The 60,948-nt window shown below is 37.5% G+C and overlaps 1 protein-coding gene across 3 annotated transcripts; it reads right to left on the bottom strand.

Moving 5' to 3' along the window:
* Positions 1-3,722: 3,722 nt before the first annotated feature.
* On the bottom strand, positions 3,723-29,120 carry LOC121545176 (neuronal acetylcholine receptor subunit non-alpha-3). 3 transcript variants are annotated; one of them, XM_045216080.1, is made up of 10 exons: positions 28,596-29,120; positions 11,976-12,127; positions 9,319-9,363; positions 7,804-7,913; positions 7,182-7,313; positions 6,239-6,342; positions 5,599-5,876; positions 5,154-5,344; positions 4,461-4,677; positions 3,723-4,185 (listed from the first exon to the last, which is right to left on the bottom strand). In XM_045216080.1, exons 1-10 carry the CDS (start codon positions 28,657-28,659, stop codon positions 4,042-4,044), a joined length of 1,437 nt encoding a protein of 478 aa, XP_045072015.1. In that variant the 5' UTR covers positions 28,660-29,120; the 3' UTR covers positions 3,723-4,041. The 3 variants fall into 3 exon arrangements, with proteins under 3 accessions (XP_045072015.1, XP_045072014.1, XP_045072016.1); XM_045216079.1 differs by lacking the exons at positions 9,319-9,363; positions 11,976-12,127; positions 28,596-29,120 and adding an exon at positions 8,655-9,263; XM_045216081.1 differs by lacking the exons at positions 9,319-9,363; positions 11,976-12,127; positions 28,596-29,120 and adding an exon at positions 8,610-8,628.
* Positions 29,121-60,948: the final 31,828 nt, after the last annotated feature.

Below are 60,948 nucleotides of genomic sequence, written 5' to 3'. Positions count from 1 at the left end.
AGTCAATCAGACAGACAGGCAGGCAGACAGACAACACAAGCAGAGAGACAGTCAATCAGACAGACAAGCAGAGAGACAGGCAATCAGACAGACAGGCAGACAGACAGACATACAAGCAAAGAGACACTCAATCAGACAGACAGACAAGCAGCGAGACAGTCAATCAGACAGACAGGCAGACAGACAGACAGACAGACAGACAGACAGACAGACAGGCAGACAGACAGACAGACAGACAGGCGGACAGATGCTCTGTCTTCCACAACTTCCAGTATCAGATCAAAACATGATTCTTTATCCCAGGTGGATTGTTATTGTGGGTGACACGCAACAAACTACATCCCAGCCTGAAACAACAGATTCTCCAGGCCTGGTTATGTGGAACAGCGTTGCAAAGTGGTTGTTTATGAAATATTAATGAGTTTTGTTGGAAAAAACAGGGCCTGTCACTGATGCATCTGCCGTGTAATTGTGGAAGAGGGGTTGACAGTTAGAAATATCTAGAGGTGCTGCTAAATAATTACAACATAAATACACACACACACACACACACACACACCTGTCTCCCTGACTCAGATCTCCAGCATGGAACATTAAACAGTAGGATGATGTCAGCCTACTCAGATGTAGAACACAGAGGGATAGAGACTAGATGGGGTCCCGCTCTCTTTCTATCATTTTAACATGGCATACTTCAAATCATCAATTAGTCCCAAATCATTCAATATGCTGAAGGTAGTATTGTAAAAGTACATACAATCCCCCCAAACTAACATCTCAGTGTAATTTTGATGACCAAAAGGTGATCAATGACTCATAGAAATAGGAATACAGATAAGATACGATAGAAATATCAATCTTAGATTGAGACACCATAGTAATGTGCCACCCTCCGTCCCAACTTTACTAAATGATGAATGAACAGACTCCCTACCTTTGTCTTTGCTGCCCTCCGCTGGTGAAAAGATGAACAATTGATAACTGTGGCTTCTTGTGGTGAGAAAGGAACATTACAATCAAATACCTCTTTTATTATTATTTGTTATTAGTTTTTGTACTTTTTGTACTTTTTACCCCTTTTTCTCCCCAATTTCGTGATATCCAATTGGTAGTGACAGTCTTGTCCCGTTAAAAAAAAAAAAAAAAACTTTTGGCAAAACATTTGTCTTCTTTAACTTGATTTGATTTAGTTAAACACATGAGACCATTACACTGACCAGGTTTATTTCCAATACAATATTACAGAAGAAGTTGCAACATGTGAAAGAAAGACAGCTAGAGATGGTGTGTGTGTGTGTGTGTGTGTGTGTGTGTGTGTGTGTGTGTGTGTGTGTGTGTGTGTGTGTGTGTATGCAACATTGTGCATAAGAAGAATCCAGAATGTGTCGTTGGTATGTGCTGACTGACGACAGGAAAGAGTAAGAACGTTTAGCAGGCAGGTGACTTTGTACATTTCTAATGTGAACCGACATAAATGTATACAAATAATAATATATAGATATGCTATAAGATATCGGTGGCTTGGTTATTGCTTATAGTCCTATGTACATGTTCGTCACAGTGTTTGGCTTGAATCCAAGGGTTTGAACAACAGATGCACGTTATAGTTAGCCTGGTTCCAGATCTGTTTGTGCTCTTGCCAACTCCATTACTTTCACTGCAAGCCAATTGGTAGCCTGGGTACCAGTCTGTTTGTGCTATCTTGCCACTCCTTGAGTCGGAATCATGGCACAAACAGATCTAGGACCAGGCTAGCCAATTGGCATGACGTTGAGTGATGAGAATTTGGCGTGATGGCACAAACAGACTGGCACTCAGGCTACGTTGTATATAGTTACGTAAACAAGTGACTATGTGTTATACAGTTTGGAGGTGAAGTCCTTTAGTAATGTAGCCTGAAACCCAGATCTGTTTCGTGTTAACATTCCACTCCTTGTACTCTGTGTCATGTGCCAAACATGGCGTGACAAGAAGTGGAATGTTAGCACAAACAGACTGGTACCCAGGCTATCAGTGATGATGTACAGCAGGTATAATTATATTACATGGTGTAATTTAGGACAAGGATGTTGAATTCCACTTGCAAGTATAGGGGTTAGGGCTTCAAGGGTGAAGAGGTCGCGATAGATGTTGATTCTTCTAATGGAACATTTGGAGGGTGACCTTTAGGGTCAGGGGTTAGGGGTTAGGGGTTAGGGGTTAGGGGTTAGGGGTTAAGCTTGGAGTTGTGTAACAAGCGTCACAGTATAGCTTCCTTCCCTGGGCGCTGGGCTCCAACCAACCAGGGATCATGTGCCTCGTATATACACATGACCCCCCCTCGACCCCCAGCGTCTTAGCCAATCACACTATAGAAAGGGTAGCGATTCCAACTCTGTTGCATATGGTTTTTTAGGTCTTGGTGGGTGTGGGGGGGTACTCAGCGGGGGTTGAGAGCAGTGGTCGGGGACTTGTTCAGGATCTTCAATGTCTGGCACTAAGGTACATCTGAAGAGATGAGGATGGTAGGGTGTAGGGGTTGGGAAGTAGGGTGTAGGGGTTAGGATGGTAGGGTGTAGGGGTTAGGATGGTAGGGTGTAAGGTCTAGGATGTAGGGTGTAAGGTCTAGGATGTAGGGTGTAGGGGTTAGGACGTAGGGTGTAGGGGTTAGGACGTAGGGTGTAGGGGTTAGGACGTAGGGTGTAGGGGTTAGGATGGTAGGGTGTAGGGGTTAGGGTGGTAGGGTGTAGGGGTTAGGATGTAGGGTGTAGGGGTTAGGATGTAGGGTGTAGGGGTTAGGATGTAGGGTGTAGGGGTTAGGATGTAGGGTGTAGGGGTTAGGGTGGTAGGGTGTAGGGGTTAGGGTGTAGGGGTTAGGATGTAGGGTGTAGGGGTTAGGATGGTAGGGTGTAGGGGTTAGGATGGTAGGGTGTAGGGGTTAGGATGGTAGGGTGTAGGGGTTAGGATGGTAGGGTGTAGGGGTTAGGGTGGTAGGGTGTAGGGGTTAGGATGGTAGGGTGTAGGGGTTAGGATGTAGGGTGTAGGGGTTAGGATGGTAGGGTGTAGGGGTTAGGATGGTAGGGTGTAGGGGTTAGGATGGTAGGGTGTAGGGGTTAGGATGGTAGGGTGTAGGGGTTAGGATGTAGGGTGTAGGGGTTAGGATGTAGGGTGTAGGGGTTAGGATGGTAGGGTGTAGGGGTTAGGATGTAGGGTGTAGGGGTTAGGATGTAGGGTGTAGGGGGTTAGGATGTAGGGTGTAGGGGTTAGGATGTAGGGTGTAGGGGTTAGGATGTAGGGTGTAGGGGTTAGGATGGTAGGGTGTAGGGGTTAGGAAGTAGGGTGTAGGGGTTAGGGTGGCAGGGTGGCAGGGTGTAGGGGTTAGGGTGTAGGGTGTAGGGTGTAGGGTGTAGGGGTTAGGATGGTAGGGTGTAGGGGTTATGATGGCAGGGTGTAGGGGTTATGATGGTAGGGTGTAGGGGCTAGGATGTAGGGTGTAGGGGTTAGGATGGTAGGGTGGTAGGGTGTAGGGGTTAGGGTGGTAGGGTGTAGGGATTAGGGTGGTAGGGTGTAGGGGTTATGATGGTAGGGTGTAGGGGCTAGGATGTAGGGTGTAGGGGTTAGGGTGGCAGGGTGGCAGGGTGTAGGGGTTAGGGTGTAGGGGTTAGGGTGGTAGGGTGTAGGGGTTAGGATGTAGGGTGTAGGGGTTATGATGGTAGGGTGTAGGGGTTAGGGTGGTAGGGTGTATGGGTTAGGATGTAGGGTGTAGGGGTTAGGGTGTAGCGGTTAGGGTGGTAGGGTGTAGGGGTTAGGGAGTAGAGTTCCATTCCAGTCCTGGAGGGCAGAAACCCTTCTGTTTTGTCTTTCTACCTGGTAGTTAATTGCAGTCACCTGGTGTCCCAGGTCTGAATCAGTCCCTTATTAGAAGGACAGGATGAAAACCAAAGTGTTTCGTCCCTCCAGGACCGACATTGAACAGCCCTGGTTTAGGGGTTAGGGGTTAGGGTCTAGTTACTATGTGTTCTAGGGTGTAGGGTATAGGGGTTACGGTGTAGGGGCTAGGGTCTATGTATTGAAGGGTGGGGTGGTGAGGTACAAAGTGATGGCTGGAGTGAAGATGAGGATGGTACCCAGTATGGAGACAGTGAGGAACACCCACAATAAGATCCTGTCCAACACCTGAGCCACAAACTTCCAGTCCTGCACCACCTGGAGGGAGGGAGGGAGAGAGGGAGGGAGGGAAGGAGAGAGAGAGAGAGAGAGAGAGAGAGAGAGAGAGAGAGAGAGAGAGAGAGAGAGAGAGAGAGAGAGAGAGAGAGAGAGAGAGAGAGCAAGAGAGAAAGAGAAAGAGAAAGAGAGAAAGAGAAAGAGAAAGAGAAAGAGAAAGAGAAAGAGAAAGAGAGAGAGAGATACATTTTTTACCCATCTGAAAACTAAAAGATATAGAGACAGAAACACACACACACGCACGCACACACACCTACCTCTCTGATAAAGTGTTCCTTCTTGATGTGACGGCTGATGTACCGTACTGAGTTGGTGGCTTTCTCCAGCATGGCCAACCAGGCATGGTTCTCATCCTCCTTTCCCCCGACAGGGCCTCTCTGCTGGGCTTGGCCCTGGCCCGAGGCCCCCCTCCTCCCTGGACCTCCACGGGGCTTCAGCTCCGGGCTACGCAGTTCAATGTCTGGGTAGTGGTACCTAGTAATTACACCAGGTACAAATAATTACTACAATCGCAATGTTGATTATTCAGGAATAAAGCACGTAGTAGCTTCTTTCTCTTACTCTCTGTCTGTCTGTCTGTCTGTCTGTCTGTCTGTCTGTCTGTCTGTCTGTCTGTCTGTCTGTCTGTCTGTCTGTCTGTCTGTCTGTCTGTCTGTCTGTCTGTCTGTCTGTCTGTCTGTCTTTCTCTCTTTCGCTCTTTCTTTCTTTCTTTCCATCAAATGAAAGAGAATCATATGATATATCAACCATATCTAATTATTATGATCTATTTATTTACATCAGGGTTGATCTACAGTTGTTATATTCCCTCAATATATTTTCATCTTATCTTCTAAAATCTTATTTTATTAATTTGTTATTGAATTGAATCATAAAACATCAATGAAATCAATCATTGGTAATCAACTGGAAAAGAGAAGGTGTGTGTGTAGGTGTGTTTGTGTGTGCACCTGTCAGTGTGTCCCCTCATGCAGAGCAGTCTGGGTAGCCTCTGGAGGAAGAGGCTTTTTACCCAGGGGGCCATGGGGTGGTAGGTGGCTGAGGAGCGGTGGTGGACGTTGATGACAAACACGGTGACGATGATGGAGAAGGTGACGAAGATCATGATGAAGAGGAGGTATTCTCCAATCAGAGGTATCACCTTGGTGATAAATACATAAACAACATGTTACTTATATCACATCTCTAAAGAGTACACCAATAACTCACACTATAGAGCCAACCCAAACCATACTGGGATGCCTTCCTGTTGTCACGTTGTCATTTCCAGCACGGTTCCAACATCCATGGAAAGCCCAGTACAGCTCGGTTTGGCTCTGTAGTTTGAAAAAGCTCTGAAAGGACTGAGAGGAGCGTTCCACAGACACACAGACACACCCAGTGAACCCCACTGACCTTGGAGGACGAGGGTATAATCTCTTCTATGACGAGGAGGAACACCGTGAGAGACACCAGGACCGACGTAGACAGAGACAGCTTCTCTCCTTCATCGGACGGGAGATAGAATACCAACACGGTCAGGAAGGACAGACCAAGACAGGGGATGATGAGGAAGAGTGTGTAGAACAAAGGAAGCCTCTTGAGGATGAAGGAGTAGGTAACGAAGGGGTACCAGTAGATACCGTCCCGCCGGCTGCCCTTGGCGCCCGTGGCGTTGAGGATCTCCCATTCACCTGTAAGGGAACTCGATCAGTGATTGTATGTTATCTTTAATGTTATTGGATAATGGGTGACTGGACCACGTTCACATTGGAGATAGAGAGACAGGGCATTCTCATACTGATTAACGTCTTGATTAACTGTGATGGGAAGAGACAGACAAAGCGGGTTAGTTACCATCACCCTCATGTTTCTTGTATAAATGGTGTCTCTAACCGACATTTATTAACTGGTTACTAAACTGCCGTACGTTTCCCTCTATACCTCTATAATACCGTGAGATATTATTGTAGTTAGAACAATGAACTTGTTGCTTGACTTTTGGAGCTTTTGGAGTAGCAAGACATCTTACTTCAAGAGTATTTTTCCTACACACCGTTGTCGAAGAAGTCCTTGCGGTCAACGTAGTGGTCGACCAGGACCAGGTCGACCATGTTGCCGTCGTAGGTCCACGAGCCAAACTTCATGGAGCAGTTCTGTCTGTGTTGGGGAAGGGGAAAACATTCTGTCTGTATTGTCTGCAGTTCTGTCTGTGTTGTTAAATGGACTTTTATATTAAAGTATTTATATTGTAAAGTTAAAAAACGTTTTTAAAGGTTGTTTTTTTAACAGCTGACCGCAGAGGCAAATCTACACCAGTCACATCTCAATCAACCAACCAACCAATCAACCAATCGATAAACCAACCAATCTATCAATCAACCAACCAATCTATCAATCAACCAATCAACCAACCAACCAATCAATCAACCAATCAATCAATCAACCAACCAGTCAACCAACAAATCAACCAATCAACCAACCAATCAACCAACCAATCAATCAACCAATAAACCAACTAGTCAACCAACAAATCAACCAATCAACCAATAACCAACCTATCAACCAACCAATCAACCAATCAATCAATCAACCAATCAACCAACCAGTCAACCAACAAATCAACCAATCAACCAATAACCAACCGATCAATCAATCAATCAACCAATCAACCAATCAACCAATCAACCAATCAACCAATCAACCAACCAGCCAACCAACCAACCAACCAGGGGGAAGGGGAGAGTGAGTGATAAAGGAGAAGAAGAACATAAATGACAGTGATGAAGTGAAAAACAGAGATAATCATGGATGTCACCTTCTTCCCATCCGACAGGTAGGACTGATGGATTGATTGGTCGATTAATGTGTGTGTGTGTATATGTGTCTCCCTGTGTGTGTGTCTATGCGTGCGTGTGTGCGTGCGCTCATGTGTGTGTTCATGTGTGTATGTTGTGTGTGTGTGTGCGTTCGTGTGTGTGTCCAGAGGTCAGTCCCACCTGTCGAAGGGAAAGAAGGTGACGTCCATGGTGCATGAAGACTTGTAGCTGGCCGGAGGGGTCCACCTGATTGTCCCGTCTGACCTCACGATGGCTTTGGTCATCAGAGAGCCCTCGAAACGCCCGTCAGCACTGAGAGGGGTGAGGAGAGAGGGAGGGATGGATGGGGGGGATAGGGTGGGGTGGGGAAGTTAGTCGGTGAGTTGTGTTTATTAGACACATTTTAAAAGCACACAGCAAACGACCGTGCGCCTATTGCAACGAACAAACGGATCTTTGCAGGATGCTGTGTGTTAGCGCTGGTTTTCTTCAAACGATACTAGCAGGAGATTACAATAGACCTCCGTGCTAACCCTGCTAACACAAATGCAGTGAGGACAAAGACAAGTCGTCAGAAGTACCCTGTTATACACTATATTATAATTTAGAGTGAAGAGATGTCTTACGGGCATCTAAACGGTAAAACTGGTTCTAAAAAAGCATTCATTGATTTTTCAGGGAAAGTAAAATATCAAAGAAAGTCTGAAAACACAGAGCTGAGCCCATAGGGAGCGGGAAGCAGGAAGAAGGAAGCAGGAAGCAGGAAGCAGGAAGCAGGAAGCAGGAAGCAGTGTGCACTCACTTCTCATAGAGGACGATGTCCGGCAGCCATATTGTTTCAGAGGGAACTCTGATAGAGGTGATTCCTCCATACTCATCTGGGTTCCACTGGAGCTTCACATCTACCCACTCCTACATAACATAGAATATTACATTATAACATACAATATTACATAACATGAATCCATAACATTATAACATAACATTATAACATACACTATTACATAACATTAACCCTTAACATTATAACATAACATTATAACATACACTATAACATAACATTAACCCTTAACATTATAACATAACATTAACCCTTAATATTATACCATAACATTATAACATAACATTATTACATACAATATAACACTATTATAACATACAAAATAACAATGTTACATCTACCCAGTCCTACAATGTTACAGCACCATGGGTTAGACATAGATATACTATTGATATTAACAACATACAATAATACCAATACAGGCGTGAACTGCTGAGGTATAAAACTGCTACATCAATACAATACCACAATGAAGTCTTATAGAGACAAGTGAAGCTCTATGAAGACATTGAAGTCTTATAGAGACAAGTGAAGCTCTATGAAGACATTGTTGAGTACAGTAGCTTTCAGTAGCTTAGCCAGCTGCATCCCACTGCTGGCTGGCCTCTGAAGCTAAGCAGGGTTGATCCCTGGATGGGAGAGCAGATGCTGCTGGTAGTGGTGTTGGGGGGCCAGTAGGAGCCACTCTTTCCTCTGGTCTAATAAAATATCCCAATGCCCCAGGGCATTGCCCTGTGTAGAGCTGTCATTAGCTGATTGGTCCTTACCTGCCATAGCCAGACATTAGTAGTCAGGAGCTGATTGGTCCTTACCTGCCATAGCCAGACATTAGTAGTCATTAGCTGATTGGTCCTTACCTGCCATAGCCAGACATTAGTATTCATTAGCTGATTGGTCCTTACCTGCCATAGCCAGACATTAGTAGTTATTAGCTGATTGGTCCTTACCTGCCATAGACAGACAGTAGCTGTCTTTAGCTGATTGGTCCTTACCTGCCATAGCCAGACATTAGTAGTCATTAGCTGATTGGTCCTTACCTGCCATAGCCAGACATTAGTATTCATTAGCTGATTGGTCCTTACCTGCCATAGCCAGACATTAGTAGTCATTAGCTGATTGGTCCTTACCTGCCATAGCCAGACATTAGTATTCATTAGCTGATTGGTCCTTACCTGCCATAGCCAGACATTAGTAGTTATTAGCTGATTGGTCCTTACCTGCCATAGCCAGACATTAGTAGTCATTAGCTGATTGGTCCTTACCTGCCATAGCCAGACATTAGTAGTCATTAGCTGATTGGTCCTTCCTGCCATAGCCAGACATTAGCTGATTGGTCCTTACCTGCCATAGCCAGACATTAGAAGTCAGGAGCTGATTGGTCCTTACCTGCCATAGCCAGACATTAGTAGTCATTAGCTGATTGGTCCTTACCTGCCATAGCCAGACATTAGTAGTCATTAGCTGATTGGTCCTTACCTGCCATAGCCAGACATTAGTAGTCATTAGCTGATTCTTCTCATCCTGTCAGAACAAGAAGAGGGGAGAAGAAGTATGTATTATGAACAACGAATGCATTAATAAAAGCAACGTTTTTGATGAAAGACAGAATGTGTGGGTAGAAGTTGAAGAAGTTTAGAAGGATGTCAGTCAAATTAGACTGGAGTGAAAATCCATGGCACACATGGTTTCTCTGTGTCCCAGAAAGGCAGTGGGGCAGAATGACTGAATCATCAATGGTCAACGGTGGGTTTTAGGCAGATTGGTGCATTTTGGTTAAATGACCAAAAGGTGGCAGTATGTAATCAATACAGGAATGTGAGAGAGGAGTGACTGCCTTCCACACAAGGACTAGGAACACATGTGGTTCAGACAGTCGTCTGTGTGAGAGAGAGCAAAGATAGAGACAGGAAGAGAGAAACATTTAGAGAGAGAGAGAGAGAGAGAGAGAGAGAGAGAGAGAGAGAGAGAGAGAGAGAGAGAGAGAGAGAGAGAGAGAGAGAGAGAGAGAGAGAGAGAGCAAGAGAGAAAGAGAAAGAGAAAGAGAAAGAGAGAGAGAGAGACATGGTCGCTCGTGCTTGCATTTGTGTGTGTGTGTGTCTGTGGAGGTCAGTGTAAATAATTGATGCTATCTAGCTCCTCTCGGCCTGATGGTCCCATTAGAAACAGAGAGAGAGAGAGAGAGAGAGAGAGAGAGAGCAAGAGGGTGAGAGAGAGGAAACTTTAAAACCTCTTCTACCTCCTCTCTCTTCTCCTCTACCCCCTTTCCTCACTCCTTCCTCTCAGAATAACCATATTTTCTCCTATCCTTAACTCCATCCTTTTAGGATAACCCTCGCTCCACTCTTTTCCTTTCTCTCCTCCCTGTATCTTCCCTTGCTGTCAAATTAACCACCTTTCTCTCATTTCCCTCATTTTCCCTCTCTTGCTGTCCTCCTCCTGTCATCCCCTCTTCTCAAAAGAACTCCAGTAATCAACTCCACCAGGCAGAGGGACAGGGGAAAAGGAGAGGTAGTGGAGAGATGTACATGGTGCTAAAATGTACCGTAACACAGTAGGACAGTTCAGGACCATGGTAAGACAGTAGGACAGTTCAGGACCATGGTAAGACAGTAGGACAGATCAGGACCATGGTAAGACAGTAGGACAGATCAGGACCATGGTAACACAGTATGACAGATCAGGACCATGGTAACACAGTAGGACAGATCAGGACCATGGTAAGACAGTAGGACAGATCAGGACCATGGTAAAACAGTAGGACAGATCAGGACCATGGTAACACAGTAGGACAGATCAGGACCATGGTAAGACAGTAGGACAGATCAGGACCATGGTAACACAGTAGGACAGATCAGGACCATGGTAAGACAGTAGGACAGATCAGGACCATGGTAAGACAGTAGGACAGATCAGGACCATGGTAACACAGTAGGACAGATCAGGACCATGGTAACACAGTAGGACAGATCAAGACCATGGTAAGACAGTAGGACAGATCAGGACCATGGTAACACAGCAGGACAGATCAGGACCATGGTAACACAGTTGGACAGATCAGGACCATGGTAAGACAGTAGGACAGATCAGGACCATGGTAAGACAGTAGGACAGATCAGGACCATGGTAACACAGTTGGACAGATCAGGACCATGGTAACACAGTTGGACAGATCAGGACCATGGTAAGACAGTAGGACAGATCAGGACCATGGTAAGACAGTAGGACAGATCAGGACCATGGTAAGACAGTAGGACAGATCAGGACCATGGTAAGACAGTAGGACAGATCAGGACCATGGTAAGACAGTAGGACAGATCAGGACCATGGTAACACAGTAGGACAGATCAGGACCATGGTAACACAGTAGGACAGATCAGGACCACGGTAAGACAGTAGGACAGATCAGGACCATGGTAACACAGTAGGACAGATCAGGACCATGGTAACACAGTAGAACAGATCAGGACCACGGTAAGACAGTAGGACAGATCAGGACCACGGTAAGACAGTTGGACAGATCAGGACCGTGGTAAGACAGTTGGACAGATCAGGACCACGGTAAGACAGTAGGACAGATCAGGACCATGGTAAGACAGTAGGACAGATCAGGACCACGGTAACACAGTAGGACAGATCAGGACCACGGTAACACAGTAGGACAGATCAGGACCATGGTAAGACAGTAGGACAGATCAGGACCATGGTAACACAGTAGGACAGATCAGGACCACGGTAAGACAGTAGGACAGATCAGGACCACGGTAAGACAGTAGGACAGATCAGGACCATGGTAAGACAGTAGAACAGATCAGGACCATGGTAAGACAGTAGGACAGATCAGGACCATGGTAACACAGTAGGACAGATCAGGACCATGGTAACACAGTAGGACAGATCAGGACCATGGTAAGACAGTAGGACAGATCAGGACCATGGTAAGACAGTAGGACAGATCAGGACCATGGTAACACAGTAGGACAGATCAGGACCATGGTAACACAGTAGGACAGATCAGGACCATGGTAACACAGTAGGACAGATCAGGACCATTCCCTCCAATGTCTTCTACCCTGGCTGTCATCCTCTCCTCTCTCACAGGGGAGTGTAAGGCGTGTGTGTGTGTGTGTTCTCACCACATCCACCAGCTGTGAGATCTTGAGTCCGAAGCGTACTGTGATGGTGTCGTTAGCGTGCATAACGGGTCGGACCCATTTCTGATACCCTCTAAACAGGTTCCTCAACAAGGCATCCTCCATCTCAGCCAGAGACACAAACTCCTCCGGAGCTATGGAGAGAGAGAGAGAGAGAGAGAGAGAGAGAGAGAGACAGAGAGAGAGAGAGAGAGAGAGAGAGAGAGAGAGAGAGAGAGAGAGAGAGAGAGAGAGAGAGAGAGAGAGAGAGAGAGAGAGAGAGGGAGAGAGAGAGAGAGAGAGAGAGAGAGAGAGAGAGAGAGAGAGAGAGAGAGAGAGAGAGAGAGAGAGAGAGGGAGAGAGAGAGGAGAGAGAGAGAAAGAGAGAGAGAGAGAGAGAGAGAGAAAGAAAGAGAGAGAGAGAGAGAGAGAGAGAGAGAGAGAGAGAGAGAGAGAGAGAGAGAGAGAGAGAGAGAGAGAGAGACAGAGGAGAGAGGGAGAGAGAGAGAGAGAGAGAGAGAGAGAGAGAGAGAGAGAGAGAGAGAGAGAGAGAGAGAGAGAGAGAGAGAGAGAGAGAGAGAGAGAAAGAGGAGAGAGGGAGGAGAGAGAGAGAAAGAGAGAGGAGAGAGAGAGGAGAGAGAAAGAGAGAGAGAGAGAGAGAGAGAGAGAGAGAGAGAGAGAGAGAAAATGGAGAGAACGGTAGGGAGAGAGGGACAACAACACAATTAGACCCAACCAAATCATGCGAAAACAAAAATATAATTATTTGACACATTGGACAGAATAAACAAAAAAACAGAGCAAACTAGAATGCTCTTTGGCCCTAAACAGAGAGTACACAGTGGCAGAATACCTGACCACTGTGACTGACCCAAACTTAAGGAAAGCTTTGACCATGTACAGACTCAGTGAGCATAGCCTTGCTATTGAGAAAGGCCGCCGTAGGCAGACCTGCCTCTCAAGAGAAGACAGGCTATGTACACTCTGCCCACAAAATGAGGAAGAAACTGAGCTTCACTTCCTAACCTCCTGCCAAATGTATGACTATATTAGAGACACATATTTCCCTCAGATTACACAGACCCATAAAGAATTAGAAAACAAATCAAATTTGGATAAACTCTCATATCTATTGGGTGAAATACAACAGTGTGCCATCACAGCAGCAAGATTTGTAACCTGTTGCCACAAGAAAAGGGCAACCATTGAAGAATAAACACTATTGTAAATACAAGCCGTATTTATGTTTATTTATTTTCCCATTCGTACTTTAACTGTTTGCACATCGTTACAACACTGTACATAGACATAATATGACATTTGAAATGTCTTTATTATTTTGGAACTTTTGTGAGTGTAATGTTTACTGTTCTTTTTTTTTTGTTTATTTCACTTTTGTTTATTATCTATTTCACTTACTTTGGCAATGTAAACATATGTTTCCCATGCCAATAAAGCCCTTTGAATTGAATTGAGACGGTTAGCTAACAAGGAAAATGTCTTTATAGAAACAAAACCAAAGCAATGGAGAAATAGTCTCAGTAAGGTAGAGGCAGAGTATGGCATGAACACACACACACAGACACAAACACACACACACACACACACACACACACACACACACACACACACACACACACACACACACACACACACAGAAACACACACACACACACAGACAGCTGGCCATGGCTCAGAGAACACCTCTGAGCTCCCCAGACTGACGAAATGATCACGCTGACATGATCACCTCAGACAAGGAGACAATCACCCAGGAATTCTAGTCGAGCACAGAGCGACGTGTTCACTCATCCACTGGACAGTACACAGTGAAGCACAAACACCCTGTCCTAACACAGTACTGCCTTACAATATGAATGAAGCAGGAAGGACATGCATGTTTCATTTCCTTACCTAAAAATGCATGTAGAGCTCAGACTGACTAATTCTCTGTCCCTTCAGTGTCTGTGTGTACGTGTGTGTGTGTGTGTGTGTGTGTGTGTGTGTGTGTGTGTGTGTGTGTGTGTGTGTGTGTGTGTGTGATTAAGTAAGTGTGCCGAAGTACTAGATAATTAAGTAGGCCCACATGATAACATGACATCATCATCAACCTTTTAGACACTATAGTGGTCAGAATGGTTCTAGACTAGAGAGAGATACACTCAATGTTGCATTAGATGGTTAGAGTAGTGTGTTACAGTCTATGTTAGTCTTAGCTACAGAGAACTGAATGATAGACACTTACACACACACACACACACACACACACACACACACACACACACACGCACACACACACACACACACACACACACAACCACACACACACACACACACACACACACACACACACACACACACACACACACACACACCACACACACACACACACACACACTGATTGTGTTACAGTTTTTCTCAATTGCTAAAACACAATTTCTGAAACCTTGCTCCATTTCCCGAAAACATTAAACACAAAACCTCATCTTCAAGCACTATTTACAAAACCTCTGACTCCTCTCGCAAAATGAAACATTCGCCTCAAAACAGTTTTACCTGTGTTCAAAATCAAACACTGCTCTCAAATCATAAACAAAGTGATCAAAATGATAAACACTCTCAAGCAGTCAGTAAACAATACACCGAAAAATAGAAAACACATTGTTCAAAACATACAGTTCTCAGGGAGAAGTACATTTTTAATCTCAAAACAAATTTCATATTTTTCCGTCGTTGTCTTTTGATGAACGAAAACATGTTCTATCATAGTAGCTTAAAATTGATCAGAAATTACTACTCTGCTTTGCTCTTTAGTTTTTTGTTCTTCCTCCTCCTTGTACCCCTATTTTTACAGTACTGTACCCTGCATCTCACAAACTTGTCCTTTGTCTCTGTGAAACTGTAATTCTTGTTCTTTGTTGATATGAACCTGCAACCAGTCAAAATCTATTGAGCAGTCAGTACTGTTAACAAATGGAAAGCACAATGTTCAGGGCCATACAATTTGTCCATTGTACAGTATACAGCCTACAATGCACTGTACTACAGCATACAATACTAAAAAGGACAAAAATCAAAGGAGTAAACATGTGATCAATGTGCTTGTTCTTGTCTTTGGGCTGGGTCAGGCCAGAGCACTTCGTCGACATCACAAGCAATATTGTCCCTCCTGAGGCAACGGGGGAAGAAGCCTCTTGTGTGCCGTATCCAGCCCTGACATGATTCCTCACCTATATCACCACAGGCTAAATACATGGCTTGCAGCAGATTTACTCTGGTGTAGGGTTGTCTATCATACACTTTCCATCTCCAAGAGGAGAAAAACTCCTCAATCGGATTCAGGAAAGGCGAGTATGGAGGGAGGTACAAGTTCATAAACTGCCCATTGATGTTTCTGAATGTATACTTACTTGCACATACTGAGCTCGCAGTTCTTTCACCCTTGGTGAGTTGCGCTCAAAAGGTACTCTGTATACTTGTTTCATTCGCATCCTGTTACGATGGAGGACACGGTCAATTGTGGAAATGCTCACACTGTCGATTCCCTGGAAGTGTGTGTTGTCTTGTATCACTCGTTCCTGGATTTCTCTGAGTCGTATTGCATTATCTTGAAGGACCCATGCCAACTACAACGGCCTCTTGCTCCCGAGTGAATATAGCTGTCCTTCCACCTGCATGTGGCAGCCTTGCAATTCTACAAAAAGTAGTTGTGCAGTTACAAAACATATTCATTCAGTACAATACATACAGTGATTAACTTTACAAATGTCTATTGAAACAGCTGCATATTGTGTAGTACAGTAAATTTGCAATTACAAAAATACAGTAGTATACTGTACCTGTTCTCTTCTCTGAATGTCCTTACTATGGTGGACACAGAAAACGGCTCAAATTGGGTTGCACTCTAAGTCCTGCTTCCCTCATTGTCAGTCCATGGACAAGAACATGGTCTATGACTGTTGCTCAAATTTCATCAGATGTTTCCACTCTTTGTCTTCCTCTTCCTCTTCCTCTTCATCATCCTCTTCCTCTTTCTTGCCCTCCTCCTCCTCTTCCTCCTCGTCGCCCACCTCGCATACGCACTCGTCCTCGTCCTCTCACATTGTTTCTTCTATCCATTCTCAGACTTTCTCCTTCCCACCTTCAACAACCTGTTTGCTCTCTGAACTGCCTTATATTGGTTGTGTCACATCATTTGAAACAGGTTAAATCCATTTTGAGTGGTTGTGTTCAATCAATGACATGTGTTCTCTATTTGTATTTGATTGTTGCCACTTGTGTTTAACAGTATGGATGACATGTGCATTAGAGTGCAGAATGTGTTTTGAGAATGAGAATGTGTTTAGAGTTTTGCTGAAAAGTCTAAGTGAGATCTGCATATTGTGTTTTACCATGTGAAATGGTTTAAGGTATTGACAACAGACTGCATAATTACCTAAATGAGTCCAGGCAACTGATAACTTTTTTCAGCCAATGGGTTTTAGTGTTTTAGCAATTGAGAAAAACTGTAAATGCTTTGAGAGCTCACTGGTATTAGTGTGTGGTGTTTGGCTGTGGCTTAGCCCCTGGTGTGAGATAGAGAGGGAGGGATGGGGGGAGAGAAAGGGATAGAGAGAGAGTGATGGATGTGGAGAGAGCAGATAAGAGGAGGACAGAGACTGAGGGACTCACACCACTAGCCTCACATTACCCTTTCATTGTCTCTGAGACAGAGGAAAGAGAGACAGAGAGAAAGAGAGAGAGAGAGTGTGAGAGAGAAAGAGAGAGAGAGAGAGTGAGAGAGAGAGAGAGAGAGAGAGAGAGAGAGAGAGAGAGAGAGAGAGAGAGAGAGAGAGAGAGAGAGAGAGAGAGTAGATGAACGCTGTAAGAAGCCCAGCATGTGATGTTTATGAGTCTGCCATTCTTTTAATTGACTAAAAAATATGAACTCTAATGTATGTGTCCCTCCGGTGCCTTCTCTACCCACTACCAATCAATGGCACTCCTGCCCTACACATCCCTACGCATCCCTACACATCCCTAGACACCCCTACACATCCCTACACATCCATAGACACCCCTACACATCCTTACACACCCCTACACATCCTTAGACACCCCTAGACACCCCTTACACATCCCTAGACATCCCTACACACCTTTACACTCCCCTAAACAACCCTACAACCCCTACACATCCCTAGACATCCCTACACACCTCTACACATCCCTACACACCTCTACACACCTTTACACTCCCCTAAACAACCCTACAACCCCTACACATCCCTAGACATCCCTACACACCTCTACACATCCCTACACACCTCTACACACCTTTACACACCCCTACACATCCCTAGACATCCCTACACATCTCTACACACCCCTACACATTCCTACACACCTTTACACACCCCATACACACCCGTAAACATCCCTACACATCCCTATCTCTCTGAAGGGCCATGATAACTAGAGGAGATTAACCAATACAATAGTGCTGTAGCTATAGTCTGTATGGGATGGGTGAGTGGGACTCTCCATCATGTTGATGGTGTTTGTGCATTTTGTGTTGTGTTGTCTGTGTGTGTGTGTTGTGTGTGTATGTGTGTGTATGTGTGTTTGTGTGTGTGTGTGTGTGTGTGTGTCTATCCTGGTGATGGGTTTATGGATGGAACAGCAACATACTATCACCAACACTGGCAATAGCAATATAAATCACACTGTAGGGTTCCTGTAGCCGAGAGAGAGAGAGAGAGAGAGAGAGAGAGAGAGAGAGAGAGAGAGAGAGAGAGAGAGAGAGAGAGAGAGAGAGAGAGAGAGAGAGAGAGAGAGAGAGAGAGAGAGAGAGAGAGAGAGAGAGAGAGAGAGAGAGAGAGGGGAGAGGGGGAGGGAGAGAGAGACAGAGAGAGAGAGAGAGAGAGAGAGAGATTGAGGGGAGGGAGAGAGGGGGAGGGAGAAGGAGAGAGCGAGAGAGAGAGAGGGAGAGAGACAGAGGGGATACAGAGAGGGCTGTGGGTTTCTAAGTAGATTAACAATAATATGCAGTATAGTATAAAGCTATGGGTCTGCATCAGAAGATACTGAAGAATCACATTAGGAAAAGATAGAAGAGTGCACGGAAATACACACCATCAACAACACACACCTTTTAGTAAGTAAGACTTGTCCAAATTTCCCTCAAGTGTGTGTGTGTATGCTTGAATGCCTGACTGTTATTGCTTTGCATTGCATCATATATCAAAGTCTAGATGTGTAATCTGATGTTGAATCTACAGTCTCTCACCATCTAGGCTTTGTTTGACAGAGACTGTGTTTGGAGTTTGACTGAAACTTTGTTTGAGTGAAACTTTGTCTACACACACACACACACCCCCCATGGGACACACAATGGTACGGCCGCATGACCCTGGCACCATCTGCTCATAATAGAGCCATGGCGCTCCCTACCACCGAGAAGGGAGATTAAAACAATGTCCGCACCCCTAATGGCCCCCTATTCACTACATAGTACACTACTTTGAACAGAGCCTCATGGGGCAATACAGGGAAGAGGGCATCATTTGGGATGCAGCCACTGTGCTGGAGAACTGAACAGATAGAAACACAGCTACATGTCAGCGTGAGAAGTAATTAACCCTTTCATTGCAAAACACATCTTCTCCCAGTTGCAATTAGATGAATGGGTTTTGTCAGCTCACGCAGTGATACTGCTGATGTGGGACATGGCCTTGCGGGACACAAAATGGCAGCCATGTATCACCCAGGTGGGCCATTGCGATGTTGAGCTTAATTCAGACTTAATCTCTGACTGGGTTAAAGTTCATTTTACAACAAACTTAGGATCAGCTCTCTGGACAAGCTTCTTTTTTTGGGTTCTGACTGAAGAACTAAGCTCATGAGGCATTTATAAGTTATATTCTTCAAGAATCAATGGGTACATATTAAAAATGTATAAATCCAAAGATGGATATCGCAACTGCAGATTGCCCTTTTAAGAGAATCAGCCATATAGTTAACATTTCTGAGTCTGTAAAGTGAAGAAATAGCCTAAGCACTGTAAAACATAGGAGAGTTCAGCACCATGGACAGTGGATGTAACTGTGAGTGTATAAAGGCCAGTCTACTACAGTGTAAAACATAGGAGAGTTCAGCACCATGGACAGTGGATGTAACTGTGAGTGTATAAAGGCCAGTCTACTACAGTGTAAAACATAGGAGAGTTCAGCACCATGGACAGTGGATGTAACTGTGAGTTTATAAAGGCCAGTCTACTACAGTGTAAAACATAGGAGAGTTCAGCACCATGGACAGTGGATATAACTGTGAGTTTATAAAAGGTCAGTCCACTACAGTGTAAAACATAGGAGAGTTCAGCACCATGGACAGTGGATGTAACTGTGAGTGTATAAAGGCCAGTCTACTGCAGTGTAAAACATAGGAGAGTTCAGCACCATGGACAGTGGATGTAACTGTGAGTTTATAAAAGGTCAGTCCACTACGACGTAAAACACACACACACAGATGGTCTCCAGATATAGACCTTTGACCTCTAGGTCTACTCAACCTCTCTGTCGCAACTGTTGTTTACCCACAATGCAAAGGGACAAGGACCCCTGAGGAATGTAACACTTTTCAAAAAGATTAACCATATCCCTCATCTCTCATCCTCCCTTGAGGCATGTGTGTGTGCATGTTTACATGTGTGTGTGTGTGTGTTTATGTATGTGTGTGTGTGTGTGTGTGTGTGTGTGTGTACACACATTGTGCCAGACTGTTTCGGTTGTACTGTTTCCTAGCAGTATACTGTATCTATACTGTACTGTCTCCTAGCAGTATACTGTATCTATACTCTACTGTTTCCTAGCAGTATACTGTATCTATACTGTACTGTCTCCTAGCAGTATACTGTATCTATACTCTACTGTTTCCTAGCAGTATACTGTATCTATACTCTACTGTTTCCTAGCAGTATACTGTATCTATACTCTACTGTTTCCTAGCAGTATACTGTATCTATACTCTACTGTTTCCTAGCAGTATACTGTATCTATACTCTACTGTTTCCTAGCAGTATACTGTATCTATACTGTACTGTCTCCTAGCAGTATACTGTATCTATACTCTACTGTTTCCTAGCAGTATACTGTATCTATACTCTACTGTTTCCTAGCAGTATACTGTATCTATACTCTACTGTTTCCTAGCAGTATACTGTATCTATACTCTACTGTTTCCTAGCAGTATACTGTATCTATACTCTACTGTTTCCTAGTAGTGTATTGTATCTATACTGTACTGTCTCCTAGCAGTATACTGTATTTATACTCTACTTTTTCCTAGCAGTATACTGTATCTATACTCTACTGTTTCCTAGCAGTATACTGTATCTATACCCTACTGTTTCCTAGCAGTATACTGTATCTATACTCTACTGTTTCCTAGCAGTATACTGTATCTATACCCTACTGTTTCCTAGCAGTATACTGTATCTATACTCTACTTTTTCCTAGCAGTATACTGTATCTATACTCTACTGTTTCCTAGCAGTATACTGTATCTATACTCTACTGTTTCCTAGCAGTATACTGTATCTATACTCTACTGTTTCCTAGCAGTATACTGTATCTATACTCTACTGTTTCCTAGCAGTATACTGTATCTATACTCTACTCTTTCCTAGCAGTGTACTGTATCTATACTGTACTGTTTCCTAGCAGTGTACTGTATCTATACTGTACTGTTTCCTAGCAGTATACTGTATCTATACTCTACTGTTTCCTAGCAGTATACTGTATCTATACTGTACTGTTTCCTAGCAGTATACTGTATCTATACCCTACTGTTTCCTAGCAGTATACTGTATCTATACTCTATTGTTTCCTAGCAGTATATTGTATCTATACTCTACTGTTTCCTAGCAGTATACTGTATCTATACTCTACTGTTTCCTAGCAGTGTACTGTATCTATACTGTACTGTCTCCTAGCAGTATACTGTATCTATACTCTACTGTTTCCTAGCAGTGTACTGTATCTATACTGTACTGTCTCCTAGCAGTATACTGTATCCATACTCTACTGTTTCCTAGCAGTATACTGTATCTATACTCTACTGTTTCCTAGCAGTATACTGTATCTATACCCTACTGTTTCCTAGCAGTATACTGTATCTATACTCTACTGTTTCCTAGCAGTATACTGTATCTATACCCTACTGTTTCCTAGCAGTATACTGTATATATACTCTATTGTTTCCTAGCAGTATACTGTATCTATACTCTACTGTTTCCTAGCAGTATACTGTATCTATACTCTACTGTTTCCTAGCAGTGTACTGTATCTATACTGTACTGTTTCCTAGCAGTGTACTGTATCTATACTCTACTGTTTCCTAGCAGTATACTGTATCTATACTGTACTGTTTCCTAGCAGTATACTGTATCTATACTCTACTGTTTCCTAGCAGTATACTGTATATATACCCTACTGTTTCCTAGCAGTATACTGTATCTATACTCTACTGTTTCCTAGCAGTATACTGTATCTATACCCTACTGTTTCCTAGCAGTATACTGTATCTATACTCTACTGTTTCCTAGCAGTATACTGTATCTATACTCTACTGTTTCCTAGCAGTATACTGTATCTATACTCTACTGTTTCCTAGCAGTATACTGTATCTATACTCTACTGTTTCCTAGCAGTGTACTGTATCTATACTGTACTGTTTCCTAGCAGTGTACTGTATCTATACTCTACTGTTTCCTAGCAGTATACTGTATCTATACTCTACTGTTTCCTAGCAGTATACTGTATCTATACTGTACTGTTTCCTAGCAGTATACTGTATCTATACTCTACTGTTTCCTAGCAGTATACTGTATCTATACCCTACTGTTTCCTAGCAGTATACTGTATCTATACTGTACTGTTTCCTAGCAGTATACTGTATCTATACTCTACTGTTTCCTAGCAGTATACTGTATCTATACCCTACTGTTTCCTAGCAGGATACTGTATCTATACTCTACTGTTTCCTAGCAGTATACTGTATCTATACCCTACTGTTTCCTAGCAGTATACTGTATCTATACTATACTGTTTCCTAGCAGTATACTGTATCTATACTCTACTGTTTCCTAGCAGTATACTGTATCTATACTCTACTGTTTCCTAGCAGTATACTGTATCTATACTCTACTGTTTCCTAGCAGTATACTGTATCTATACTCTACTGTTTCCTAGCAGTATACTGTATCTATACTCTACTGTTTCCTAGCAGTGTACTGTATCTATACTGTACTGTTTCCTAGCAGTGTACTGTATCTATACTGTACTGTTTCCTAGCAGTATACTGTATCTATACTCTACTGTTTCCTAGCAGTATACTGTATCTATACTGTACTGTTTCCTAGCAGTATCCTGTATCTATACTCTACTGTTTCCTAGCAGTATACTGTATCTATACCCTACTGTTTCCTAGCAGTATACTGTATCTATACTGTACTGTTTCCTAGCAGTATACTGTATCTATACTCTACTGTTTCCTAGCAGTATACTGTATCTATACCCTACTGTTTCCTAGCAGTATACTGTATCTATACTCTATTGTTTCCTAGCAGTGTACTGTATCTATACTGTACTGTTTCCTAGCAGTGTACTGTATCTATACTGTACTGTTTCCTAGCAGTATACTGTATCTATACTCTACTGTTTCCTAGCAGTATACTGTATCTATACTGTACTGTTTCCTAGCAGTATACTGTATCTATACTCTACTGTTTCCTAGCAGTATACTGTATCTATACTCTACTGTTTCCTAGCAGTATACTGTATCTATACTCTACTGTTTCCTAGCAGTATACTGTATCTATACTCTACTGTTTCCTAGCAGTGTACTGTATCTATACTGTACTGTTTCCTAGCAGTGTACTGTATCTATACTCTACTGTTTCCTAGCAGTATACTGTATCTATACTCTACTGTTTCCTAGCAGTATACTGTATCTATACTGTACTGTTTCCTAGCAGTATACTGTATCTATACTCTACTGTTTCCTAGCAGTATACTGTATCTATACTCTACTGTTTCCTAGCAGTATACTGTATCTATACCCTACTGTTTCCTAGCAGTATACTGTATCTATACTCTACTGTTTCCTAGCAGTATACTGTATCTATACTCTACTGTTTCCTAGCAGTATACTGTATCTATACTGTACTGTTTCCTAGCAGTATACTGTATCTATACTCTACTGTTTCCTAGCAGTATACTGTATCTATACTCTACTGTTTCCTAGCAGTATACTGTATCTATACTGTACTGTTTCCTAGCAGTATACTGTATCTATACTCTACTGTTTCCTAGCAGTATACTGTATCTATACTCTACTGTTTCCTAGCAGTATACTGTATCTATACTCTACTGTTTCCTAGCAGTGTACTGTATCTATACTGTACTGTTTCCTAGCAGTGTACTGTATCTATACTCTACTGTTTCCTAGCAGTATACTGTATCTATACTCTACTGTTTCCTAGCAGTATACTGTATCTATACTCTACTGTTTCCTAGCAGTATACTGTATCTATACTCTACTGTTTCCTAGCAGTATACTGTATCTATACTCTACTGTTTCCTAGCAGTATACTGCATCTATACTCTACTGTTTCCTAGCAGTATACTGTATCTATACCCTACTGTTTCCTAGCAGTATACTGTATCTATACTGTACTGTTTCCTAGCAGTATACTGTATCTATACTCTATTGTTTCCTAGCAGTATACTGTATCTATACTCTACTGTTTCCTAGCAGTATACTGTATCTATACTCTACTATTTCCTAGCAGTATACTGTATCTATACTCTACTGTTTCCTAGCAGTGTACTGTATCTATACTGTACTGTTTCCTAGCAGTGTACTGTATCTATACTCTACTGTTTCCTAGCAGTATACTGTATCTATACTGTACTGTTTCCTAGCAGTATACTGTATCTATACTCTACTGTTTCCTAGCAGTATACTGTATATATACCCTACTGTTTCCTAGCAGTATACTGTATCTATACTCTACTGTTTCCTAGCAGTATACTGTATCTATACCCTACTGTTTCCTAGCAGTATACTGTATCTATACTCTACTGTTTCCTAGCAGTATACTGTATCTATACTCTACTGTTTCCTAGCAGTATACTGTATCTATACTCTACTGTTTCCTAGCAGTATACTGTATCTATACTCTACTGTTTCCTAGCAGTATACTGTATCTATACTCTACTGTTTCCTAGCAGTATACTGTATCTATACTCTACTGTTTCCTAGCAGTATACTGTATCTATACTCTACTGTTTCCTAGCAGTGTACTGTATCTATACTGTACTGTTTCCTAGCAGTGTACTGTATCTATACTCTACTGTTTCCTAGCAGTATACTGTATCTATACTCTACTGTTTCCTAGCAGTATACTGTATCTATACTGTACTGTTTCCTAGCAGTATACTGTATCTATACTCTACTGTTTCCTAGCAGTATACTGTATCTATACCCTACTGTTTCCTAGCAGGATACTGTATCTATACTCTACTGTTTCCTAGCAGTATACTGTATCTATACCCTACTGTTTCCTAGCAGTATACTGTATCTATACTATACTGTTTCCTAGCAGTATACTGTATCTATACTCTACTGTTTCCTAGCAGTATACTGTATCTATACTCTACTGTTTCCTAGCAGTATACTGTATCTATACTCTACTGTTTCCTAGCAGTATACTGTATCTATACTCTACTGTTTCCTAGCAGTATACTGTATCTATACTCTACTGTTTCCTAGCAGTGTACTGTATCTATACTGTACTGTTTCCTAGCAGTGTACTGTATCTATACTGTACTGTTTCCTAGCAGTATACTGTATCTATACTCTACTGTTTCCTAGCAGTATACTGTATCTATACTGTACTGTTTCCTAGCAGTATACTGTATCTATACCCTACTGTTTCCTAGCAGTATACTGTATCTATACTCTATTGTTTCCTAGCAGTGTACTGTATCTATACTGTACTGTTTCCTAGCAGTGTACTGTATCTATACTGTACTGTTTCCTAGCAGTATACTGTATCTATACTCTACTGTTTCCTAGCAGTATACTGTATCTATACTGTACTGTTTCCTAGCAGTATACTGTATCTATACTCTACTGTTTCCTAGCAGTATACTGTATCTATACTCTACTGTTTCCTAGCAGTATACTGTATCTATACTCTACTGTTTCCTAGCAGTATACTGTATCTATACTCTACTGTTTCCTAGCAGTGTACTGTATCTATACTGTACTGTTTCCTAGCAGTGTACTGTATCTATACTGTACTGTTTCCTAGCAGTATACTGTATCTATACTCTACTGTTTCCTAGCAGTATACTGTATCTATACTGTACTGTTTCCTAGCAGTATACTGTATCTATACTCTACTGTTTCCTAGCAGTATACTGTATCTATACCCTACTGTTTCCTAGCAGTATACTGTATCTATACTGTACTGTTTCCTAGCAGTATACTGTATCTATACTCTACTGTTTCCTAGCAGTATACTGTATCTATACCCTACTGTTTCCTAGCAGTATACTGTATCTATACTCTACTGTTTCCTAGCAGTATACTGTATCTATACCCTACTGTTTCCTAGCAGTATACTGTATCTATACTCTACTGTTTCCTAGCAGTATACTGTATCTATACTCTACTGTTTCCTAGCAGTATACTGTATCTATACTGTACTGTTTCCTAGCAGTATACTGTATCTATACTCTACTGTTTCCTAGCAGTATACTGTATCTATACTCTACTGTTTCCTAGCAGTATACTGTATCTATACTCTACTGTTTCCTAGCAGTGTACTGTATCTATACTGTACTGTTTCCTAGCAGTGTACTGTATCTATACTCTACTGTTTCCTAGCAGTATACTGTATCTATACTCTACTGTTTCCTAGCAGTATACTGTATCTATACTCTACTGTTTCCTAGCAGTATACTGTATCTATACTGTACTGTTTCCCTAGCAGTATACTGTATCTATACTGTACTGTTTCCTAGCAGTGTACTGTATCTATACTCTACTGTTTCCTAGCAGTATACTGTATCTATACTCTACTGTTTCCTAGCAGTATACTGTATCTATACTCTACTGTTTCCTAGCAGTATACTGTATCTATACTGTACTGTTTCCTAGCAGTATACTGTATCTATACTGTACTGTTTCCTAGCAGTGTACTGTATCTATACTCTACTGTTTCCTAGCAGTATACTGTATCTATACTGTACTGTTTCCTAGCAGTATACTGTATCTATACTGTACTGTTTCCTAGCAGTGTACTGTATCTATACTGTACTGTTTCCTAGCAGTGTACTGTATCTATACTGTACTGTTTCCTAGCAGTATACTGTATCTATACTCTACTGTTTCCTAGCAGTATACTGTATCTATACTGTACTGTTTCCTAGCAGTGTACTGTATCTATACTGTACTGTTTCCTAGCAGTATACTGTATCTATACTCTACTGTTTCCTAGCAGTATACTGTATCTATACCCTACTGTTTCCTAGCAGTATACTGTATCTATACTCTACTGTTTCCTAGTAGTATACTGTATCTATACTGTACTGTTTCCTAGCAGTATACTGTATCTATACTGTACTGTTTCCTAGCAGTATACTGTATCTATACTCTATTGTTTCCTAGCAGTATACTGTATCTATACTCTACTGTTTCCTAGCAGTATACTGTATCTATACTCTACTATTTCCTAGCAGTATACTGTATCTATACTCTACTGTTTCCTAGCAGTGTACTGTATCTATACTGTACTGTTTCCTAGCAGTGTACTGTATCTATACTCTACTGTTTCCTAGCAGTGTACTGTATCTATACTGTACTGTTTCCTAGCAGTGTACTGTATCTATACTCTACTGTTTCCTAGCAGTATACTGTATCTATACTCTACTGTTTCCTAGCAGCATACTGTATCTATACTCTACTGTCTCCTATCAGTATACTGTATCTATACTCTACTGTTTCCTATAGCAGTGTACTGTATCTATACTGTACTGTTTCCTAGCAGTGTACTGTATCTATACTCTACTGTTTCCTAGCAGTATACTGTATCTATACTCTACTGTTTCCTATAGCAGTGTACTGTATCTATACTGTACTGTTTCCTAGCAGTGTACTGTATCTATACTCTACTGTTTCCTAGCAGTATACTGTATCTATACTCTACTGTTTCCTAGCAGTATACTGTATCTATACTGTACTGTTTCCTAGCAGTATACTGTATCTATACTCTACTGTTTCCTAGCAGTATACTGTATCTATACTCTACTGTTTCCTAGCAGTATACTGTATCTATACTCTACTGTTTCCTAGCAGTATACTGTATCTATACTCTACTGTTTCCTAGCAGTATACTGTATCTATACTCTACTGTTTCCTAGCAGTATACTGTATCTATACTGTACTGTTTCCTAGCAGTGTACTGTATCTCGGGTCAGATTGTTATTTGACTCCTGATGGTTTGAGGTCAGCGGTTTGGCACAGAGAGCTGGGGGCAGACTGTGGTACACACACAGGTACACACACACAAGCAGGCAAGCACAAACGCAAACAAACACACACAGTGGCTGTGTTGACAGTGAGGATTTATGTCTGGTCGTTGCAGCGACTCCATTTCCCAGGTTAGAGTGGTGTAAAGGCTCGGGGGTTAGCAGATTCATACACACACACACACACACACACACACACACACAACCGTACTTCATCTATCTGTTACTGTGTGTTACAATCTATCATATCCCATCTATCAGTTAGTTTGTGTTACAATATATAATATCCTTTCTATCTGTTACTGTGTGTTACAATATATCATATCCAATCTATCTGTTATTGTATGTTACAATATATCATATCCCATCTATCTGTTACTGTGTGTAATACAGTCTACTACACTATAGAAGAACGATAGATAACACACACAGATAACGCTGAGTGGACTGAATAGAGAAGTGAACTGAGCCCAACCCCTCCATATTGTCACATGGGCCTGATATAAACTATGCAGACAATGTGTAGCACTGTCTTTATGTAACGCATGGCTTGAGTCAAGCAACACAACAGTAGGTAGACTCATTTTTAACTTAGAATCGGCAATAGCTGTACGCTGCCTATTAATTGTTGATTTGTTAGTTTGTTATTGTTTTTGTTTTGTAATCAAGGGGGACGAGTCCTTCACTCGACCCAGGATGGCGCTACACACCCACCCGTTAAATAAATCATTTTCTGTAGCTTGTATAGCCTACATAACATTTGCTTCACTTGATCTAACGGATAAACCTAACGGTTTATTGGCACTGCATTGGTGGGAGAGAATGGGACGGTTCTGTCTAACGGTTCACGGTGTCCCGTTTGAAATCAAATCAATAAGGTCTATCTGATTGCAAAGTGGACACTGCCGGGTAGGCTACACGTCAAGCTGGCTATATAGAACAACAATCCATTCACAGAGAAAAGGATTTCACTCAAACCGCTGTATATTAGGCCCTGCAGTTTCTGTAGCGTTGACTATGAAGCGCATCGTATCCCTTCTGCCTACCTTCAATAGTGGCGTCGCCGACCGACAACCACAACAGCCACAACACTGCAACCGCAAACTTCATGCTCCTTCTTCGCGCCGCTCCAGTTACACGTTCCCGTTCAGGTCGTCTTCAATGTGCGTTATATCATCTTCTGCGTACACAAATCCGTCCGTAGCACTTCGCAGGTGAACAATAATCAGTCGGTCGGTAGCCTAGACTGGTGTAACTACGGGACGCGCGTTGCCCGCTTCGGAACGATGTAACGACTAAATTATGAAGGAAGGACGGGAAGAAAACGACGCTATTGTTGCTCCATTTTGTCCGACAACGACTGTTTTACCGGGGCAGGACTTCTTATTTGTGAGTTTCCCCTAAGGGTTTCCATTTGTGTCCCGGTGTGGATGCTCGAGCAAGCCGACCTAGTGCACGCGCTCAAAATTCGGTGTTCGGTAGGGGGGGCTGGCCAGCGGCGGATGAGGGAGGAGAGACGGCGGAATGTGATGGAGACAGGGGGAGCGGGTGGCGTATGTGTGTTCTATAATAACGGAGGAATATGGCGGTACCGGGGTAGAATGGAGATCTTACTCCTCCGGGGTAGACTATCACGCACTAGCCTACAATCTAAAAAGAAAAGGATCCTGGAGTATCATTTAAGGGTTCTTCAAATTGAAACTGTGGGGGAACCACTATAAGTTCTTTGAAGGACCCTTTACATTTACATTTTAGTCATTTAGCAGACGCTCTTATCCAGAGCGACTTACAGGAGCAATTAGGGTTAAGTGCCTTGCTTAAGGGCACATCGACAGATTTTTTCACCTAGTCGGCTCGGGGATTAGAACCAGCGACCTTTCGGTTACTGGCACAATGCTCTTACCCACTAAGCTACCTTTAAAAAGGTTCTTCAAATAACCCCTTTCAATGGATCCCCGAAGAACCTTTTGAAGAACCTTTTGGGGTTCATTTTTGAACTACCCCCCTCCCCTGTTATTATTAGTATTAATAATAATAATAATAATAATAATAATAATAATAATAATAATAATAATAATAATAATAATAATAATAATAATACACATAACAATAACAACAATAACACAATATTTTAGTTCTCAGTGTTTCATATAATTTCAGTGACAAAGCAGAATAAAAAAATCCAAATATGAGGTAAACTCCCAGCAGAGCACCAAGTCCAATGGGTATATCCTCTGGCGTGTTGATGTTAATGTGTTGATGTTCTCCGTATTCATAGCCAGAATGATTTTTGCAGTGCATGGTGATCGAACAGGTTTCCTGTTATATTCATCAGAGGTGTAGGGAGGGTGAAGTCTGTGAATCAAAAAAAGAGTAATTATACAGATGATTAGCAAAACATGCACACAGCAGTATTCATACCGTGGTTTATGTGGTGAATGTGAATGAAACACATTGTTTTCAGAAGGGTTTTCATACACATACCTTGTCCATAATGTAGAGGCCTATGGGATATTCATTGAAGAGGTAAGGGAGGAGGATGGTAAATGTGATCTGCATAACATACCAATACCAATTGACATACCTTTGTATGCCTCCTCGTCTGTATACCTACAGACACAAAAGTGAGCAGTTCATTCATCTGCACCCAACACAGCTAGCCTTCAACATATTCTTATAGCCTACATATTCTTACCTCTTTGTTGATTGATATCCATTGAATTGTGTCCATTTTCTGTTTTAGAAAGATTTGCACAAATATGAAAAGATAGATGTAATCATCATAAAACAATATCAATGTATCATATAAGGGACAAACCTTACCTTACATTGAGGAGATCTTTACATTGTTGAGTTAAGTGCCTGCAACTGCTGTGCTTTCAAATTAAAATCAAAATGTTTCAGTTGGGCAGTTAGGTTCCTGCAAGAACCCCTACCAACTAAGGAGGTTCCTCGATGAACCCCACCTCCTATGGGGTTCTTGGACAAACCTTTTTGGGGCAATTTTCAGTGCCAAGAACCCTAAGGTTCTTCGAAGAACTTTGAGGATCGTAGAAGAACCCTTGTTGAACCCCTAATTTTTTGAGTGTACAATACAGTAGCCAACAAAAGTTGTAGAATTTGGTCAATGTCATCTTTCTAACTCATTAGTAGGCTAGAGCCAAATGGTTCCTACGGACTAGTTATATTAGTCTACATTATAGCCTAATATTCCCAAGGTTGTTGCCTATTGATGAGAACGTGTTCCTCGTCAATTTAAGTACAATTATTGTAGGGTTAAATTAGTACCTGGCTATCGCCTATTGTATTCACCCTTTCCTCACTTTACAGCCCCCGTTGACCTTATCATCCACTTATTGACCCAGACTAAAATATACTATGTAGGATTCATTTTTCATAGCCTAATTGTAGCCTACACATTTTACAAAACCATCCCTTCAGGAATCACCAGTCACATTTTAATGAGAAATGACCCAGGACCACCAGTGACCTAAAGGGGCCACTGACACACACCACACACCACACACAACACACACACACACACACACACACACACACACACACACACGGTTTTACAAGCAGTGAGAATCCCTATGGCAGTAAATCCCCAGTCAGTGTAACTTCATACGTCATCCGATGTAACGAAGGACCCGTCTCTTAAACCATTAGCGTCATTTACAGGACCTTTCAAAGCGCCATTAGACTACAGTATAGACCATTTACAGGACCTTTCAAAGCGCCATTAGACTACAGTATAGAGACCATTTACAGGACCTTTTAAAGCACCATTAGACTACAGTATAGACCATTTACAGGACCTTTCAAAGCACCATTAGACTACAGTATAAACCATTTACAGGACCTTTCAAAGCACCATTAGACTACAGTATAAACCATTTACAGGACCTTTCAAAGCACCATTAGACTACAGTATAAACCATTTACAGGACCTTTCAAAGCACCATTAGACTACAGTATAAACCATTTACAGGACCTTTCAAAGCACCATTAGACTACAGCAGAGTCATATATTAATTTGTAATATATGTATGTAGGATACAGTATAGATCTGTGGGTTGACAGGACTCTAACCCTAACCTACCTGTACGGCAGGTAGCCTAGTGGTTGGAGCATTGGGCCAGCAACCGAAAATTCACTAGCTCAAATCCCCGAGCCGACAAGGTGACAAATCTGTCACTGTGCCCTTGAGCAAGGCACTTAATCCTAATTTGCTCCAGGGTCGCCATTGATAATGGCTAACCCTAACCCCATTCTCCGAGGGTGTCACAGGGGGAGTTAGAATATGCACACAAAAAAAAAATGTTATCAATTTCACACAGAAATACTTGTACATGTGTGAAACAGGACAAATATAAGCACCCACATTATTATCAACTTAACATCTGCTGAATGTTACCAGTAATATGGAGTATGGTCTGTGACAGACGGGAACACAGCTGGCCAGGGCCCAGGACTCAGAAAGATGTGGTTATGAGTGCATAGATCTCATGGAGTATACCTCCGTATAGAACCGTGTTCTCATCTCAACTGGTTTTACTGGCACTCCTAAAGTACCATTAACTGTATAGACGGTCTAGCTACTCTAAACTGTATTCCACTGTACCTCTATTTAGATTAGTGCACATGTTCTGAGAATCCACAGCACACCGGACATGATGAGCAGATAATGTCCATGTACCGTACAGCACCTCCCTGGAAAGTGGATTAAGTACAGGAGATATCTATCCAGGGTGTTTACAGACAGACAGTGGAAAATGATGTTCTCATATTCTGTTCACTCTCTTGTTGTATTCTCTTCTGTTCATGTATTGGTTGGTGGACTTCCAGACTTGTGGAATGTTAGTATGCTGTAAATGGAATGTTAGCAGTGAATAGAAGGTTGATGGTATAATTGTGTGCAGTGGGTAGAATCACTCGAATGCATGCTGGATGTCAACAGCAACAGAATGTTCGTTTTGAGTAGAATGTTCAATGCTAACATTCCACAAGTCTGGAAGTCCACTAACCAATACATGAACAGAACAGAATACAACAAGAGAGGGAACAGAATATGAGAACATCATTTTCCACTGTCTGTCTGTAAACACCCTGGATAGATATCTCCTGTACTTAATCCACTTTCCAGGGAGGTGCTGTACGGTACATGGACATTATCTGCTCATCATGTCCGGTGTGCTGTGGAGTCTCAGAACATGTGCACTAATCTAAATAGAGGTACAGTGCAATACAGTTTAGAGTAGCTAGACCGTCTATACAGTTCATGGGAAATATAACCTTTGCCACGGATAAAATGCATGCTAGCCGCACCAACAACAGAATGTTCGATTTGAGTAGAATTCTCATTGTAAATAGAATGTTGTGCTGTGGATAGAATGCATGCTGGATGTCAACAACAACACAATGTTAGCTCAACTGAAGTGAAATCTATATGTCTGGTACATTAACTACAGGGAGAGAGTTAACAGCATAGTGAATCAGTAGGCTACAGTGCATAGCTAAGAGGAGGGGGGAGTTATCCCTGCTTCATTTGGTCCATGTTTAATTCATTCTGGCTATTAAAGGGAGAAGTAGAGTCGTAAACAACGCATGCTGGGCCGACAAAGGAAATCTCTCTCTCTCTCTCTCTCTCTCTCTCTCTCTCTCTCTCTCTCTCTCTCTCTCTCTCTCTCTCTCTCTCTCTCTCTCTCTCTCTCTTCTGAATTCAATTTAAATTCAAGGGGCTTTGTTGGCATGGGAAACATATGTTTACATTGCCAAAGCAAGTGAAATAGATAATAAACCAAAGTGAAATAAACAATAAAACATGAACAGTAAACATTACACTCACAAAAGTTCCAAAGGAATAAAGATGTGAAAATAGTTAAACTACAAAAGGGAAAATAAATCTCTCTCTCTCTCTGTCTCTCTCTCTCTCTCTCTCTCTCTCTCTCTCTCTCTCTCTCGGTCTCTCTCTCTCTCTCTCTCTCTCTCTCTCTCTCTCTCTCTCTCTCTCTCTCTCTCTCTCTCTCTCTCTCTCTCTCTGCTAATTAAGAGTGGGCTAACAACAGCTGGGGGTAACAGCAAGGGGTACCACTCTACACACACACACACACACATACACACATACACACACTAATTAAATACAAACACTTTCGTGAGGACAATTTAACGCTTTGGATCGTCTCGGCACGGACGTTTCTATTGGACCACAGTTCTCATCAGTCATGTTGAAGCTGACAGACCCTGCCCTGAGGGAACCCAGCCCCAGCCCAACACACACAAACAACTCAGTTCATGTGTTATAAAAAAACAACAATCGTACAAAATGATGGGCTGTTGTCAATTCAATAAATTATTTTGAATTAATCTCTGGAATGTAAATGTAAATGGCATTGACGAGCCCAGCCCTGGTTTGTCTGTCAGTATTAAATACTGTCTGGGATGGGCTGGAATGGGATGGGCTAGATTTATAGATAGCTGTAATCATATAAACTGTTGCTCTCTCACTGCTGTTAAGAGCCTGGCAGAGGGTAGCTTTAGCTGAGTCAGAACTCTCTCTCTCTCTCTCTCACACACACACACACACTCTCTCTCTCTCTCTCTCTCTCTCTCTCTCTCTCTCTCTCCAATGGGCACCTTATTCCCTATTGCAGGGTTCCCCAACTGGTGGCACCCCAGCAGAATTTGGCCCGCGGGTGATTTTATTTGGCCCGCCAAGTTTTCTGAGCAAATAATATAAAAAATATGTTTTATTGTTGGACATAAAATACTTTAAAAACAGCAGCAAATCAGCTCCAAGTGATATACATTTTGGAAATCTGATTCAAAATATTCCCACGGATAATAGAGATGTGTATGCGATAGGATACAAATGTAAGCAAGGTTTGAAATTATTATGTTTTAGTCAATTTGCAGTCTGCAAATTATTTGTAATTATGTTCTGTCCCCCTGACCATCCGCTCAAGAGAATAATTGGCCTGCGGGTGAAACTAGTCGATGATCTCTGCCCTATGGAATGCCCTACTTTTGACCATGGCAATATTATAATGATATTATTATAATGTTATTATTATCATGTTATTATTATCATGTTATTACTATCATGTTATTATTACCATGTTATTATTATAATGTTATTACTATCATGTTATTATTATAATGTTATTACTATCATGATATTATTATAATGTTATTATTATCATGTTATTATTATAATGTTATTACTATCATGTTATTATTACCATGTTATTATTATGTTATTACTATCATGTTATTATTATAATGTTATTACTATCATGTTATTATTATCATGTTATCACTATCATGTTATTAATATAATGTTATTACTATCATGTTATTATTATCATGTTATTATTATCATGTTATTACTATCATGTTATTATTATCATGTTATTATTATCATGTTATTACTATCATGTTATTATTATCATGTTATTACTATCATGTTATTATTATGAAGTTATTCATCCTGCTGTACAGGTTTTATTACTCTTCCTGTTGTTGGGAAAATGACTGACTTGTGACACACACACACACACACACACACACACACACACACACACACACACACACACACACACACACACACACACACACACACACACACACACACACACACACACACACACACACACACACAAACCCCATAGAGCTTTCACATCTGCGTGATGTCCAGACTGATGTACAGAATGACAAGCTATCATTTCCTGTGATTTTTATCTCAACAGCCATGTTCAACTTCCATCTGGAAATAGACAATGATAATGTTGTTCTCTGACCCTCACTTCCAACCGGGGGTTCATCCTAAATGGCAACCAATTTCCTATTTAGTGCAATACAGTAGTGCTCTCGTCAAAAGTAGTGCACTGTATAGGGAAAAGGGTGGCATTTGGAATGCAGCCCTGGTGTTTCAGGAGGCCACATCTGAGTGCTGTTATCAGAAATGTCTGTTGTTGTTTTGTTGTTTTATTGATATTTTATTTAGTTTGTTCCAATGACCAGATAATATACTGGTATATTCTACCCAATGACCAGATAATAGACTGGTATATTCTAACCAATGACCTGATAATAGAGTCTATATATTCTAACCAATGACCTGATAATAGAGTCTATATATTCTAACCAATGACCAGATAATATACTGGTATATTCTACCCAATGACCAGATAATAGACTGGTATATTCTAACCAATGACCAGATAATATACTGGTATATTCTACCCAATGACCAGATAATAGACTGGTATATTCTACCCAATGACCTGATAATATACTGTTATATTCTACCCAATGACCTGATAATAGACTGGTATATTCTACCCAATGACCTGATAATATAGTCTATATATTCTACCCAATGACCTGATAATAGAGTCTATATATTCTACCCAATGACCTGATAATAGACTGGTATATTCTACCCAATCACCTGATAATAGACTGGTATATTCTACCCAATGACCTGATAATAGAGTCTATATATTCTAACCAATGACCTGATAATAGACTGGTATATTCTACCCAATGACCTGATAATAGAGTCTATATATTCTAACCAATGACCTGATAATAGACTGGTATATTCTACCCAATGACCTGATAATAGAGTCTATATATTCTAACCAATGACCTGATAATAGACTGGTATATTCTACCCAATGACCTGATAATAGAGTCTATATATTCTAACCAATGACCTGATAATAGACTGGTATATTCTACCCAATGACCTGATAATAGAGTCTATATATATTAAAAACCAATGACCTGATAATAGACTGGTATATTCTAACCAATGACCTGATAATAGAGTCTATATATTCTAACCAATGACCTGATAATAGACTGGTATATTCTAACCAATGACCTGATAATAGACTGGTATATTCTACCCAATGACCTGATAATAGAGTCTATATATTCTAACCAATGACCTGATAATAGACTGGTATATTCTAACCAATGACCTGATAATAGAGTCTATATATTCTAACCAATGACCTGATAATAGACTGGTATATTCTAACCAATGACCTGATAATAGAGTCTATATATTCTAACCAATGACCTGATAATAGAGTCTATATATTCTAACCAATGACCTGATAATAGACTGGTATATTCTAACCAATGACCTGATAATAGACTGGTATATTCTAACCAATGACCTGATAATAGACTGGTATATTCTAACCAATGACCTGTTAATAGAGTCTATATATTCTAACCATTGACCTGATAATAGACTGGTATATTCTAACCAATGACCTGATAATAGACTGGTATATTCTAACCAATGACCTGATAATAGACTGGTATATTCTAACCAATGACCTGATAATAGAGTCTATATATTCTAACCAATGACTTGATAATAGAGTCTATATATTCTAACCAATGACCTGATAATAGACTGGTGTATTCTAACCAATGACCTGATAATAGAGTCTATATATTCTAACCAATGACCTGATAATAGAGTCTATATATTCTAACCAATGACCTGATAATAGACTGGTATATTCTAACCAATGACCTGATAATAGACTGGTATATTCTAACCAATGACCTGATAATAGAGTCTATATATTCTAACCAATGACCTGATAAAAGAGTATATGTATTCTAACCAATGACCTGATAATAGACTGGTATATTCTAACCAATGACCTGATAATAGACTGGTATATTCTAACCAATGACCTGATAATAGACTGGTATATTCTAACCAATGACCAGATAATAGACTGGTATATTCTAATCAATGACCTGATAATAGAGTCTATATATTCTAACAAATGACCTGATAATAGAGTCTATATATTCTAACCAATGACCTGATAATAGAGTCTATATATTCTAACCAATGACCTGATAATAGACTGGTATATTCTAACCAATGACCTGATAATAGACTGGTATATTCTAACCAATGACGTGATACTAGACTGGTATATTCTAACCAATGACCTGATAATAGAGTCTATATATTCTAACCAATGACGTGATACTAGACTGGTATATTCTAACCAATGACCTGATAATAGAGTCTATATATTCTAACCAATGAATTGATACTAGAGTCTATATATTCTAACAAATGACCTGATAATAGAGTCTATATATTCTAACCAATGACCTGATAATAGACTGGTATATTCTAACCAATGACCTGAGAATAGAGTCTATATATTCTAACCAATGACCTGATAATAGAGTCTATATATTCTAACCAATGACTTGATACTAGAGTCTATATATTCTAACCAATGACCTGATAATAGAGTCTATATATTCTAACCAATTACCTGATAATAGACTGGTATATTCTAACCAATGACCTGATAATAGACTGGTATATTCTAACCACTGACCTGATAATAGACTGGTATATTCTAACCAATGACCTGATAATATAGTCTATATATTCTAACCAATGACCTGATAATAGACTGGTATATTCTAACCAATGACCTGATAATAGACTGGTATATTCTAAACAATGACCTGATAAAAGTCTATATATTCTAACCAATGACCTGATACTAGACTGGTATATTCTAACCAATGACCTGATAATAGAGTCTATATATTCTAACCAATGACCTGATAATAGAGTCAATATATTCTAACCAATGACCTGATAATAGAGTCTATATATTCTAACCAATGACCTGATAATAGACTGGTATATTCTAACCAATGACCTCATAATAGACTGGTATATTCTAACCAATGACCTGATAATAGACTGGTGTATTCTAACCAATGACCTGATAATAGAGTCTATATATTCTAACCAATGACCTGATAATAGAGTCTATATATTCTAACCAATGACCTGATAATAGACTGGTATATTCTAACCAATGACCTGATAATAGACTGGTATATTCTAACCAATGACCTGATAATAGAGTCTATATATTCTAACCAATGACCTGATAATAGAGTCTATATATTCTACCCAATGACCTGATAATAGAGTCTATATATTCTACCCAATGACCTGATAATAGACTGGTATATTCTACCCAATGACCTGATAATAGACTGGTATATTCTACCCAATGACCTGATAATAGAGTCTATATATTCTACCCAATGACCTGATAATAGAGTCTATATATTCTACCCAATGACCTGATAATAGAGTCTATATATTCTACCCAATGACCTGATAATAGACTGGTATATTCTACCCAATGACCTGATAATAGACTGGTATATTCTACCCAATGACCTGATAATAGAGTCTATATATTCTACCCAATGACCTGATAATAGACTGGTATATTCTACCCAATGACCTGATAATAGACTGGTATATTCTACCCAATGACCTGATAATAGAGTCTATATATTCTAACCAATGACCTGATAATAGACTGGTATATTCTACCCAATGACCTGATAATAGAGTCTATATATTCTAACCAATGACCTGATAATAGACTGGTATATTCTACCCAATGACCTGATAATAAGGTCTATATATTCTAACCAATGACCTGATAATAGACTGGTATATTCTACCCAATGACCTGATAATAGAGTCTATATATTCTAACCAATGACCTGATAATAGACTGGTATATTCTACCCAATGACCTGATAATAGAGTCTATATATTCTAACCAATGACCTGATAATAGACTGGTATATTCTAACCAATGACCTGATAATAGAGTCTATATATTCTAACCAATGACCTGATAATAGACTGGTATATTCTAACCAATGACCTGATAATAGAGTCTATATATTCTAACCAATGACCTGATAATAGACTGGTATATTCTAACCAATGACCTGATAATAGAGTCTATATATTCTAACCAATGACCTGATAATAGACTGGTATATTCTAACCAATGACCTGATAATAGAGTCTATATATTCTAACCAATGACCTGATAATAGAGTCTATATATTCTAACCAATGACCTGATAATAGACTGGTATATTCTAACCAATGACCTGATAATAGACTGGTATATTCTAACCAATGACCTGATAATAGACTGGTATATTCTAACCAATGACCTGTTAATAGAGTCTATATATTCTAACCATTGACCTGATAATAGACTGGTATATTCTAACCAATGACCTGATAATAGACTGGTATATTCTAACCAATGACCTGATAATAGACTGGTATATTCTAACCAATGACCTGATAATAGAGTCTATATATTCTAACCAATGACTTGATAATAGAGTCTATATATTCTAACCAATGACCTGATAATAGACTGGTGTATTCTAACCAATGACCTGATAATAGAGTCTATATATTCTAACCAATGACCTGATAATAGAGTCTATATATTCTAACCAATGACCTGATAATAGACTGGTATATTCTAACCAATGACCTGATAATAGACTGGTATATTCTAACCAATGACCTGATAATAGAGTCTATATATTCTAACCAATGACCTGATAAAAGAGTATATGTATTCTAACCAATGACCTGATAATAGACTGGTATATTCTAACCAATGACCTGATAATAGACTGGTATATTCTAACCAATGACCTGATAATAGACTGGTATATTCTAACCAATGACCAGATAATAGACTGGTATATTCTAATCAATGACCTGATAATAGAGTCTATATATTCTAACCAATGACCTGATAATAGAGTCTATATATTCTAACCAATGACCTGATAATAGAGTCTATATATTCTAACCAATGACCTGATAATAGACTGGTATATTCTAACCAATGACCTGATAATAGACTGGTATATTCTAACCAATGACGTGATACTAGACTGGTATATTCTAACCAATGACCTGATAATAGAGTCTATATATTCTAACCAATGACGTGATACTAGACTGGTATATTCTAACCAATGACCTGATAATAGAGTCTATATATTCTAACCAATGACTTGATACTAGAGTCTATATATTCTAACAAATGACCTGATAATAGAGTCTATATATTCTAACCAATGACCTGATAATAGACTGGTATATTCTAACCAATGACCTGATAATAGAGTCTATATATTCTAACCAATGACCTGATAATAGAGTCTATATATTCTAACCAATGACTTGATACTAGAGTCTATATATTCTAACCAATGACCTGATAATAGAGTCTATATATTCTAACCAATTACCTGATAATAGACTGGTATATTCTAACCAATGACCTGATAATAGACTGGTATATTCTAACCACTGACCTGATAATAGACTGGTATATTCTAACCAATGACCTGATAATATAGTCTATATATTCTAACCAATGACCTGATAATAGACTGGTATATTCTAACCAATGACCTGATAATAGACTGGTATATTCTAAACAATGACCTGATAATAGTCTATATATTCTAACCAATGACCTGATACTAGACTGGTATATTCTAACCAATGACCTGATAATAGAGTCTATATATTCTAACCAATGACATGATAATAGAGTATATATATTCTAACCAATGACCTGATAATAGAGTCTATATATTCTAACCAATGACCTGATAATAGACTGGTATATTCTAACCAATGACCTCATAATAGACTGGTATATTCTAACCAATGACCTGATAATAGAGTCTATATATTCTAACCAATGACCTGATAATAGACTGGTATATTCTAACCAATGACCTGATAATAGAGTCTATATATTCTAACCAATGACCTGATAATAGAGTCTATATATTCTAACCAATGACCTGATAATAGACTGGTATATTCTAACCAATGACCTGATAATAGACTGGTATATTCTAACCAATGACCTGATAATAGAGTCTATATATTCTAACCAATGACCTGATAATAGAGTCTATATATTCTAACCAATGACTTGATACTAGAGTCTATATATTCTAACCAATGACCTGATAATAGAGTCTATATATTCTAACCAATTACCTGATAATAGACTGGTATATTCTAACCAATGACCTGATAATAGACTGGTATATTCTAACCACTGACCTGATAATAGACTGGTATATTCTAACCAATGACCTGATAATATAGTCTATATATTCTAACCAATGACCTGATAATAGACTGGTATATTCTAACCAATGACCTGATAATAGACTGGTATATTCTAAACAATGACCTGATAATAGTCTATATATTCTAACCAATGACCTGATACTAGACTGGTATATTCTAACCAATGACCTGATAATAGAGTCTATATATTCTAACCAATGACATGATAATAGAGTATATATATTCTAACCAATGACCTGATAATAGAGTCTATATATTCTAACCAATGACCTGATAATAGACTGGTATATTCTAACCAATGACCTCATAATAGACTGGTATATTCTAACCAATGACCTGATAATAGACTGGTATATTCTAACCAATGACCTGATAATAGAGTCTATATATTCTAACCAATGACCTGATAATAGACTGGTATATTCTAACCAATGACCTGATAATAGAGTCTATATATTCTAACCAATGACCTGATAATAGAGTCTATATATTCTAACCAATGACCTGATAATAGACTGGTATATTCTAACCAATGACCTGATAATAGACTGGTATATTCTAACCAATGACCTGATAATAGACTGGTATATTCTAACCAATGACCTGTTAATAGAGTCTATATATTCTAACCATTGACCTGATAATAGACTGGTATATTCTAACCAATGACCTGATAATAGACTGGTATATTCTAACCAATGACCTGATAATAGACTGGTATATTCTAACCAATGACCTGATAATAGAGTCTATATATTCTAACCAATGACTTGATAATAGAGTCTATATATTCTAACCAATGACCTGATAATAGACTGGTGTATTCTAACCAATGACCTGATAATAGAGTCTATATATTCTAACCAATGACCTGATAATAGAGTCTATATATTCTAACCAATGACCTGATAATAGACTGGTATATTCTAACCAATGACCTGATAATAGACTGGTATATTCTAACCAATGACCTGATAATAGAGTCTATATATTCTAACCAATGACCTGATAAAAGAGTATATGTATTCTAACCAATGACCTGATAATAGACTGGTATATTCTAACCAATGACCTGATAATAGACTGGTATATTCTAACCAATGACCTGATAATAGACTGGTATATTCTAACCAATGACCAGATAATAGACTGGTATATTCTAATCAATGACCTGATAATAGAGTCTATATATTCTAACCAATGACCTGATAATAGAGTCTATATATTCTAACCAATGACCTGATAATAGAGTCTATATATTCTAACCAATGACCTGATAATAGACTGGTATATTCTAACCAATGACCTGATAATAGACTGGTATATTCTAACCAATGACGTGATACTAGACTGGTATATTCTAACCAATGACCTGATAATAGAGTCAATATATTCTAACCAATGACGTGATACTAGACTGGTATATTCTAACCAATGACCTGATAATAGAGTCTATATATTCTAACCAATGACTTGATACTAGAGTCTATATATTCTAACAAATGACCTGATAATAGAGTCTATATATTCTAACCAATGACCTGATAATAGACTGGTATATTCTAACCAATGACCTGATAATAGAGTCTATATATTCTAACCAATGACCTGATAATAGAGTCTATATATTCTAACCAATGACTTGATACTAGAGTCTATATATTCTAACCAATGACCTGATAATAGAGTCTATATATTCTAACCAATTACCTGATAATAGACTGGTATATTCTAACCAATGACCTGATAATAGACTGGTATATTCTAACCACTGACCTGATAATAGACTGGTATATTCTAACCAATGACCTGATAATATAGTCTATATATTCTAACCAATGACCTGATAATAGACTGGTATATTCTAACCAATGACCTGATAATAGACTGGTATATTCTAAACAATGACCTGATAATAGTCTATATATTCTAACCAATGACCTGATACTAGACTGGTATATTCTAACCAATGACCTGATAATAGAGTCTATATATTCTAACCAATGACATGATAATAGAGTCTATATATTCTAACCAATGACCTGATAATAGAGTCTATATATTCTAACCAATGACCTGATAATAGACTGGTATATTCTAACCAATGACCTCATAATAGACTGGTATATTCTAACCAATGACCTGATAATAGACTGGTATATTCTAACCAATGACCTGATAATAGAGTCTATATATTCTAACCAATTACCTGATAATAGACTGGTATATTCTAACCAATGACCTGATAATAGAGTCTATATATTCTAACCAATGACTTGATACTAGAGTCTATATATTCTAACCAATGACCTGATAATAGACTGGTATATTCTAACCAATGACCTGATAATAGACTGGTATATTCTAACCACTGACCTGATAATAGACTGGTATATTTTAACCAATGACCTGATAATATAGTCTATATATTCTAACCAATGACCTGATAATAGACTGGTATATTCTAACCAATGACCTGATAATAGAGTCTATATATTCTAACCAATGACTTGATACTAGAGTCTTTATATTCTAACAAATGACCTGATAATAGAGTCTATATATTCTAACCAATGACCTGATAATAGACTGGTATATTCTAAACAATGACCTGATAATAGTCTATATATTCTAACCAATGACCTGATACTAGACTGGTATATTCTAACCAATGACCTGATAATAGAGTCTATATATTCTAACCAATGACATGATAATAGAGTCTATATATTCTAACCAATGACCTGATAATAGAGTCTATATATTCTAACCAATGACCTGATAATAGACTGGTATATTCTAACCAATGACCTCATAATAGACTGGTATATTCTAACCAATGACCTGATAATAGACTGGTATATTCTAACCAATGACCTGATAATAGAGTCTATATATTCTAACCAATGACCTGATAATAGAGTCTATATATTCTAACCAATGACCTGATAATAGACTGGTATATTCTAACCAATGACCTGATAATAGACTGGTATATTCTAACCAATGACCTGATAATAGAGTCTATATATTCTAACCAATGACCTGATAAAAGAGTATATGTATTCTAACCAATGACCTGATAATAGACTGGTATATTCTAACCAATGACCTGATAATAGACTGGTATATTCTAACCAATGACCTGATAATAGACTGGTATATTCTAACCAATGACCAGATAATAGACTGGTATATTCTAATCAATGACCTGATAATAGAGTCTATATATTCTAACCAATGACCTGATAATAGAGTCTATATATTCTAACCAATGACCTGATAATAGAGTCTATATATTCTAACCAATGACCTGATAATAGACTGGTATATTCTAACCAATGACCTGATAATAGACTGGTATATTCTAACCAATGACGTGATACTAGACTGGTATATTCTAACCAATGACCTGATAATAGAGTCTATATATTCTAACCAATGACCTGATACTAGACTGGTATATTCTAACCAATGACGTGATACTAGACTGGTATATTCTAACCAATGACCTGATAATAGAGTCTATATATTCTAACCAATGACTTGATACTAGAGTCTATATATTCTAACAAATGACCTGATAATAGAGTCTATATATTCTAACCAATGACCTGATAATAGACTGGTATATTCTAACCAATGACCTGATAATAGAGTCTATATATTCTAACCAATGACCTGATAATAGAGTCTATATATTCTAACCAATGACTTGATACTAGAGTCTATATATTCTAACCAATGACCTGATAATAGAGTCTATATATTCTAACCAATTACCTGATAATAGACTGGTATATTCTAACCAATGACCTGATAATAGACTGGTATATTCTAAACAATGACCTGATAATAGTCTATATATTCTAACCAATGACCTGATAATAGACTGGTATATTCTAACCAATGACCTGATAATAGAGTCTATATATTCTAACCAATGACATGATAATAGAGTCTATATATTCTAACCAATGACCTGATACTAGACTGGTATATTCTAACCAATGACCTGATAATAGAGTCTATATATTCTAACCAATGACATGATAATAGAGTCTATATATTCTAACCAATGACCTGATAATAGAGTCTATATATTCTAACCAATGACCTGATAATAGACTGGTATATTCTAACCAATGACCTCATAATAGACTGGTATATTCTAACCCAATGACCTGATAATAGACTGGTATATTCTAACCAATGACCTGATAATAGAGTCTATATATTCTAACCAATGACCTGATAATAGAGTCTATATATTCTAACCAATGACCTGATAATAGACTGGTATATTCTAACCAATGACCTGATAATAGACTGGTATATTCTAACCAATGACCTGATAATAGAGTCTATATATTCTAACCAATGACCTGATAAAAGAGTATATGTATTCCAACCAATGACCTGATAATAGACTGGTATATTCTAACCAATGACCTGATAATAGACTGGTATATTCTAACCAATGACCTGATAATAGACTGGTATATTCTAACCAATGACCAGATAATAGACTGGTATATTCTAATCAATGACCTGATAATAGAGTCTATATATTCTAACCAATGACCTGATAATAGAGTCTATATATTCTAACCAATGACCTGATAATAGAGTCTATATATTCTAACCAATGACCTGATAATAGACTGGTATATTCTAACCAATGACCTGATAATAGACTGGTATATTCTAACCAATGACGTGATACTAGACTGGTATATTCTAACCAATGACCTGATAATAGAGTCTATATATTCTAACCAATGACCTGATACTAGACTGGTATATTCTAACCAATGACGTGATACTAGACTGGTATATTCTAACCAATGACCTGATAATAGAGTCTATATATTCTAACCAATGACTTGATACTAGAGTCTATATATTCTAACAAATGACCTGATAATAGAGTCTATATATTCTAACCAATGACCTGATAATAGACTGGTATATTCTAACCAATGACCTGATAATAGAGTCTATATATTCTAACCAATGACCTGATAATAGAGTCTATATATTCTAACCAATGACTTGATACTAGAGTCTATATATTCTAACCAATGACCTGATAATAGAGTCTATATATTCTAACCAATTACCTGATAATAGACTGGTATATTCTAACCAATGACCTGATAATAGACTGGTATATTCTAAACAATGACCTGATAATAGTCTATATATTCTAACCAATGACCTGATAATAGACTGGTATATTCTAACCAATGACCTGATAATAGAGTCTATATATTCTAACCAATGACATGATAATAGACTGGTATATTCTAACCAATGACCTGATAATAGACTGGTATATTCTAACCAATGACGTGATACTAGACTGGTATATTCTAACCAATGACCTGATAATAGAGTCTATATATTCTAACCAATGACCTGATACTAGACTGGTATATTCTAACCAATGACGTGATACTAGACTGGTATATTCTAACCAATGACCTGATAATAGAGTCTATATATTCTAACCAATGACTTGATACTAGAGTCTATATATTCTAACAAATGACCTGATAATAGAGTCTATATATTCTAACCAATGACCTGATAATAGACTGGTATATTCTAACCAATGACCTGATAATAGAGTCTATATATTCTAACCAATGACCTGATAATAGAGTCTATATATTCTAACCAATGACTTGATACTAGAGTCTATATATTCTAACCAATGACCTGATAATAGAGTCTATATATTCTAACCAATTACCTGATAATAGACTGGTATATTCTAACCAATGACCTGATAATAGACTGGTATATTCTAAACAATGACCTGATAATAGTCTATATATTCTAACCAATGACCTGATAATAGACTGGTATATTCTAACCAATGACCTGATAATAGAGTCTATATATTCTAACCAATGACATGATAATAGAGTCTATATATTCTAACCAATGACCTGATACTAGACTGGTATATTCTAACCAATGACCTGATAATAGAGTCTATATATTCTAACCAATGACATGATAATAGAGTCTATATATTCTAACCAATGACCTGATAATAGAGTCTATATATTCTAACCAATGACCTGATAATAGACTGGTATATTCTAACCAATGACCTCATAATAGACTGGTATATTCTAACCAATGACCTGATAATAGACTGGTATATTCTAACCAATGACCTGATAATAGAGTCTATATATTCTAACCAATGACCTGATAATAGAGTCTATATATTCTAACCAATGACCTGATAATAGACTGGTATATTCTAACCAATGACCTGATAATAGACTGGTATATTCTAACCAATGACCTGATAATAGAGTCTATATATTCTAACCAATGACCTGATAAAAGAGTATATGTATTCTAACCAATGACCTGATAATAGACTGGTATATTCTAACCAATGACCTGATAATAGACTGGTATATTCTAACCAATGACCTGATAATAGACTGGTATATTCTAACCAATGACCAGATAATAGACTGGTATATTCTAATCAATGACCTGATAATAGAGTCTATATATTCTAACCAATGACCTGATAATAGAGTCTATATATTCTAACCAATGACCTGATAATAGAGTCTATATATTCTAACCAATGACCTGATAATAGACTGGTATATTCTAACCAATGACCTGATAATAGACTGGTATATTCTAACCAATGACGTGATACTAGACTGGTATATTCTAACCAATGACCTGATAATAGAGTCTATATATTCTAACCAATGACCTGATACTAGACTGGTATATTCTAACCAATGACGTGATACTAGACTGGTATATTCTAACCAATGACCTGATAATAGAGTCTATATATTCTAACCAATGACTTGATACTAGAGTCTATATATTCTAACAAATGACCTGATAATAGAGTCTATATATTCTAACCAATGACCTGATAATAGACTGGTATATTCTAACCAATGACCTGATAATAGAGTCTATATATTCTAACCAATGACCTGATAATAGAGTCTATATATTCTAACCAATGACTTGATACTAGAGTCTATATATTCTAACCAATGACCTGATAATAGAGTCTATATATTCTAACCAATTACCTGATAATAGACTGGTATATTCCAACCAATGACCTGATAATAGACTGGTATATTCTAAACAATGACCTGATAATAGTCTATATATTCTAACCAATGACCTGATAATAGACTGGTATATTCTAACCAATGACCTGATAATAGAGTCTATATATTCTAACCAATGACATGATAATAGAGTCTATATATTCTAACCAATGACCTGATAATAGAGTCTATATATTCTAACCAATGACCTGATAATAGACTGGTATATTCTAACCAATGACCTCATAATAGACTGGTATATTATAACCAATGACCTGATAATAGACTGGTGTATTCTAACCAATGACCTGATAATAGAGTCTATATATTCTAACCAATGACCTGATAATAGAGTCTATATATTCTAACCAATGACCTGATAATAGACTGGTATATTCTAACCAATGACCTGATAATAGACTGGTATATTCTAACCAATGACCTGATAATAGAGTCTATATATTCTAACCAATGACCTGATAAAAGAGTATATGTATTCTAACCAATGACCTGATAATAGACTGGTATATTCTAACCAATGACCTGATAATAGACTGGTATATTCTAACCAATGACCTGATAATAGACTGGTATATTCTAACCAATGACCAGCTAATAGACTGGTATATTCTAATCAATGACCTGATAATAGAGTCTATATATTCTAACCAATGACCTGATAATAGAGTCTATATATTCTAACCAATGACCTGATAATAGAGTCTATATATTCTAACCAATGACCTGATAATAGACTGGTATATTCTAACCAATGACCTGATAATAGACTGGTATATTCTAACCAATGACGTGATACTAGACTGGTATATTCTAACCAATGACCTGATAATAGAGTCTATATATTCTAACCAATGACCTGATACTAGACTGGTATATTCCTAACCAATGACGTGATACTAGACTGGTATATTCTAACCAATGACCTGATAATAGAGTCTATATATTCTAACCAATGACTTGATACTAGAGTCTATATATTCTAACAAATGACCTGATAATAGAGTCTATATATTCTAACCAATGACCTGATAATAGACTGGTATATTCTAACCAATGACCTGATAATAGAGTCTATATATTCTAACCAATGACCTGATAATAGAGTCTATATATTCTAACCAATGACTTGATACTAGAGTCTATATATTCTAACCAATGACCTGATAATAGAGTCTATATATTCTAACCAATTACCTGATAATAGACTGGTATATTCTAACCAATGACCTGATAATAGAGTCTATATATTCTAACCAATGACTTGATACTAGAGTCTATATATTCTAACCAATGACCTGATAATAGACTGGTATATTCTAACCAATGACCTGATAATAGACTGGTATATTCTAACCACTGACCTGATAATAGACTGGTATATTCTAACCAATGACCTGATAATATAGTCTATATATTCTAACCAATGACCTGATAATATACTGGTATATTCTAACCAATGACCTGATAATAGACTGGTATATTCTAAACAATGACCTGATAATAGTCTATATATTCTAACCAATGACCTGATACTAGACTGGTATATTCTAACCAATGACCTGATAATAGAGTCTATATATTCTAACCAATGACCTGATAATAGAGTCTATATATTCTAACCAATGACCTGATAATAGAGTCTATATATTCTAACCAATGACCTGATAATAGACTGGTATATTCTAACCAATGACCTCATAATAGACTGGTATATTCTAACCAATGACCTGATAATAGACTGGTATATTCTAACCAATGACCTGATAATAGAGTCTATATATTCTAACCAATGACCTGATAATAGACTGGTATATTCTAACCAATGACCTGATAATAGACTGGTATATTCTAACCAATGACCTGATAATAGAGTCTATATATTCTAACCAATGACCTGATAATAGAGTCTATATATTCTAACCAATGACCTGATAATATAGTCTATATATTATAACCAATGACCTGATAATAGAGTCTATATATTCTAACCAATGACCTGATAATAGAGTCTATATATTCTAACCAATGACCTGATAATAGACTGGTATATTCTAACCAATGACCTGATAATAGACTGGTATATTCTAACCAATGACGTGATACTAGACTGGTATATTCTAACCAATGACCTGATAATAGAGTCTATATATTCTAACCAATGACCTGATACTAGACTGGTATATTCTAACCAATGACCTGATAATAGAGTCTATATATTCTAACCAATGACTTGATACTAGAGTCTATATATTCTAACCAATGACCTGATAATAGACTGGTATATTCTAACCAATGACCAGATAATAGACTGGTATATTCTAACCAATGACCTGATAATAGAGTCTATATATTCTAACCAATGACCTGATAATAGAGTCTATATATTCTAACCCATGACCTGATAATAGAGTCTATATATTCTAACCAATGACCTGATAATAGACCGGTATATTCTAACCAATGACCTGATAATAGACTGGTATATTCTAACCAATGACGTGATACTAGACTGGTATATTCTAACCAATGACCTGATAATAGAGTCTATATATTCTAACCAATGACCTGATACTAGACTGGTATATTCTAACCAATGACGTGATACTAGACTGGTATATTCTAACCAATGACCTGATAATAGAGTCTATATATTCTAACCAATGACTTGATACTAGAGTCAATATATTCTAACCAATGACCTTATAATAGAGTCTATACATTCTAACCAATGACCTGATAATAGACTGGTATATTCTAACCAATGACCTGATAATAGAGTCTATATATTCTAACCAATGACCTGATAATAGAGTCTATATATTCTAACCAATGACTTGATACTAGAGTCTATATATTCTAACCAATGACCTGATAATAGACTGGTATATTCTAACCAATGACCTGATAATAGACTGGTATATTCTAAACAATGACCTGATAATAGTCTATATATTCTAACCAATGACCTGATACTAGACTGGTATATTCTAACCAATGACCTGATAATAGAGTCTATATATTCTAACCAATAACCTGATAATAGAGTCTATATATTCTAACCAATGACCTGATAATAGAGTCTATATATTCTAACCAATGACCTGATAATAGACTGGTATATTCTAACCAATGACCTGATAATAGACTGGTATATTCTAACCAATGACCTGATAATAGACTGGTATATTCTAACCAATGACCTGATAATAGAGTCTATATATTCTAACCAATGACCTGATAATAGACTGGTATATTCTAACCAATGACCTGATAATAGACTGGTATATTCTAACCAATGACCTGATAATAGACTGGTATATTCTAACCAATGACCTGATAATAGAGTCTATATATTCTAACCAATGACCTGATAATAGAGTCTATATATTCTAACCAATGACCTGATAATAGACTGGTGTATTCTAACCAATGACCTGATAATAGAGTCTATATATTCTAACCAATGACCTGATAATAGAGTCTATATATTCTAACCAATGACCTGATAATAGACTGGTATATTCTAACCAATGACCTGATAATAGACTGGTATATTCTAACCAATGACCTGATAATAGAGTCTATATATTCTAACCAATGACCTGATAAAAGAGTATATGTATTCTAACCAATGACCTGATAATAGACTGGTATATTCTAACCAATGACCTGATAATAGACTGGTATATTCTAACCAATGACCTGATAATAGACTGGTATATTCTAACCAATGACCAGATAACAGACTGGTATATTCTAACCAATGACCTGATAATAGAGTCTATATATTCTAACCAATGACCTGATAATAGAGTCTATATATTCTAACCAATGACCTGATAATAGAGTCTATATATTCTAACCAATGACCTGATAAAAGACTGGTATATTCTAACCAATGACCTCATAATAGACTGGTATATTCTAACCAATGACCTGATAATAGACTGGTATATTCTAACCAATGACCTGATAATAGAGTCTATATATTCTAACCAATGACCTGATAATAGACTGGTATATTCTAACCAATGACCTGATAATAGACTGGTATATTCTAACCAATGACCTGATAATAGAGTCTATATATTCTAACCAATGACCTGATAATAGAGTCTATATATTCTAACCAATGACCTGATAATAGACTGGTATATTCTAACCAATGACCAGACAATAGACTGGTATATTCTAACCAATGACCTGATAATAGAGTCTATATATTCTAACCAATGACCTGATAATAGAGTCTATATATTCTAACCAATGACCTGATAATAGACTGGTATATTCTAACCAATGACCTGATAATAGAGTCTATATATTCTAACCAATGACCTGATAATAGAGTCTATATATTCTAACCAATGACTTGATACTAGAGTCTATATATTCTAACCAATGACCTGATAATAGAGTCTATATATTCTAACCAATGACCTGATAATATACTGGTATATTCTAACCAATGACCTGATAATAGAGTCTATATATTCTAACCAATGACTTGATACTAGAGTCTATATATTCTAACCAATGACCTGATAATAGACTGGTATATTCTAACCAATGACCTGATAATAGACTGGTATATTCTAACCAATGACCTGATAATAGACTGGTATATTCTAACCAATGACCTGATAATAGACTGGTATATTCTAAACAATGACCTGATAATAGTCTATATATTCTAACCAATGACCTGATACTAGACTGGTATATTCTAACCAATGACCTGATAATAGAGTCTATATATTCTAACCAATGACCTGATAATAGAGTCTATATATTCTAACCAATGACCTGATAATAGAGTCTATATATTCTAACCAATGACCTGATAATAGACTGGTATATTCTAACCAATTACCTGATAATAGACTGGTATATTCTAACCAATGACCTGATAATAGACTGGTATATTCTAACCAATGACCTGATAATAAAGTCTATATATTCTAACCAATGACCTGATAATAGACTGGTATATTCTAACCAATGACCTGATAATAGACTGGTATATTCTAACCAATGACCTGATAATAGAGTCTATATATTCTAACCAATGACCTGATAATAGAGTCTATATATTCTAACCAATGACCTGATAATATAGTCTATATATTCTAACCAATGACCTGATAATAGAGTCTATATATTCTAACCAATGACCTGATAATAGAGTCTATATATTCTAACCAATGACCTGATAATAGAGTCTATATATTCTAACCAATGACCTGATAATAGACTGGTGTATTCTAACCAATGACCTGATAATAGAGTCTATATATTCTAACCAATGACCTGATAATAGAGTCTATATATTCTAACCAATGACCTGATAATAGACTGGTATATTCTAACCAATGACCTGATAATAGACTGGTATATTCTAACCAATGACCTGATAATAGAGTCTATATATTCTAACCAATGACCTGATAAAAGAGTATATGTATTCTAACCAATGACCTGATAATAGACTGGTATATTCTAACCAATGACCTGATAATAGACTGGTATATTCTAACCAATGACCTGATAATAGACTGATATATTCTAACCAATGACCAGATAATAGACTGGTATATTCTAACCAATGACCTGATAATAGAGTCTATATATTCTAACCAATGACCTGATAATAGAGTCTATATATTCTAACCAATGACCTGATAATAGAGTCTATATATTGTAACCAATGACCTGATAATAGACTGGTATATTCTAACCAATGACCTCATAATAGACTGGTATATTCTAACCAATGACCTGATAATAGACTGGTATATTCTAACCAATGACCTGATAATAGAGTCTATATATTCTAACCAATGACCTGATAATAGACTGGTATATTCTAACCAATGACCTGATAATAGACTGGTATATTCTAACCAATGACCTGATAATAGAGTCTATATATTCTAACCAATGACCTGATAATAGAGTCTATATATTCTAACCAATGACCTGATAATAGACTGGTATATTCTAACCAATGACCAGACAATAGACTGGTATATTCTAACCAATGACCTGATAATAGAGTCTATATATTCTAACCAATGACCTGATAATAGAGTCTATATATTCTAACCAATGACCTGATAATAGAGTCTATATATTCTAACCAATGACCTGATACTAGACTGGTATATTCTAACCAATGACCTGATAATAGAGTCTATATATTCTAACCAATGACCTGATACTAGACTGGTATATTCTAACCAATGACGTGATACTAGACTGGTATATTCTAACCAATGACCTGATACTAGACTGGTATATTCTAACCAATGACCTGATAATAGAGTCTATATATTCTAACCAATGACCTGATACTAGACTGGTATATTCTAACCAATGACGTGATACTAGACTGGTATATTCTAACCAATGACCTGATAATAGAGTCTATATATTCTAACCAATGACTTGATACTAGAGTCTATATATTCTAACCAATGACCTGATAATAGAGTCTATATATTCTAACCAATGACCTGATAATAGACTGGTATATTCTAACCAATGACCTGATAATAGAGTCTATATATTCTAACCAATGACCTGATAATAGAGTCTATATATTCTAACCAATGACTTGATACTAGAGTCTATATATTCTAACCAATGACCAGATAATAGAGTCTATATATTCTAACCAATGACCTGATAATAGAGTCTATATATTCTAACCAATGACTTGATACTAGAGTCTATATATTCTAACCAATGACCTGATAATAGTCTATATATTCTAACCAATGACCTGATACTAGACTGGTATATTCTAACCAATGACCTGATAATAGAGTCTATATATTCTAACCAATAACCTGATAATAGAGTCTATATATTCTAACCAATGACCTGATAATAGAGTCTATATATTCTAACCAATGACCTGATAATAGACTGGTATATTCTAACCAATGACCTGATAATAGACTGGTATATTCTAACCAATGACCTGATAATAGACTGGTATATTCTAACCAATGACCTGATAATAGAGTCTATATATTCTAACCAATGACCTGATAATAGACTGGTATATTCTAACCAATGACCTGATAATAGACTGGTATATTCTAACCAATGACCTGATAATAGACTGGTATATTCTAACCAATGACCTGATAATAGAGTCTATATATTCTAACCAATGACCTGATAATAGAGTCTATATATTCTAACCAATGACCTGATAATAGACTGGTGTATTCTAACCAATGACCTGATAATAGAGTCTATATATTCTAACCAATGACCTGATAATAGAGTCTATATATTCTAACCAATGACCTGATAATAGACTGGTATATTCTAACCAATGACCTGATAATAGACTGGTATATTCTAACCAATGACCTGATAATAGAGTCTATATATTCTAACCAATGACCTGATAAAAGAGTATATGTATTCTAACCAATGACCTGATAATAGACTGGTATATTCTAACCAATGACCTGATAATAGACTGGTATATTCTAACCAATGACCTGATAATAGACTGGTATATTCTAACCAATGACCAGATAACAGACTGGTATATTCTAACCAATGACCTGATAATAGAGTCTATATATTCTAACCAATGACCTGATAATAGAGTCTATATATTCTAACCAATGACCTGATAATAGAGTCTATATATTCTAACCAATGACCTGATAAAAGACTGGTATATTCTAACCAATGACCTCATAATAGACTGGTATATTCTAACCAATGACCTGATAATAGACTGGTATATTCTAACCAATGACCTGATAATAGAGTCTATATATTCTAACCAATGACCTGATAATAGACTGGTATATTCTAACCAATGACCTGATAATAGACTGGTATATTCTAACCAATGACCTGATAATAGAGTCTATATATTCTAACCAATGACCTGATAATAGAGTCTATATATTCTAACCAATGACCTGATAATAGACTGGTATATTCTAACCAATGACCAGACAATAGACTGGTATATTCTAACCAATGACCTGATAATAGAGTCTATATATTCTAACCAATGACCTGATAATAGAGTCTATATATTCTAACCAATGACCTGATAATAGACTGGTATATTCTAACCAATGACCTGATAATAGAGTCTATATATTCTAACCAATGACCTGATAATAGAGTCTATATATTCTAACCAATGACTTGATACTAGAGTCTATATATTCTAACCAATGACCTGATAATAGAGTCTATATATTCTAACCAATGACCTGATAATATACTGGTATATTCTAACCAATGACCTGATAATAGAGTCTATATATTCTAACCAATGACTTGATACTAGAGTCTATATATTCTAACCAATGACCTGATAATAGACTGGTATATTCTAACCAATGACCTGATAATAGACTGGTATATTCTAACCAATGACCTGATAATAGACTGGTATATTCTAACCAATGACCTGATAATAGACTGGTATATTCTAAACAATGACCTGATAATAGTCTATATATTCTAACCAATGACCTGATACTAGACTGGTATATTCTAACCAATGACCTGATAATAGAGTCTATATATTCTAACCAATGACCTGATAATAGAGTCTATATATTCTAACCAATGACCTGATAATAGAGTCTATATATTCTAACCAATGACCTGATAATAGACTGGTATATTCTAACCAATTACCTGATAATAGACTGGTATATTCTAACCAATGACCTGATAATAGACTGGTATATTCTAACCAATGACCTGATAATAAAGTCTATATATTCTAACCAATGACCTGATAATAGACTGGTATATTCTAACCAATGACCTGATAATAGACTGGTATATTCTAACCAATGACCTGATAATAGAGTCTATATATTCTAACCAATGACCTGATAATAGAGTCTATATATTCTAACCAATGACCTGATAATATAGTCTATATATTCTAACCAATGACCTGATAATAGAGTCTATATATTCTAACCAATGACCTGATAATAGAGTCTATATATTCTAACCAATGACCTGATAATAGAGTCTATATATTCTAACCAATGACCTGATAATAGACTGGTGTATTCTAACCAATGACCTGATAATAGAGTCTATATATTCTAACCAATGACCTGATAATAGAGTCTATATATTCTAACCAATGACCTGATAATAGACTGGTATATTCTAACCAATGACCTGATAATAGACTGGTATATTCTAACCAATGACCTGATAATAGAGTCTATATATTCTAACCAATGACCTGATAAAAGAGTATATGTATTCTAACCAATGACCTGATAATAGACTGGTATATTCTAACCAATGACCTGATAATAGACTGGTATATTCTAACCAATGACCTGATAATAGACTGATATATTCTAACCAATGACCAGATAATAGACTGGTATATTCTAACCAATGACCTGATAATAGAGTCTATATATTCTAACCAATGACCTGATAATAGAGTCTATATATTCTAACCAATGACCTGATAATAGAGTCTATATATTGTAACCAATGACCTGATAATAGACTGGTATATTCTAACCAATGACCTCATAATAGACTGGTATATTCTAACCAATGACCTGATAATAGACTGGTATATTCTAACCAATGACCTGATAATAGAGTCTATATATTCTAACCAATGACCTGATAATAGACTGGTATATTCTAACCAATGACCTGATAATAGACTGGTATATTCTAACCAATGACCTGATAATAGAGTCTATATATTCTAACCAATGACCTGATAATAGAGTCTATATATTCTAACCAATGACCTGATAATAGACTGGTATATTCTAACCAATGACCAGACAATAGACTGGTATATTCTAACCAATGACCTGATAATAGAGTCTATATATTCTAACCAATGACCTGATAATAGAGTCTATATATTCTAACCAATGACCTGATAATAGAGTCTATATATTCTAACCAATGACCTGATACTAGACTGGTATATTCTAACCAATGACCTGATAATAGAGTCTATATATTCTAACCAATGACCTGATACTAGACTGGTATATTCTAACCAATGACGTGATACTAGACTGGTATATTCTAACCAATGACCTGATACTAGACTGGTATATTCTAACCAATGACCTGATAATAGAGTCTATATATTCTAACCAATGACCTGATACTAGACTGGTATATTCTAACCAATGACGTGATACTAGACTGGTATATTCTAACCAATGACCTGATAATAGAGTCTATATATTCTAACCAATGACTTGATACTAGAGTCTATATATTCTAACCAATGACCTGATAATAGAGTCTATATATTCTAACCAATGACCTGATAATAGACTGGTATATTCTAACCAATGACCTGATAATAGAGTCTATATATTCTAACCAATGACCTGATAATAGAGTCTATATATTCTAACCAATGACTTGATACTAGAGTCTATATATTCTAACCAATGACCAGATAATAGAGTCTATATATTCTAACCAATGACCTGATAATATACTGGTATATTCTAACCAATGACCTGATAATAGAGTCTATATATTCTAACCAATGACTTGATACTAGAGTCTATATATTCTAACCAATGACCTGATAATAGACTGGTATATTCTAACCAATGACCTGATAATAGACTGGTATATTCTAACCAATGACCTGATAATAGACTGGTATATTCTAACCAATGACCTGATAATAGACTGGTATATTCTAAACAATGACCTGATAATAGTCTATATATTCTAACCAATGACCTGATACTAGACTGGTATATTCTAACCAATGACCTGATAATAGAGTCTATATATTCTAACCAATGACCTGATAATAGAGTCTATATATTCTAACCAATGACCTGATAATAGAGTCTATATATTCTAACCAATGACCTGATAATAGACTGGTATATTCTAACCAATTACCTGATAATAGACTGGTATATTCTAACCAATGACCTGATAATAGACTGGTATATTCTAACCAATGACCTGATAATAAAGTCTATATATTCTAACCAATGACCTGATAATAGACTGGTATATTCTAACCAATGACCTGATAATAGACTGGTATATTCTAACCAATGACCTGATAATAGAGTCTATATATTCTAACCAATGACCTGATAATAGAGTCTATATATTCTAACCAATGACCTGATAATATAGTCTATATATTCTAACCAATGACCTGATAATAGAGTCTATATATTCTAACCAATGACCTGATAATAGAGTCTATATATTCTAACCAATGACCTGATAATAGACTGGTATATTCTAACCAATGACCTGATAATAGACTGGTATATTCTAACCAATGACGTGATACTAGACTGGTATATTCTAACCAATGACCTGATAATAGAGTCTATATATTCTAACCAATGACCTGATACTAGACTGGTATATTCTAACCAATGACGTGATACTAGACTGGTATATTCTAACCAATGACCTGATAATAGAGTCTATATATTCTAACCAATGGCTTGATACTAGAGTCTATATATTCTAACCAATGACCTGATAATAGAGTCTATATATTCTAACCAATAACCTGATAATAGACTGGTATATTCTAACCAATGACCTGATAATAGAGTCTATATATTCTAACCAATGACCTGATAATAGAGTCTATATATTCTAACCAATGGCTTGATACTAGAGTCTATATATTCTAACCAATGACCTGATAATATAGTCTATATATTCTAACCAATGACCTGATAATAGACTGGTATATTCTAACCAATGACCTGATAATTGAGTCTATATATTCTAACCAATGACTTGATACTAGAGTCTATATATTCTAACCAATGACCTGATAATAGACTGGTATATTCTAACCAATGACCTGATAATAGAGTCTATATATTCTAACCAATGACCTGATAATAGACTGGTATATTCTAACCAATGACCTGATAATAGACTGGTATATTCTAACCAATGACCTGATAATAGACTGGTATATTCTAACCAATGACCTGATAATAGAGTCTATATATTCTAACCAATGACCTGATAATAGAGTCTATATATTCTAACCAATGACCTGATAATAGAGTCTATATATTCTAACCAATGACCTGATAATAGAGTCTATATATTCTAACCAATGACCTGATAATAGAGTCTATATATTCTAACCAATGACCTGATAATAGAGTCTATATATTCTAACCAATGACCTGA

The sequence above is a fragment of the Coregonus clupeaformis genome, unplaced genomic scaffold (assembly GCF_020615455.1).
Source record: "Coregonus clupeaformis isolate EN_2021a unplaced genomic scaffold, ASM2061545v1 scaf0600, whole genome shotgun sequence".
NCBI classification, from domain to species: Eukaryota; Metazoa; Chordata; class Actinopteri; order Salmoniformes; family Salmonidae; genus Coregonus; species Coregonus clupeaformis.
This window is presented reverse-complemented; position numbering and strand designations above follow the sequence as displayed.

Excerpts from the sequence above, each read along its gene's own strand:
- LOC121545176 (XM_045216079.1), bottom strand. The coding sequence starts at position 9,155 with ATGGCAGGAAGGACCAATCAGCTAATGACTACTAATGTCTGGCTATGG. Across the intron at positions 7,314-7,803 it reads GACATCGTCCTCTATGAGAA|TGCTGACGGGCGTTTCGAGG; the intron begins GTGAGTGCACAC and ends CACCCCTCTCAG. Across the intron at positions 4,186-4,460 it reads AGGAACACTTTATCAGAGAG|GTGGTGCAGGACTGGAAGTT; the intron begins GTAGGTGTGTGT and ends CCCTCCCTCCAG.